The sequence below is a fragment of the Microcaecilia unicolor genome, chromosome 2 (assembly GCF_901765095.1).
Source record: "Microcaecilia unicolor chromosome 2, aMicUni1.1, whole genome shotgun sequence".
Taxonomy (NCBI): Eukaryota; Metazoa; Chordata; class Amphibia; order Gymnophiona; family Siphonopidae; genus Microcaecilia; species Microcaecilia unicolor.
This window is the reverse complement of record NC_044032.1, coordinates 216,334,006-216,406,094: the sequence shown is the minus strand read 5'-3', so window position 1 is coordinate 216,406,094 and position 72,089 is coordinate 216,334,006.

Here is a 72,089-nt window from a genome sequence, read left to right as displayed (position 1 = left end):
CACTCTTTTCCTGATAGTGTACACGTTTGTGAACCATCAGAAATCTGAAAGCATAGATGCAACTTCTTTACATATGAAACAAAGAAACATAGAAAATGAAGGTAAATAAAGACTGTATGGTCTATCCAGTCTGCATAGGCGGTCGGTGGCCCAACTGTTTGGGGATGCTAAAGAGGGTGGGGTTAGGGATGGAGCCAGGGGCAGAGCTTATATCCATAATTGTCTGATAACACACAGAAAAAATAAATAAAAATAAAATAATCACAATTAATACCTTTTATTAAATTTAGATATTAGATATGTATCATATGTCAAAGAATAAAGTGGTTGCTCAAAGCATATTCTAAGCACAATCGCTCAACTGCAAAACACTATGCACAACTTTGTGCAAAAACACACTCAGAACCTTACTGTACCATAAATATTACACTGGTACACCAATATACCACCCATACGGAAAATGCAGACCATCAACAATATGAAACAAGGGATCATATCATCACAATTCTCATGTAGAGCCACAAAACACCCTAATTCATGTTTAATGTGGGATAAAATGCCATAAATAAGTAAATAAATATAAACTTTTAATGTTGAGCACCTGATTCTCAAAGTGGACATATTCCAAACACTATAATGAAAATAAAATGATCTTTTCTACCTTTGTTTGGTGACTTTTTCTGATCATGCTGGCCCAGTATGATTCTGCTGCTATCTGTTCTCAGCGCAGGTCAGGAAGTCATCCTCATTAAATATCTCCCTGGCAACCCAGGACACCTCCAGCCAACCCCCCTCCCCCGCTCTCCCAGCAGTAAGGTAAACAAACCGTAAACCAATTTCTACAACTGGACAAGGCTAGAGGGCTTTCACTGCAGCTCCTGCTGTGAGGATGGAGGTAAATCAACAATTTAAACCCCTCAGAGCACAGCAGGGGAGGCTTAGCCTGTCCAAGCCTCTTATACCGGGCGCCTATGCCAGTCTGTCTATCCATACTATCTACTCTCCTTTCCTCTCCATTAGAGATCTTATGTTCTTGTCCAAAGTTTTCTTGAATTCACATACAGTATTCATCTCCACCACCTTCACCTCATCATCCTTTCCATGAAGAAGTATTTCCTTAGGTTACTCCTGAGTTTATCCCCTTTCACCTTCAAACTATGCCACCTCATTCCAGAGCTTCCTATGCATTTGTACCACAGAGGTAATTAAATAGCCATCATCTCTCTCTTTCTCTCTCTCATTTTACTTTCTTCCCACCCTCCTCTCCTAAGGCCGGTGTTTCTCTCTTTTAACCCCCTCACCCCCCAGCAAATCCAGAGCCTGTCCACTACTCCCTGGTCTTCCCACCTGGCTTTGATCATTGGCAGCAGCTGCAAATAAGGCAGACTACTTCTGCCAATGTTGTAGCTTTCTTGGTGCAGTACTCCACCTCCTATGATGCAACGTCTTGTTTTTTTCATGGGTGAGGCACCCATACAGGGAAAACCCCCAATATCAGCAAAGCCAGTCTTCCTTATTTGCAGTCGCTGCCAGTGCATGAAGAGGAGATGCTGGTCCCATTGTGGGATTAGGGAGAGAGAGAGAGAGAGAGAGAGAGAGAGAGAGAGAGAGAGAGAGAGAGAGAGAGAGAGAGAGACTGAAAACATCAAGGGGTGGATGAGTGGGAGGGAGAGATGTTAGATCTGGGGGGAGAGGAGGGAGATATGGATAGGGTGATGGAGATGTGGTGGTCCTGGGAGGGGAAAGAGGTGAAGACATGCTGGTTTGAGGGGGAGGGAGATGGATATATGCTAGACCTGCCAGGAAGGTGGGAGGCAGAGAGAGAGAGAGAGAGAGAGAGGGAGCAGACTGCAGGAGGGGAAGAGAGGGAGAGAGATGCTGGACCGACGGAGGAGCATAGGAGGGAAGAGACAGAAACCAGAGGGGAAAGTGAAACAGAGGAGGAGAAACACTGGACCCATGGAGGGAGAGAGGGAGATATGCCTGACTATGGGGGGGGGGGGGGGAGACAGGAAAGAGAGAAGGGGAGAAATGCTGGACCCAGAGTGGGGGGTGTGGAAGGAAGAGAAGAGAAAAGGGAGGGACAGGGCACAGAGAAGAGATGCTGAACATGGAGTAAGCATGGGTACAGGGATGCAAAACAGGGCAATGATGGAAAGTGGGATAGGGACAGAGTGGGGCAATACTGAGTATAGTTTGAGGATAGGGACACTAAGAGGTCAGATGCTAAACATAGGAGGAGATAGAAACAGGAAGACAGAGGAAAGATGCTAGACAGGACAGATAGGAATACAGAAAGAAGATGGAACGTGGACATGGAGAGAGAAGAAATACCAAATCTACAGGAGACCCTGGAAAGAGAGGAAGAACAGAGACATGTGGTCCAAATTGAATGGAAAAATAACATGCTCAGACTGCAAAGTATTTTATTTTGAATGGATTAATTGGAATGTGTCAGCTTTAGGAAATGTGCACCTCTGATATTTTGCATTTCAGTTTCTGTTTCTCCAGTATTGCTGTATATGCAAGTCTGACTTCTTGAGGTTTGCAGTTTTTTTGCCTTAATATCTCTATTACTGATCTGTTGTCCCTTGTTTCATATTTGCTGAGGGTATATCTATGTTTTGCATGTGTGACCAAGATGTGGCATTCTGCTAGCATGCAGTTTCTGTGTAGACATTTGTAGCAATCCCATTTGTTCTGTATTCACACTGGGTAGTGTGTTGGTGTTGTAATGCTGGTTGTAATATTTAGGGGGTGGGATTTGATATATCACCTTTCTGTGGTTACAAAGTGGTTTATATTTTATATACCGGTACTTATTTTGTACCTGGGGTAATGGAAAGTCAAGTGACTTATCCAGAATCACAAGAAGCTGTAGTGGGAATCAAACCCCATTTCCCTGGTTGGCAGAACACTGCACTAACCATTAGACTACTCTTCCACCCAGTGCTTCCTTTTCACTGATAAGGTTTTTGCTGTTTGAGTCCTAGGAGTTAGTGCTGTTATGGTAAGATATGTTTTTGTACATGTTTGTTCATAGTATTTTCCAGTGAAAGGAGTGTGTGGTAGCCTTACTGAGGAGACATGAAAACTTTAATATCATTTTAGTTTGTTATAGCATCAATATTTGTGAAAAAAAAATCCTACAACATGTGGCGGATGTTTGGATATAGAGGGATGGGGCAGGGGAAGGGTGTAACAGTAGATATGGCAAGGGACTTGAGGTGAGGCATGGAGGTGGGACAAAGGAGGGGTTTTGGTAGAGTAAGAGAGGGGCATGGAGCAGGGTGGGTGTCGGGTTTTTCTCTGTCAAAAAGTTGGCAAGTCTACCTATCGGCAGCATAAGATGCACTAATAAGACATTATCTCCTTCTGCCACAGGATGAGTCTTGTGATAAGAGCTGCAAAATCTCACATATCTAATTGTGAGACTGATCCTGCAGCAGCAGGATATGGTGTTTTATTAAGGCACCTTCTGCTGCCAGAGGGGGAGGAAGCTTGTTGGTGCTGTGGCCCGCAGAATTTTGGAGGGCCAGGAGGCAAAGTGGGTGGGGTTGGGGGAATGGGCAGGACTGGGAGCATGTCTTGAAATCTCCCTCTGAAACATCATACCCCCATGGCAGCTCTGAAATTTTGGTATCATCCGCAAAGAGGCAAACCTTACCAGATAGTCTTCTATGCAGAACTGCGTCAAAGGCTTTGCTAAAATCTAAGTACACCATATCTTGAGTTGGACCATCACATATGATCACACTTAACTGCTACAGTTGAAAATCAGAATTATCTCTACATACCTATATGGATCCCTCTCTCTTTCTCTCTCTCTCTCTCTCTCTTAATCCAGATAGATGAATTTAACTATTAAACCCAGGTTAGTTTTTAAGGGGCCAGTCTAATCCCCTAATTCCTGAAGTCTAAAAGCTAGCCCTCTTTGAAAATTGACCCTTTCATGAAACGCCTAGCACCCGCCTGGGGTTAACCCTGCGGCCACTTGGAGGGTCTGTCCCAGCATTGCCCAGACACACCTGCACCTGAGCTTGTGCTCTATACTAGAACCCTCCTCCTACTAGCTGGTCTGGGCTAGTCTCCCACTCTCAGGTTATTCCGTGGTGATTTCTAGGACACTGGGGCTACACTCCAGGGGTCCCAGTTTCTAGAAAGCACCCACAGACCCCAAAACACAAACCAGGATTCTTAGTCAGTCCAGGACAGCAAAGCTAATAAATTATAGGTTTATTATCATAAAAATGTTGAACAGTGAACATTTGAAAATACCAGATGGAAAAGTACACCAAGCAATAACAGATAACCAAAACAAGCATTAACATTAAAACTAACACTTATTACTACCTGGGTAGCAGCTGGGGAGTTCAGGAACTTAACTGTTCACAAGCCTTGAACAGGATCTCAAGACCTAGATGTTTCTCCTCTGTACCCCCACACTGAAATTAAAGAAAAATCCAGTACTTCTTGGCTAGATTTGAAGTCCAGGGCCAATCAGAGCCCCAGGACATTGACTTTGAAAGTATCTGGCCAATGGTACTGCAGATTGCCTTTCCATAAGCTTAAACTGGAAAAGAGCAAGTCTTTTTTTTCTGAAAGAGCTTTACAACTCAAAAGAAGCACCATTTGCTGGCCATTAGGAGAAATACACTTCATGAAATAAATAATACCATTTTCAGGCTTAGAAACCCACTGTTTCATCACAGACCCCAATGAGACCATAGAAGAAACCTATCAAGCAGGTGAAGAACTGTTTAAGAACAGGAAAATAGAGTGTAATAATGGAGTCAAATATAGTAAGGGTAAAGTGATCAGTGGGGAGTTTCAGGGCTTGGTTCTAGGACTAGCTTTTTTTCAATAATTAGTGACATTGCAGATGAAGATGAATGATAAGCATATCTGTGGAAATGGTGAGATATGATTTGCTACTGTAAAACTGAAAGAAAGGTCAAGGATTTGGAGTAAAATGTATCTGGTGTTCAAAACTCCATTATCCACTTATAAATTAGAAAGTCAAGAGCTAGCAATTACCAACTAGAAAAGGGACTTAGTAGTTGTCATTTTGCTTGACCTGAAGATTGTCTGTCATTATAATATAGCAGCAAGGAAGGCTAACATTATATTCAAGTACACAAGAGAAGGTATTTCTAAGAAGATAAAAGAAGTACTATTGGCCTTTTATAGGTCACCAGTGAGACTCCACTTTCACTATTTTTTTTCCTTTCAGAAGAAGATGTCATTACAAAGATAGCAATAGGACAGAAGCAGGTCAGCATAAAGCTGACGAAATGACACAGGATCTATAATATAAACCATGCACAGAGGTCTGAGGGGAGAATCATACTCTTCTTTCTGAGTACTGGTGACCTCATTGCCTTCTATCTAGACCTGTATTTTCCAAGTTGGCCCTGGAATACCCCCTTGCCAATCAGGTTTTCAGGATATCCACAAAGAATATGAATGAAAGAAATTTGCCTACAATGGCAAGGGGATACTCCAGGACCAACTTGGGGAAACACTGATCTAGACCCAATTTCAGTAAAGCAATCGTTACTTCTGAAGTTTTAACAGAAAGCAAAACTCAAAATTTATTCTGGATACACACTGCCTAGGAGAAAGACTGCTCACCTTTAGCCTCGGCACTAGGGTTAAAGATAGTGGTAGCGATAGTAAAGACAATGCTCTTGATGCATTTATAAGCCACCATGGTGAACTTACAGCACAAGCCAGACCAGAGAAACTAATGAATAAGTAAAAGGGCTGATATTCAAAGGCACTTATCAATTAGTAGGTGCTGGTAACTGAATAAGAACCAGCATGAGGGATATTCAGCTGTACTAAACAGAGAATGTTGCTGGATATATTCTCTGACCACCTCGGCGCTATCCAGACAGTGCAGAGATAGTGGTGGTTCCAGAAGTTACTCAGTTACCTCCGGATTCTATTTAGCTCATTAAAATTTGGCACCCAGGGCAAATGCGCACAAAAATTAATTAGTTAATGAGGCATCAACAATCAATAGTTGGAGTTAATTGACAACAATTTGGATTTGCATGCGCATCTGCCCTAGTCACTATTCTATAAAAAACACACCTAAATTTCATTGCGTGCAACTCAAAACGTGCGTAGCTATGAGAGGAGTATGGGCAGATCAGGGGGCATTCCTAGAAGTTAGGCTTGATGTCATAGAATATTGTCAATTCTATACCTAAGTTGGACATCAGCTGTACACCAGGTTTCAGCAGAAGTAAATGCAATGCCTAATGTTAGTTTAAAGATCCAGGAAAGATTGGGCACCCTTTGCAGAATACTAGTTTTGGCACCTAACTGGCCCTTAGAGACTCACATGAAATCAGCAACAAGGGATCTTGGAGGGCTAGGGCTGGTTGCTTCATCCAATCAAAAAGATGTTCCACTGCTCTACATAAGAACATAAGTATTTCCACACTGGAACAGACCAAAGGTCCATCAAGCCCAGCATCCTGTTACTAACAGTGTCCAATCCAGGTCACAAATACCTGGCAAGATCCCCAAAAGGTTCAATACATTTTATGCTGCTTATAAGCAGTGGATTTTCCCCAAGTCAATTTAATAATGGTCTATGGACTTTTCCTTTAGGAAGCTGGCCAGACCTTTTTAAAACCCTGCTAAGCTAACTGCCTTGACCACATTCTCTGGTAATGAATTCCAGAGTTTAATTACATATTGAGTGAAGAAACATTTTCTCCAATTCATATTAAATTTACTACTTTGTAGCTTCATCGCATGCCCCCTAGTCCTAGTATTTATGGAAAGAGTATGATTCAGGTCTACCCATTCCACTTCACTCATTATTTTATAAACCTCTATCATATCTCCCCTCAGCTGCCTTTTCTCCAAGCTGAAGAGCCCTAGACACTTCAGCCTTTTCTCATAGGAAAGTCGTCCCATCCCCTTTATCATTTTCGTCGCCCTTCTCTGTACCTTTTCTAATTCCACTATATCTTTTTTGAGATGCGGTGATCAGAATTGAACACAATATTCAAAGTGCAGTCGCACCATGGACCGATACAAGGGCATTATAACGTCCTTATTTTTGTTTTCCATTCCTTTCCTAATAATACCTAACATTCTATTTGCTTTCTTAGTGGCCACAGCACACTGAGCAGAGGGTTCAACATATCATCAGCAATGACACCGAGATCCCTTTCTTGGTTGGTAACTCCTATCTTGGAACCTTGCATTACATAGCTATAATTCAGGTTCCTGCTTCCTGCATCACTTTGCAGTTGCTCACATTAAACGTCATCTGCCCTTTAGATGCCCATTCTCCCAGTCTCGTAAGGTCCGCTTGTAATTTTTCACAATCCTCTCGCGATTTATCAACTTAGAATGACTTTGTGTCGTCAGCAAATTTAATTACCTCACTAGTTACTTCCATCTCTTGATCATTTATAAATATGTTAAAAAGCAGCGGTCCCAGCACAGACCCCTGGGGAACCCCACTATCTACCCTTTTCCATTGAGAATACTGACCGTTTAACCCTACTCTCTGCTTTCTATCCTTTAACCAGTTTTTAATCCACAATAGGACACTACCTCCTATCCCATGACTCTCCAATTTCTTCTGGAGTCTTTCAAGAGGTACTTTGTCAAACGCCTTCTGAAAATCAAGATACACAATATCAACTGGCTCACCTTTAACCACATGTTTGTTCACCCCTTCAAAGAAATGTAATTGATTGGTGAGGCAAGATTTCCCTTCACTAAATCCATGTTGGCTTTGTCTCATTAATCCATGCTTTTGAATATGCTCTATAATTTTGTTCATTATAATAGTCTCTACCATATTGCCTGGCACTGATGTCAGGCTCACTGGTCTATAATTTCCTGGATCCCCTCTGGAACCTTTTTTAAATATCGGCGTTACATTTTCCGGTACCACGCTCGATTTTAAAGATAAATTACATATTACTAACAGTAGTTATGTCAGTTCATTTTTAATTCTATCAATACTCTGGGATGAATACCATCCGGTCCAGGAGATTTGCTATTCTTCAATTGTCAAATTGCCCCATTACATCCTCTAGGTTTATAGAGATTTCATTCACTTTCTCCGACTCGTCAGCTTTGAATACCAATACTGGCACCGGTATCGCTCCCAAATCTTCCTCGGTGAAGACCAAGGCAAGGAATTCATTTAATCTCTCCGCTATGGCTTTGTCTTCCCTGATTGCCTCTTTTATCCCTTGGTCATCTAGCAGTCCAACCAATTCTTTTGCTGGCTTCTTGCTTTTAATATACCTTAAAAAAATTACTATCAGGCTTATTTTCAAAAGAGAAGGGCGCCCATCTTTCGACACAAATCAAGAGATAGGCGTCCTTCTCCCAGGGTCACCCAAATCAGCATAATTGAAAGACGATTTTGGGCATCCTCAACTGCTTTCCATCGCAGGGATGACCAAAGATCATGGGGGTGTGTCAGAAGGGTAGCGAAGACGGGACTGGGGCGTGCCTAACACATGGGCATCCTTAACCGATAATGGAAAAAAGAAGGGCATCTCTGACGAGCACTTGGGCGACTTTACTTGGTCCATTTTTTTTTACAACCAAGCCTCAAAAAGGTGCCCGAACTGACCAGATGACCACCAGAGGGAATTGGGGATGACCTCCCCTTACTCCCCCCATGGTCACTGACCCCCTCCCACCCTAAAAAAACTTTTAAAATATTTTTTGCCAGCCTCTAAGCCAGCCTCAAATGTCATACCCAGCTCCCTGACAGCAGTATGCAGGTCTCTGGAGCAGTTTTAGTGGGTGCAGTGCACTTCAGGCAGGCAGACCCATGCCCATCTCCCCCTACCTGTTACACCTGTGGTGGAAAATGTGAGCCCTTCAAAACCCACCAGAAACCCACTGTATCTACATGTAGGTGCCCCCCTTCACCCCTTAGGGCTATGGTAGTGGTGTACAGTTGTGGGGAGTGGGTTTTGGGGGGCTCACCACACAAGGTAAGGGAGGTATGCACCTGGGAGCTTTTTCTGAAGTCCACTGCAGTGCCCCCTAGGGTGTCCAGTTGGTGTCCTGGCATGTGAGGGGGACCAGTGCATTATGAAAGCTGGCTCCTCCTATGACCAAATGTCTTGGATTTGGTCGTTTCTGAGATGGGTGTCCTCAGTTTCCATTATCGCTGAAAAACGGGGACGACCATCTCTTAGGTCGACCTAAATGTTGAGATTTGGGCGTCCCTGACCGTATTATCGAAACGAAAGATGGACACCCACCTTGTTTTGATAATATGGGTTTCCCTGCTCCTTCTCAGGGACGTCCTGCGAGGACATCCTCAGGAAAACTTGGGCTCCTAGTTCGATTATGCCCCTCTATGTATTTTTGCCTCCAGTGCAATCTTTTTTTCAAAGTCCCTCTTATTAGGCTGCCAGGCATACTGAGCACATCAATGAACCCAAATACTCAAAACACACTACAATATAAAATTAAATAGCCTCACCTAGAATGTGCCTTTTCTCTTTATTTACACCCACTTTTCCATACACTTTTGACAAATTCTGCATCTATTTTATCAAGGCATTTTAGGCATTTGCATAATCACCAGTTAGCATAAACATGAATTCAAATAGCAATACCTGATTCTGTATGCAGACAACTACTTAAAATGGATAGTCCTTATCAGCATGTTTATTCTTGGGCTATCTAGTTCAAAGTTTGAAGGTGGTTTCTGCTGGCATCCCAACACCTGATTCTTTCTGCTTGCTTCTGTGCTGGTATTATCAGGCTGTAAGGACATGGAATTCATTACCAGTAATCATTCATGCTAGTATTTCTTAAATTTCTTTTCAGAAGTTGTTCAAATCCTATTTTTTTAGAACATTTTTGTTGTTCAATAATCGTTTATGAAATTGATGTATTTTTGGTTTTAGTTTGTTCTATTGTTTTATCCTGATTTACTATGGAATCAGTCTTTTGAAGTGTTATCTCTGAGCCCTATGGGGGGAAAAGCATGTTAAAAAAACTAAAGAAAAGCTGGTGAGACTGTCAGTGGAAGTGAATCCTTCTGCGTTTTAAACTCCTGAAGGCATGTGTTGGTGAGGAGGAAGCTGCTGAGACCAAGTGCCACTCTTTACTGCAGTGCAGGTCTTTGTCATTTTCTAATCTATCGCAAAGTGAAGCTCTGAGTGCAGTATTATTGAAACCTGTTGAAGTGATTATGGATTAATGTATCATTCTGAAGGTGCAGAAGACTCCTGCTTCAAGTGCCAAGGGCCTGTTTCAGGGGTCAAGTGCCTGGACTGCACACAAATTAAGGGCGGTTACTTTTCTATTCTTTCCTATAAATCTACCTCTTCTACAGGGTCACTTAAGTAATGACCTTTTAAGGTATCTCACAGAAGTAACTAGCTGGGGTGAAGAAAAAAATATTGTGACATGCCTCCAGATGGGTTTGAGGGTCAAATGGTTTTAATGTATCTGTTTAAAGAACTGTACAAAATGAAGAATTAAAACCAAATTTATTTATCTCCTTCCACAAGATTGATAGTTGGTACTCAGAACACTATCTTCCTGATATTCAGCAGACTACGGTCAGCGTTTTTTAAAATGCTGAGTGTTACTGGCTAGACTAGCAGGCACCGACACTGAATATCCAGGGTCGTATTTGGGTAGCCCTGGCCGCCGGAGCTTATGCAGGTCCCAGCCAATATTCAGCCGGGGCCCGAATAAGAAAGCTATGCAGGTCCCAGCTCAATAATGGCCTGAACCAACACAACTATTTTTACTCTTTAAAACCTTCCCAATTCCCATTCTGGCCTACCCCTATCCCCCTCAGACTGTGATACACCAAGCCTAGTGCCCACTTAAATTGATTTGAAAATTACTGCTAAGGAACTGAAGTGGCCATTTTGACTATGTGAGTCAAAATGGCCACTTCAGTTCCTTAGCAGTAATCTTGTGATACTATCAAATAAGGGAATGCTATTTTACCACAGCTTAGTAAATAGGGCTTATATGGCTAATTTTCAAATCAATTTAAGCCCCCCCATGTCTAAGTAGGACCCCCATGGTCATCCCTGTCTCCCAGATGGTCCAGTGAGGGGTTGTTGGGGGCAGGAGTGCAGCTCCATCGTGCCTTCCCCTTGCGGCTCCACTTTAAAATGGCTGCCATGACCTCTCGCGGTACTACATGAAGTACCCCAAGCTGCTGCAAGAGGTCATGGCAGCCATTTTGAAGTGGAACTGCAAGGATCAGGAGTGAGTGGGCTGTACTCCTTCCCTCAATGACCTCTCAATGGGGGGGGGGGGGGTCTCACTGTAGGGTGGTGCTTCTTCCCTCTCTCTACCACCACCACCCTACAGTGAGACCCCCCTAGTAGATATCAGGGAAGATTGGATGGGGATGGGTTCTGTGATGGGGAGTGGGAGTATGGGGAGTTTTGACAAGAGATTAGGGGTTACAGGAAAAATTATAGGGTGGGGAGTTTTGGCAGGAGATCGGGTTTTCAGGGTGGGAAAAGTTTTGATAAGGGCTTATAAAGTGGAGTACAGGATTGTTGAGGGGTGGGGGTGGGGGGGTCTTTTTTTTTAAATATATACAAGGGATTGGAGTGGAGGGATATTTTTTACTTAGTACCGGCCACTTTAATTTGATCCTGAGGAGCACTGGACTGTACTAGTTAATATCTCTGAAGATGTAAACTTTTCATGAATAATGCAGTTTGTGAAATGTAATGCAAACTGTGTTATTCATTTTGAATAATAATAAGCTGCTTGCATGCATTTGCATGCTTCACAGCTCATTATTATTTTACCTGCACAGTTGTAGAAAATCCTATGTAAAGCTATAATTGGCAAATAAAGTATGCTATTGCCATAACACAACTTATAGTTTGATATTCAAAGCAGTTTAAGTGGGTAGGAAAGACTCCTGCCTTCTTAAATTGCTCTCAGCAGGCTGGCTGTCAATATTAGGTGATATTTAATCAGGCAGTGCCACTGAATACTGGCACTAAACCATATCAAATCCATGTAAAAGAGGAGCATTATAGAGCAGGGTGGAGAAAAGGAGGAGCTGGGAGCTATGTGGGTGACAGCAATATTTAGTGCTGGTGTGTGTAGCTAAGCGACTAAGTAGGACAGCAACATTGCCTAGCAATGTGGGTGCCAGCATTGAATATCGGCTGGCACCCACCTAGCTTCCAGGTAGTGGCCGGTAGCATGTATAGGTATCCCTTCTCTCCTGACCACCTCCAATGTGGCCCAACATCCTGCCTGGAACCCCCCACAACAACAGAATCCCCCAGTGATGTGATCCCTGGTTCCACTCCTTCTCCTCCCTAAGATCAAAGGCCCATCTTTTGATTCCTCTCCCTCCTCCTCCTCTCCCTAACGTCAAAGGACCCCTGATCTGATCCCCTTCCCTGCTCACTCCCCAAAGTCAAATATCTAACCCCAATCCAAACTCCTCATCCCTTCCCCTCCCCTTCCCAAGGTCAAAATTCCACCTGCCCTTTCTACCCTCCCTCAGAACCATTTAGCTCCCAAAAGTCCCCTCACACCATGTAGGACCCCCCTCCCCCCCCCGGGCCTACATTTCAAATCCATTGTGGTCTAGAGGTTGCTGAGGCAGGAGCAATCTCTACTCCTGCCTATTATGGCTCCATATGGAAAATGGTTGCCATGATCTCATACAGCAGTCTTGTGGTACTAGAGGTCATGACAGCCATTTTGCATGTGGAGCTACGACGGGCAGGAATGAGTGGGGAGTGAAAGATAGGCCTGGGGGGGGGGCCTGTTCGGGACTAAGGAGCACTGGGATAGAGGAAGGGGAAAGGAGGGGGTCTTGGATTGGGAGGTTGACCAAGGGGAGATTGGATTCAGTTGGAGGGTGGTAGGGAAACGTGACTAGAAACATTTATGCAGGTCCTGGATGATATTCAGCTGGGACCTGCATAAGTACTGATGGCTAGCTTTAGTCTGGCAAGTCCCAGACATAGCCACCCCATATAAGAGGCTTGAGGAGGCTAAGTAACAATTTTTAAAAAAGGTTTGAGGGGTGATCCGGTCCGTAATTTCCAGGATCACCCCTGGAACCATTACATTGGCTGGAAGTTAAGCTGTGGCTTAATTTCAGTTTGGGATTTAATTTTTTTCCCAACAAGCAGAAAGCACAGCAAAGGAGACACCAAAGATGATACTAAACAAAACGTCCAACAGACTCAGAGAGTTCATATCAGAAGCTTTATTCAAAGTATAATGGACTCGACACGAATCATGTTTCAGCCACAGAGGTCTGCATACAGAAAACATATACATATAAAACTATTATAAAAACAGACAGCAAAAATATAAATAATAATTGATATAAAGAACAGCGCAAATGCAGAGGAATAATGTCACAGTACACAGAAATTGTGTCTAAACCAAATAGTGTGTAGAAGAAACAAATCCACCAATAGCACATAATAATGTGTGTATCAATAATAATAAGGGGCCCTTTCACTAAGGTGCGCCACAAAATGGGCGGCGCTAGTTTAGGCGCATGTTTTGGGCGCACACAGATTCATTTTTCAGCACGCCTGTAAAAAAGGCCTTTTTTATATTTTTTCCGAAAATGGACCTGCGTCAAAATAAAAATTGGCATGTTACCACAAAGGCCATGTGGTAGCCAGGCAGTAGCTCAAAATTGACACACATTGGGTGCACATGCGCACCTTCACGGCTTAGTAAAAGGACTCCTTAATAAGCTGCTGATATTAGACATAAATATAAGGTATGGGTAAAAAATTACAATACTATAAGAAATGTAAAAATATAATACAAAGAAAAGTTACCTTAAAAAAATATATATAAAAAAATAAAAGTTCTTTATATCAATTATTATTTACATTTTTACTGTCTTTTGCCTGCTTGTATTGACCTGTGTGAGGGTCTTTTGTTCTTCTGTGCTTGTCGATTCGATTCGTGTAATTTTTTCACTCCATTGTCTCCACTACCTGGAGTTTCCTTTTTGAAGTTTTTATCTGCTTCTCTCTTTTGTATGTAGCATGCATATTTTTCTTTTCTCCTTATTTTAGCTATGTTAGCTTAATTGGTATAAATTGTTTATACCAATTAAGCTAACAGCTAAAATAAGGAGAAAAGAAAAAAATATGTTTACTAATGTTGTCCATTCTGTTTTCATGTTCAAAGGTATGTACTTGGAAATGTAACTTTTAGATATATATACACGGAAAAAATTATAAACTAACCATCAGAGTTTCAATTAAGTTTATTCATCTTTTCAGTGTCCTTCTTTGAATGAATACTACTAAGTGATATTTTGAAATGAAAGTACAGAACCCTGACTGACCTCCCACCAACAGATAACCTCCCTCAGCACTAACAGATTCTGTTGAGTAAGGTGACCCTAATTATCCCAGGCAATGTACTTCAAAAGCCATTATTTTATAATGCTAATTATATAAAAGCAATTCTAGGCACTAAAAGGGACACTAGCCATGCCTCATGTGGTCACTGAGACAATGGATGTGATTAACCAAAAATTCTAATTGCAACACAATGAAGTTATAAGATCATGAATCTTTCATGTTGCAAGATGACAGATCGAGTAGTTCTAAATGTGCAGGCATGAATCAATTCAGCATGATGAATCAGAAATCTCAAGTATCATGACTACTGTCCTGCTTAATTATTAAAAAAGCATTTGCAACACCATCTTTGGACTTTATTGTCTTTCATCTCTTAAAAAAACCTTTTGTTTTGAAAAGCCACCACTGAATGAAATTTCTAGCAATCACTAAAGGCTGGAACACAAAGAGGGGCATAATCGAACGCGAACGGGTACATGAAGAGGCGGGACAGACCGTATTTTCGAAAAAATGGACGTTTTTCAGCTGGGCATTTGGGTTTTTTAGCGATAATGGAAACTAAAAATGCCCAGCTCAAAAACGTCCTAATCTGAGCCATTTGGTCATGGGAGGGGCCACGATTCGTAATACCCTCCCCCCCACTCTGACATGCCAGGACACCAACTGGGCACCCTAGAGGTCAGTGCGGTGGACTTCAGACAACGCTCCCACATGCATAGCTCCCTTACCACGGGTGCTGAGCACCCAACCCCCCTCCCCCAAAACCCACTACCCACAAATGTACAACACTACCATAGCTCTTAGGGGTGAAGGGGGCACCTACATGTGCAGATCAGAGGTTGTGCCTCACTGGCAATGAGTCTCCCTGGTACTGAGATTAGCAGTAGGTCAGAGCTGGCAGAATGGTGTACAATGCCCTCTTCCAGCCACATTCAAGGTAAGAACTAAGTTCTGTAACGTGGCTAACACGTGAAAGGGATCTAAAACTGGCTTACAAAAATGGCCACTACCTCATGGAGTACCGGAAACAAAACAGGGCACACTCTGACCCAGTAAGCAGGGGGAAAAACACCATGGGAGTAGAGCCTACCAACTACCAACATCGTGAGCATTTGCCACAAGCTAGTGGAATCATGGAGCCCAATACCCTACACCCACCACAATGCATTGCTGATGTGACTCTGCAGTGCGCATAACAGAAAAGTTGTCAGACTCACCCGAGAGCCACATCAGAACCAGGGAAAGGCTGTCACAGGATAGAACACATTCTGCTGTCATAGAGATGGGTACGGCATTTGAGGCTGGCATAGAGACTGGAAAAAAGTTATTAAAGTGGGTTTTTTTGGTGAGAGGGGGTTAGTGACCACTGGGGGAGTCCGGGGAAGTCATCCCCGATTCCCTCCGGTGGTCATCTGGGCAGTTGGGGCACTTTTTTGGGACTTGTTCGTGAAAAAAAGGGTAAAAAAAAAAGTGACCCAAAATCACGGTAAAAACGCCCTTTTTTTCGATTATCAGCTAAAGACGCCCATCTCTCCTCGGCCGATAACCACGCCTCAGTTCCGCCTTCACCACGCCTCCGGCACGCCCCCGTCAACTTTACCCGTTTCCGCAACGGATTGCAGTTGGAAACGCCCAAAATCTGCTTTCAATTATACTGATTTGGGCGCCCACGGGAGAAAGACGCCCATCTCCCGATTTGGGTCGCAATATAGGCGTTTTTCTCTTTCGATTATAAGCAGGTAAGGAACTTATTTTTGAAGTGGCCGGAACAGCACCCACCTCTGCCATGCAGTACAGTCCTATTTTTTTGGTGTAAGTAAACTCCGTTAAATTCAGTGATCACTGCTTGTCATTCATCCAGTTGGCACTGTATAGTGAGAACTGCAGCAAATATCCAAAGTTAGGAGAGAATTACTCTTGATTACTTAGGTTGAGAAGAAGATTGCTGTGGAGCTGTTCAGAGCAAAACCCTCAGGCTGCCATTTTGTTAGATGATATCACTTCCTTGTCCAAACCTTTTTTAAACCCAGATACACTAACTGCCATTACCACATCCTCTTGCAAAGAGTTCTACAGCTTAACTATTTGTTGAGTGAAAAAATATTTCTTCCTATTTATTTTAAAAGTATTTCTATATAACTTCCTTGAGTGTCTCCTAGTCTTTGTACTTTTGGAATGAGTAAAAAAATCAATTTACTTCTACTTGTTCTATACCACTCAGGATTTCACAGACCTCAATCATACTTTCCCTCATCCTTCTCTTTTCCAAGCTGAAGAGCCCCAACCTCTTTAGCCTTTCCTCACAGGAGAAGAGTTCCATCCCCTTTATCATATTGGTTGCTCTGTTTGGATGTTATGAGGTAGATGTCTCTATTCTGACTCTGATGTCCTTTCAAAAATGCCCCTTCTTGGAAATAGTTCAGCATTTTAAGTTTTGTTTACAAAAACTTAACTTGTGAGTCCATTAGGAACAGCAAAAGTACCACTAGGAAGAGAGAAAGTACCTGCATATAATAAATGTAAACTGCTTTCGTTGTACCACAGAAAGGAGGTATCAAATCTGTGACCCTTTAAACTTTACCTTATTCATACCGTTAACAAAATTACAGCCAAAATCTCTAAATCCATCCTATTTCTATAATCTTATTATAGGAAAACAAGTGAATTATACCTTAAAATATTCTGCTAGAACATGTGTAGGGGCATTTTTGATATGATGTCTAAATCCGATTTTGAACGTTTGTGAAAAATGTTCAAATTTTCAGTAGCGAACATGGCCATTTTCAAAGTAGAAAAATGTCCAAATTTTGTTTTGAAAATGACCATTTGCTAGACATGTTTGTGTTCAGTGAGTCTATCTTTTAGGACCATAAAAAAAACTCTAAGGGAAAAAGGCACAAAAATAAGCCATTGGGATGTAGTGGGGGGGTAGGGGGGGGGCGGGAAGCAGCATTCTTAGTAGACTGGCCACACAGGCAGTGCTTTTTTTTGTGCCGGTATATGCCGGTACATTGTACCAGCACCTTTTTCCTGAGGTCTGGCTCACCTGCCTGCTCCCTTCCATTCGTGCTCCCATGCTCCCTGAGTCTAAACCTTTTGTTTACCCAAAGTCACGGCGAACCGGCAGTGAAAGCAGCAGGGAGGCAGGCTCGTCTCCTCGTTGCTTCCCTTCCCTCTCAGCACGTCCCGCCTTCCTCTGATGTAATTTCCTTTCCACGAGGGTGGAGCGTGCTGAGAGGGAAGGGGAGTGATGAGGAGACGAGCCTACCTGCCTGCTGTTTTCACTGCCGGTTTGCTGCGACTTCAGGTAAACAAAAGATTTAGACTCCGGGAGCATGGGTGCACGAATGGAAGGGAGCTGGAAGGCAGGGAAGACAGAATTGCTGGACATGGATAGGAGGGGAGGGCAGGGCAGGGGAGAGAGGAGAATCTCTGGACATGGATGGTGGGGAAGGCAGGGAACAGAACAGAATCACTGAACATGGATGGGAGGGGAAGGCAGGGAAGAGAGGAGAATCGCTTGGCATGGATAGGAGGGGAGGGCAGGGGAGAGAGGAGAATCGCTGGATATGGATGGCAGGGGAGGGAAAGGGGAGAGAGGAAACATGCTGGACATGGATGGGATGGGAGGGGAGGGCAGAGGGGAGAGAGGAGAAATGCTGGAAATGGATGGAGAGCAGAGCAGGAGATAGAGGAGATTTGCTGGACATGGATGGATGGATGGAGGGGTTGGTGGGGAGAGAGGAGAAATGCTGAACTTGGATGGAAGAGAGGGGAGAGAGAATTATTGCTTTATATGGATACAGGGGAGGGGAGGGAAGAGAGAGGAGAAGTGCTGGACATGGATGGAGGGGAGGAAAGAAAAAAAAAAGAAGATGCACATGGATGGAGATGAGGGAAAGGGAAGAGAGGAGAAAAACTACAAATGTATGGAGAAAATAGGCAAAAGCTGGATCCACGTTATACCTCCTCCAGTCAATTTCACGGAGGAGGACCCAGCTTTTACTTATGGATGTAGGGCAAGAAATGAAGAAGGAAGTAGTAAAGTAAAGAAATAAATGGAAAGGAAGCCCAGGAAATGGAGTTAAGAGAACAGATAGAGAGCAGCAGAATCAGAGACTGGGACCAATATGGATAGAAAACAAAGTCACCAGACAACAAAGGTAGAAAAAAATCATTTTATTTTCATTTTAGTGTTTGGAATATGTCCAATTTGTTAATTTACATCTGCTGTCTTATTTTGCATTAGGTATACTGGAGCTGTAACAGCTTACAGAAATTATTTATAATGAAAAAAAATCACGTTATTTTTTTTCTCCTATACTAGTATAATATTTTCAATGATGTCTGCTTATATGCGCCATGGCTGGTATAAGGGATGTGGCTAATGTGGGTGTGGCTACCATAGGGGTGGAGCCATATGTGGTGACCCCGCCCATAATGAGTACCAGTACCTTTTTTTCTACAAAAAAAGCACTGCACACAGGCATCCCAGCAGACCAGTGGGGCACCCTAGAGCACACTACAATGGATTTCACATAAAAGGCCCAGATACACATTTCACTGTTACCCCCTTTCTATGATATGGTGAGCCCACCAAAACCTACTGTACCCAACTGTACACCACTACAATAGCACTTATGCTTGCAAATTTCACCTATATGTGAGTACAGTAGGTTTTTGGTGGGTTTTGGAGGGCTCACACTTTCCACCACAAGTATACCAGTTAGAGTGGGATATGGGCCTGGGCCTCCTTCTTTACAGTGCACTGCACTGACCATTAGTCTAGGACCTGCTTGCTGCTCTTATAGGACTGGCCATAACATCTGAAACTGTCATAAAGGCTGGCATTTATTGTTTCTTTCACATCTTTGGGGATGGGGGAATAAGGGGGTTATCCCTCAATCCCTTTAGTGGTCATTTAGTCATTTAGGGCACCTTTTGGTCACATGGTCATAACTGAAACAGGTCTATCCAAAAACATCTTAACTTTGGCCCTAGACATTTTCATTTTGTTCCATTATTACATAAAAACAGATATATTTTAGTGACATCCATATTTCACCCAAAATATGCCCCCAACTTGTCCCCTTGAAATTTGGACAAACTGTGGAGCAAACCATTTAAAACTGGGATGTCAAATTGCAGCTTGAATGTTTTTGAGAGAGAAACGTCCTTCTGTAACCTTTTTGTTTTGAAAATAAGCCCTTTGATCTTTCCACAAGTTTGGTGGTTTAGAATGGTTACTGTTTGATTTCAAGAATTCATCAGTCGTCTTCCATTTTCTACCATTGACCTCTTTTAATCATAGTTCTTCTACAATAATTAAGAGTGCAAATAATCTTGGCCAAGTTCCGTTGTATAGTAATCACATGCATGTGCTACCATAATTTTCTTCTTGTTTTCTCAGTTTGCTAGTTTAAGGTGTTTTTTTTTTGTTAATATACCCAGTTGAGCTGAGGGGGATTAAGCCATGTTCTTTTTTTCTACTGCTCTGCATCAGACTAAGGAAAACATGATTCAAGCTGTGGAGTGTTTATTGTAGGTGACAGATGGTGATGACAAACAATGGAAAAAAGCACAAACCTTTTTTTTTCAGCTCAAGTCTTTATATAATACTTTAGCAAACTGAGGAGGAATACTGAACATCTTATAGAAAACCAATCAGTTCAGACTGGAGAAGTAGCCTAGAGGTAAAAGTAGTTGGCTGAAAACCAGGAAACACGTAGTTCAAATTCTACTTCTTCCACCAACACTTCTTGTAAGCATAGAATTGGACAGGGGTTGGAGGAAAAGCTGTGTATTATCCCAGGCTACACTTCTGCCCACCAAAATGTTGACCTCAGCCTGTGATAAAAGCCTTCAAAATCATACAGGGTGAGTCTCTTTTTCAATATACACTCCATTACCTCAGGTACCTTTTTGTAGCCCAGATGGTATATTGAGTATTAATGAACTGTAAATTGTACAACATTACCCCCTGTTTACAAAGCTGTGTCAGCATTAGCACTCCAAGCAGCCGCTAAGGTGACAATTGTAAACAGGGGGGTTAGATTGTAAACTCCCAGGGCACAGAAATACCTGCTGGATGTATATGCATCTTGCTTTGAACTTGGACACATCTTTAAACCCTTAGAGGCATAGTTATCAACATGGATTACTGTTAAGATATGTTGTTTTACCACTAACCCATGCTATTTTAACACAGGTTCCATTTTATGCAATGACATCTAGTTGCAAATATATCATAACAGTAGTCCACATTGATAACTTCCTCTCTTAATTTTGCATGGTTACACATCCTAAACCTGTTCCAATCCAAATACTAATGCCATTTGAAAGCACACTGAGTTGGAAGCATTTACCCACAGAGAAGTAATTGCACTTTCACTGATAGTAGAAAAAAGGTTTCTCCAAATGTGAATTATGATACTGTGTGGGGAAAAAATTAGTTTACACACTAAATAAATATAAGTATACATATGTGATAGAGTGAGTTGATGTAAGCCAAGGAGCCTCCTCAACATAGCCAGACCATAGGTTACAGGTGAGCAAAAACTCTTTGTGTGATTCATAAAAGGGAAAAAAAACCACAGAAACCTGTTCCTCTCACAGGTTATTAGCACAGGGGAATACATACAGAAGCTTAGAGGTCAGTAGAAACAGAGGCTCTGGCTCCTGCCAGACCAAAGAAGAATCACAAGCTCTAGCAAGATATAAAGTACTCTTCCTATCTCAGAATTATACCCCTAGTCTCTCATATGTCCATCTCATGGGTTGATCCTGGAAGACTGCTCCTTCTTGCTGTGGGTCTCCCTGTCTTTCCCTAGCCTTGGACTTTTATTTCCTCTGGCTGAAGTATGCTTTTCGGGCTGATCTGCCTAGGCCAACTAAAGTGGCCCTGTGAGGGAGTGTGCTTAAGAGTTGGGGGGGGGGGGGCAATATTTTCCTATGTACTCCCTCACAAATCAAATCAGAGAGGCTGTAAGCTCAGGAACTACTGCATGATTTGGCATTATTTTTTGTGTGTCCAGTCACTCGCTTGAGAGGCTAATGAACTGTAATCAGAGTTAGTGTTTCCTTTTTACTCATCATGTAATTCTTCTTGTAAAAAAGCAAATTCAGACTGATGAAGGCAATTGGGTGTTCACCCCATCTACTTAGGCCAGAACTGCACCTGGACCCATCTCCAAGGCATCAGTCTGGACAATGAATGGCAAGTTAAAGCAGTGGCGTTCCTGGCCTGGATGGCACCCGGGGCAGAGCACCGATGCGCCCCCCCCCCCCCGGGTGCAGCACGCCCCCCCCCCCCCCCCGCTAGATGACACCTCCCCCCCTCCGGCGAAATGACACCCCCCCGGGTGCATGCCACTGGGGGGGGAGGTGCCATGCTCTGAGTTCGCTAAACTTCGTTCGTTCGCTGCAGCTCCCTCTGCCCCGGAACAGGAAGTAACCTGTTCCAGGGCAGAGGGAGCTGCAGCGAACGAACGAAGTTTAGCAAACTTGGAGGAGCAGGCGCGCGCCACGGCATCCCCCAGCAGCGTGCACCCGGAGTGGACTGCCCCCACTGCCCCCCCCTTGGTACGCCACTGAATTAAAGTAAAAGCTAATCAAAACTGGCTCAGTGAATAGGTCCTTTTGTTCCCCAAAGATTAGAAAGTGGTATCTAGCTCAGCTGACCAGGTAATCTTTTTTAGAACCTTCTTCTGTAAGAGGTGGGTCAACAGCTTTGCCTTTTCTGCAAAATCTGGTACAAACTGTCAGTAATATCTGACTAAACCCATAAGTACATAAATATTGCCATACTAGGACAGAACAAAGGTTCATCAAGCCCAGCATCCTGTTTCCAACAGTGGCCAATCCAGGTCACAAATACCTGGCAAAATCCCAAAAAAGTACAAAACATTTTATACTGCTTATCCCAGAAATAGTGGATTTTCCCCAAGTCCAATTTAATAATGGTCTATGGACTTTTCCTTTAGGAAGCCGTCCAAACCTTTTTTAATCTCTGTGAAGCTAACCGCCTTTACCACACGTGTTTCTTTCTTAGATGGTAATGAAATGTATTTAAAACTTTGTAAGAGCACTCCTTACTTATTATCCTAATTACAATAACTGATTAATTTAATTTTTGTTACATTTGTACCCTGCGCTTTCCCACTCATGGCAGGCTCAATGCAGCTTACATATTGTATACAGGTACTTATTTGTACCTGGGGCAATGGAGGGTTAAGTGACTTGCCCAGAGTCACAAGGAGCTGCCTGTGCCTAAGTAGGAATTGAACTCAGTTCCTCAGGACCAAAGTCCTCCACCCTAACCACTAGGCCACTCCTCCACTTATAAAGGAAGAGTTGTGCTAGGGGTGGGCGGGTGTTGGAGAGGGTGGGTGGGAATACTAAACTAGATCCTGCAGTGCCCACTAGAGGGTATCTGTTAATGCTGTGATACAAAGTTCAAGTTTTAAAACTAATGGGAAAAGACTATGGAGATTAGTTGATAAAATTTGCTTTTTTCTATTTTTATTCTGCCTATCACTAACCTACAATTCCTCCTTTAAATCCCAATCTTTAGGTTCCCAAAGCACAAAGCAAAATAGTGTTCACTTACCATAGAAATGTCCTCTTCTCTCAGAACTTCTCAGAAAGAAAGTTCAGTGGGACCTTTCCTCTTTATATAGTTTTGAATCTAAGGGGCCTTTTTTAAACAGGCTCTTTGAAGCTAACCTAGCAACCTATGCAGTAGTATGCTGGTAAATTTTTAACAACAGGCTCTCTCCCCGGTCCAACTCTGTGCCCCCCCCCCCTGTCCACCTCTACGCCCCCCCCCCCCAAATTGCAGAGCTCGCTATACCCAGGGAGAGAGCCGGGGGGGGGGGGGGGGTCATGCATTACTCTCTCCGGGAAATTTTTTTTTTAATGCTTCCAGGTTCCAATCTAATTCAAGTTTAACGTGGGATAAAATGCCATAAATAAGTAAATAAATAGATAGAAACTCTGAGCATTGAGAACCTGATTCCCATAACATGATGCCTGTTTTAGAAGCCCATTACCAGGAGAAAAAAAATCTCTGCACCAATAACAGGGTTAAATGTCGTAACTAACTAACTAACTAACTAACTAACTAACTAAATAGATAGATAGATAGATAGATAGATAGAAATTCTGAATGTTGAGCACCTGATCCTTATAATATGACGTCTGTTTTAATGGCCTTTATCAGGAGAAAAAAAGATCTCTGCACGAATATAATACATGCTAGGGTGTCCCTATAACCAGCCCCTCTAAATGACACACATTATAAGTTATAACAAATTAATACTCTATGAAAAGTTATTCCATTACTATACTTCTCTGACCACTGTGTACATCTGTATGCTGCCAAAGCTGGCATGTTTGAAAATATAAGCGCGATTGAATTAAAATGCTACCAACAATAAAGAACGACAACATGGATGCAGCACCTGATTCATATAACATGATATCTGTTTTAGTGGCCCTTTACTAAGAGAAAAAAATCTGTGCACAAATATAATACATGCAAGAAGGTGTCCCTATAACCAGCCCCTCCAAATGACAGAGTGATTACCATTTATAACAAGTTACTACTCTACCTATGAAAAGTTATCCTCTGTGTACATCCGTGTGCTGCACAAGCTGGCATGTTTGAAAATATGAGTGAGATGAAATTAAAATGCTACCAACAATAAAGAACGAGAACTTAGATGCAGCAGCTCATATGTTTGCTTGATTTTGTTTTGGGTTTAACAGCAGCGCGGGAAGGGGAATCAGACTAACCTAAACATCTTCAATTTATTTGTTTCATGCAGTGCCTGGTCTACCTGGAGCCATGTCTCTGCCGAGTGTACAGCCCCGCTGATGCAACTTCCTGTGGGTGGGATCCGGCAGAGAAAAAGGCTCCGAGTTGGTCAGAAAGTGGTGAGGGGGGGATGATGAGGTATGCTGGGGCCGGGGGAGGAGGGAGAGAGGAGGAGAAAAAAACAGATGCTTGTGTGCTGGCTGCCTGACTCCAACAACCGGCTCGCAAAAATCAGTAAAATTTAACAACAGGCTCCTGCGAGCCGGTGCGAGCCGGCTCCAGCACACCACTGAACCTATGTAAATATTTTACTTTCCCACACCTTAATTAACACCTAATTGAGGTCAGTGGATGTGCTACCTGTACAGCAACCAAAGAACAGAAAATAACTGCCTTTTAGAACAAGAGGTTTTGGCTAAGTTTCTACCTCATAAGTACATAAGTAGTGCCATACTGGGAAAGACCAAAGGTCCATCTAGCCCAGCATCCTGTTACCGACAGTGGCCAATCCAGGTCAAGGGCACCTGGCACGCTCCCCAAACGTAAAAACATTCCAGACAAGTTATACCTAAAAATGCGGAATTTTTCCAAGTCCATTTAATAGCGGTCTATGGACTTGTCCTTTAGGAATCTATCTAACCCCTTTTTAAACTCCGTCAAGCTAACCGCCCGTACCACGTTCTCCGGCAACGAATTCCAGAGTCTAATTACACGTTGGGTGAAGAAAAATTTTCTCCGATTCGTTTTAAATTTACCACACTGTAGCTTCAACTCATGCCCTCTAGTCCTAGTATTTTTGGATAGCGTGAACAGTCGCTTCACATCCACCCGATCCATTCCACTCATTATTTTATACACTTCTATCATATCTCCCCTCAGCCGTCTCTTCTCCAAGCTGAAAAGCCCTAGCCTTCTCAGCCTCTCTTCATAGGAAAGTCGTCCCATCCCCACTATCATTTTCGTCGCCCTTCGCTGTACCTTTTCCAATTCTACTATATCTTTTTTGAGATACGGAGACCAGTACTGAACACAATACTCCAGGTGCGGTCGCACCATGGAGCGATACAACGGCATTATAACATCCGCACACCTGGACTCCATACCCTTCCTAATAACACCCAACATTCTATTCGCTTTCCTAGCCGCAGCAGCACACTGAGCAGAAGGTTTCAGCGTATCATCGACGACGACACCCAGATCCCTTTCTTGATCCGTAACTCCTAACGCGGAACCTTGCAAGACATAGCTATAATTCGGGTTCCTCTTACCCACATGCATCACTTTGCACTTGTCAACATTGAACTTCATCTGCCACTTGCACGCCCATTCTCCCAGTCTCGCAAGGTCCTCCTGTAATCGTTCACATTCCTCCTGCGACTTGACGACCCTGAATAATTTTGTGTCATCGGCGAATTTAATTACCTCACTAGTTATTCCCATCTCTAGGTCATTTATAAATACATTAAAAAGCAACGGATCCAGCACAGACCCCTGCGGGACCCCACTAACTACCCTCCTCCACTGAGAATACTGGCCACGCAATCCTACTCTCTGCTTCCTATCTTTCAACCAGTTCTTAATCCATAATAATACCCTACCTCCGATTCCATGACTCTGCAATTTCTTCAGGAGTCTTTCGTGCGGCACTTTGTCAAACGCCTTCTGAAAATCCAGATATACAATATCAACCGGCTCCCCATTGTCCACATGTTTGCTTACCCCCTCAAAAAAATGCATTAGATTGGTGAGGCAAGACTTCCCTTCACTAAATCCGTGCTGACTTTGTCTCATCAGTCCATGTTTTTGTATATGCTCTGCAATTTTATTCTTAATAATAGCCTCCACCATCTTGCCCGGCACCGACGTCAGACTCACCGGTCTATAATTTCCCGGATCTCCTCTGGAACCCTTCTTAAAAATCGGAGTAACATTGGCTACCCTCCAGTCTTCCGGTACTACACTCGATTTTAGGGACAGATTGCATATTTCTAACAGTAGCTCCGCAAGTTCATTTTTTAGTTCTATTAATACTCTGGGATGAATACCATCAGGTCCCGGTGATTTACTACTCTTCAGCTTGCTGAACTGACCCATTACATCCTCCAAGGTTACAGAGAATTTGTTTAGTTTCTCCGACTCCCCCGCTTCAAATATTCTTTCCGGCACCGGTGTCCCCCCCAAATCCTCCTCGGTGAAGACCGAAGCAAAGAATTCATTTAATTTCTCCGCTACGGCTTTGTCCTCCTTGATCGCCCCTTTAACACCATTTTCGTCCAGCGGCCCAACCGACTCTTTGGCCGGTTTCCTGCTTTTAATGTATCTAAAAAAATTTTTACTATGTATTTTTGCTTCCAACGCTAATTTCTTCTCAAAGTCCTTTTTTGCCCTCCTTATCTCCGCTTTGCATTTGGCTTGGCATTCCTTATGATCTATCCTGTTACTTTCAGTTGGTTCTCTTCTCCACTTTCTGAAGGATTGTTTTTTGGCTCTAATGATTTCCTTTATCTTACTGTTTAGCCACGCCGGCTGACGTTTAGTCTTTTTTCCCTTTTTTCCCTCTAGAAAAGGTTTCAATTTAAAACTGTGGGAAAATGCCTATCGCTAAAGAAAATTTCAGTTTAAAACTATGGGAAAAGGGTTGTACACATTGAGGCATATTTTCAAAGCACTTAGCCTCCCAAAGTTCCATAGAAACCTATGGAACTTAGCCTCCCAAAGTGCTTTGAAAATATGCCTCTATGGCAACTAGTTAATAATGCTTTCTTCTCTCTCTCTCTCTCTCTCTCTCTCTCTCTTCCCCCCTTAATACTAAACTAGGTCCTGCTTGCTTCCCCCCCCCCTCTCTCTTTCTATTCTCCCATAATACTAAACTAGGCCCTGCAGTGCCTGCTAGAGGCTATCTGTTAATGCTGTGGTACAAAGTTCAAGTTTTAAAACTAAGGGGAAAAGACTATGGAGATTAGTTGATAAAATTTGTTTTTTTTCTATTTTTATTCTGCCTATCACTTACCTACAATTCCTCCTTTAAACCCCAATCTTAAGTTCCCAAAGCACAAAGCAAAATAGTGTTCACTTACTAGAGAAATGTCCTCTTCTCTCAAAACTTCTCAGAAAAATCCAGGAAAGCAGGTGTTTGCTTCTTTGACACGGGGATGATCCAAAGCAAACACCAGCACTAGAGGCTGTTAGTGCCATATTAGCACCGGCGTTTGCTACTGCCCAATGATCAGAGTCCTTGAGTGTGTGAAACAATGCGCTCGAGGGCTCTGAATGCAACTAGTATGCAAATGCATGCAAAACAGGACTAAACATATTCATCTCCAATGATCAGCAACCAGCTCGCCAAAGATTGGGTCGCTGGCTGCAGCAAACCCTTTTCCAGCTCCGAGCTGACGTTAGGGTTTGCAGATGATTGGGGAGCAATGGTGAGCCCTGTTCAGCATGCATTTGCATGCTAGCAGGCCCCCAATCCCCCCATCAAAGCAAACCTGAAGACACCCCCCAGCGACAGGGGGCTGGAAGTCTGGCAGACCTCTGGTCCCCCCCAGGTTCAGGGAGGGCTGGAGATCCGGTGGGTCTCCAGCCCCCCGTAACTCCCCTCAACATTTTCAAAACAGTCCCTAGTGGCCCAGTGGGTGACCAACCCCACCGAGCAACAGGGGAACTGAAGGTCTGCTGGACCTCCAGTCCCCCCCGACAATCCCCCCCCCCCCAGGTTCAGGGAGGGTTGGAGATCGGTTGGTCTCCAGCCCCCCCTAACCCCCCCCCCCCAGCAAAGGGTCCCTGGTGGCCCAGTGATCAAACCACCCCCTCCCTACCTACCCCCTACCCCCTTACCTTGTGGGTTGGAGGAGGGAGGTAGCCTGCCTCCCTCCTCTTCCTTCAACGCCGCAAAATGGCAGCACCCAGCCCTGCCCAGTGTATCCTGGGATGCGCTGGGCAGGGCTACACACCATATAAGGCTACCTCCCTTCTCCAACCCACAAGGTTGGGGGGTGGGTAAGGGGTAGGTAGGGAGGGGGGCAGATTGATCATTGGACCACCAGGGACCCTTTGCTGGGGGTTAGGGGGGCTGGAGACCCACCGCATCTCCAGCCCTCCCTGAACCTGGTGGGATCGTTGGGGTGGGGACCAGAGGTCCAGCAGACCTCTAGCCCCCCCCCCCGTCGCTCAGTGGGGGGGTTGGTCGCCCACTGGGCCACCAGGGACTATTTTGGAAATGTTGTGGGGAGTTAGTGGGACTGCAGATGCACCGGATCTCCAGCCCTTCCTGAACCTGGGGGGAGGGATCGTCGGGGGGACCGGAGGTCCGCAGGATCTCCAGCCCCCGTTGCTTGGGGCAGGGGTAGTTGGGGCCTGGTAGTCCCATGGACCTCCAGCCCCTTTGTTTGACAGGTTTGGGCTTTTGACAGCCCAGACCTGTCAAAGGCACAATTCTCCCGCACTTCTACCCCATGATCAGAGATTATTGCGTGCTTAAATTTGTATGCAATTATCTCTGATTATAGGTCTAATAACACCTCACACTGTTCCAGCGCTATTTTTGGAGTGCTGTTTGGAACAACGCAGGGTTTTGATTACCTGCTTGTGAGTGAGGAACAGCTACTTGGGTGATTGCATCACTTTCCATATCTGTGGATGTAATTTCCCCTTTCTTATATATGTTTATCACACTCCTCTCACCTTCCCACACCATCCTGTTAGAATATCAATGAAATGCTTTGATGTCCCCATGCATACCCCCACCCTCCCACTCTGTCAGACTGTTAAAGTAATGCTTTGATGTTTCTCTTATATATACTATCTGCTACCACATTTGCTTATTTCCGATCTGACGAAGAAGGGCAACCTTCGAAAGCTAATCAAGAAATGTATTAAGTTATGTCCAATAAAAAAGGTATCATCTTATTTTCTTTTCCATGTTTTATTTTGTTTGATTTCTATTGATAACCCTTTCTTATAGAATATCCTAAGTACTGGACCTCTTGTCTTCCCAGAAAGCACTTTTTCACATTCACCATCAAGTTGGCTTTCTGCAAGCATGGCAGGACTGCTTGTACTTTGGTCAAGTGTGTTTTCTAGTCTCTACTGTACATCAGAATGTTTTCCAGGTGCACTGCTGCATAACATCCATAGAGTCCCATAAGACAGAAGTATAGAGGGAGTCCCATGCAGTCCAAAGGGCAGTACAGTAAAATGGAATAAACCTTGAGGAGTAGAGAAGACTGTTTTCTTCTTGGCAGCTGGAATAAAGGATACTTGTCAATACCTTTTTGTCAAGTCCAATATAAAAATAAACTAACCTCCTCCCAGTCTGTCAATCCGCCCATCAAGTTTGAGTTAGGAGACTTCATTAAACTTCCAGAAGTCAGAGACTTCCTAAGGACTGTTTTGATGTATTATCTTGTACTATGTCTGCTGGTTTTATTGCACTGGGATAAGAGGCCTGATGTGACTGTAATAGGTCTGTCCTGTTAATTTTTTGTATTTTCTTTTATGTGGGTTTTTTATCCTGTGAACCACTTTGATCTCAAAAAGGGAAGTGGTATGTTAAGTTATTAAATAAACATAAACACATTCAGTGTTGGGCCATGTTTGGGCACAGGCATTAAATATTTGGGTTTGTGCAGTTGACTATCCCTTATCCAGCTAAGTGCAACATTCAGCACTTAAACACATCACTTAAATTGGACACAGATAAGACTGTGTTTTATGTAGTCCAGTTTACTCAGGTGGCTAAGTGCTGAATATTGGCATTTAATGGCATAAGCACCAACTCTGCTCCTGGACCACCCCCCAAATGACTAGCTTTGTATTTTAGCAGTTAGTGCCACTGAATATCAGCACTATCTGGTTACGTGCTGCTGAATTTCAGCGGATCACCTCTCACATGCCTGGTTAAAGTGCTTTGAATATTAGCCCCTACGTCTTTAAGAGAGGGGCTACTTCCTGGAGAGTGGGAATTCCTGTGGTTTAAAGCACTGCAAGCCTCAAAGCTAAGCTCTTCTAGATTGATATATTTCCTGATTTTATGTTTGGTTTGATTTATAGATCCTAAACTGCTCTCTTACCTGTGTTTTCCTTTCATTCTGCTTCCCTAGAGAATTTGCTGACATCATTTGAGCTGCTGGTTCCTACAATTGCTATATTTTTTGGCCTCGTACTTCCCACTCTCCCCTTAACTTGCATCTTCTGTATAGACCATCAAATAGATATAATTGCCATTTGTCATTCAAGTGCCAATCAGATATTCTTCCTAAATGGTACTTATTATCATAACACAGCTGTTGTAAACTACAACCAACCATTCATTGCAATAACTGTGGTGTGTTAATGCAATCATCCAGATCCTGACTCCCTGCATGGACAGAAGCAGGAGAGGAAAGACTGTGGGAGCAGGCATGCATGAAGCGGATTGACGGTGCTGGGCCCAGGCCCCCCCCCCTTGGAGGCAAACACAGAAGGATAAGGGGGCGAGCGGGAGCGGCGATGTGAGAGTGTGTGTGTGTGGGGGGCAGCTTGCGGTGGTCTGGTTCTGCCCTAGGCCCGGCTATGTCTCTTGGCGGCCCTGTCTGGTCCTATTCAAATCCAGGCTAAAAGCCCACCTCTTTGAAGCTGCTTTTCTATGTTAACCTCATACTCTTCTGTTTATACCCATGTTGTTTTTAATCATTTCCTATTATAGATGAAACACCCTAATCTGTTATTTACCATGTGTCTGCCTTGAATAGGTTGTAAGCTCTGTATATACAGTGGTGGAAATAAGTATTTGATCCCTTGCTGATTTTGTAAGTTTGCCCACTGACAAAGACATGAGCAGCCCATAATTGAAGGGTAGGTTATTGGTAACAGTGAGAGATAGCACATCACAAATTAAATCCGGAAAATCACATTGTGGAAAGTATATGAATTTATTTGCATTCTGCAGAGGGAAATAAGTATTTGATCCCCCACCAACCAGTAAGAGATCTGGCCCCTACAGACCAGGTAGATGCTCCAAATCAACTCGTTACCTGCATGACAGACAGCTGTCGGCAATGGTCACCTGTATGAAAGACACCTGTCCACAGACTCAGTGAATCAGTCAGACTCTAACCTCTACAAAATGGCCAAGAGCAAGGAGCTGTCTAAGGATGTCAGGGACAAGATCATACACCTGCACAAGGCTGGAATGGGCTACAAAACCATCAGTAAGACGCTGGGCGAGAAGGAGACAACTGTTGGTGCCATAGTAAGAAAATGGAAGAAGTACAAAATGACTGTCAATCGACAAAGATCTGGGGCTCCACGCAAAATCTCACCTCGTGGGGTATCCTTGATCATGAGGAAGGTTAGAAATCAGCCTACAACTACAAGGGGGGAACTTGTCAATGATCTCAAGGCAGCTGGGACCACTGTCACCACGAAAACCATTGGTAACACATTACAACATAACGGATTGCAATCCTGCAGTGCCCGCAAGGTCCCCCTGCTCCGGAAGGCACATGTGATGGCCCGTCTGAAGTTTGCCAGTGAACACCTGGATGATGCCGAGAGTGATTGGGAGAAGGTGCTGTGGTCAGATGAGACAAAAATTGAGCTCTTTGGCATGAACTCAACTCGCCATGTTTGGAGGAAGAGAAATGCTGCCTATGACCCAAAGAACACCGTCCCCACTGTCAAGCATGGAGGTGGAAATGTTATTGTGACCCCTCCCCCACTCCTGGGTTCAAATAAATTATAGTCTGAGCCGAGTGCTTCACCCAGAGCAGAAGAAGGGCACAAAAAAAACTTATAAACAATTAATTAGTAAAAGTTCAATTTATTATAATATGCACGTAAATAAACACCATAAATTCTCCCCAGTAATCTTAACATTACATTTCTTTATTTTCTATAGGTTCCTGTATCCTCTATAATGCTCAACTTCAGAAGGATTGCATATCAGATAAGTATCAGTTCAATTTTCTAAATTAAAAGTTAAACAGGCATGCAAATTATCATATACTAACAAGAGTCCCTTATCTAGAATTGATTCTTTGTTTCTTTTCTTCTTTTTCAGGTGTTGGTTTTCCTCCAGAGACTTCAAGGTAAGTATATTATTCTTCTTTTTATTCAATTAATAAAGTTCAAAAGGATACTTTTGTTTACTACCCCTCAGCTGGCTTTGTATCTTCTCTTTTCTGTCAATCGTTGGGTACCATAAGATTTCTGCAGAGTTGAACCCTGGCCAGGGTACAGGAATCAGGAACTGAAGACACCTACTACTCTAAACTATAAATAAATCAATAACCCTAAAATCTAACTGATCCCCACAATACAGGTGCCTACTGCACACGTTTCCTATCTAGCTTTAAACAAACATATAATTATTTATCCCTACTCTATTCACCTCCCCCCATCAGAATTTAATAACATCTGTGTGTGATAAGTAATTCTTTACAAATACAGGGTTGAAAGTTAAAAGAAAAACCCTTTTTTTTCTAATCAATTGGAAACTTAAACTTTCAGGTTAGCTTTTCACTTTTTAACTCCTTTTTCACCATTTATGCTCTATGGAGTTCTAAAGTGCTATTCAGCTACCACCAGCTCAGGACCCCTTTTTTTCAGAGAGCCTAAAACACAATAATCTAGGAACAAGTGTTAGTAATTTAATTCACTTGTAATCCCAATTCACAGTCAGCCATCCATGTTTTTCTTATAGCCCTTTAAAACGCGGCGGGCATTCAAATTAACTGAACTACTTTTACCCTCTCACAACACACTCAGATAACACATTTGTACACACTTGTACTTAATTTTAACCCAAAGTTTCCCCTCAGCTGAGCACAGCTCCTCAACACAGCTCTGCCCTGCTCAGCACTCACCTCTCAACTGACAAACCGTCAAACTTGGAACCCTTACCCTGGCTCACGCTGCTAGCACGAGCTCTGCATTCCAAACCCCTCAGTACATAAACACAGCATTTTAAAATCAAAATAACCATTTTTACAACATGTATACATAAACAGTATGTTTAAACAATGTAAATTTTGTACCTTTTTCTTCCCTGAAGCCTGAAAACGTCCCTTTTCTGTCCGTGCACGAGCCCCTCGCCGCTCCATTCACGCGACAACAGCTGGCTCGTGTCATCAGCTGTTTTTTCACTTCCCACGCGCTCCCCAGCGCGTGCCGCACTCTCTCCGCCGCAAACCGCCACATAAATAAAATAAAACATTGGGAGAGTGCACCGGAGCACTCTCCCCATCCTCTCCGGTCTCCCCTTTAAAATAAATGATTTCCTGGGCCCTGCGTCGGCTGTGTACGTCTGACGTCATTGCGCGACGTCAGACGCCGACGCAGGCCCAATCAGCGCTCAGACTCTCCAACTTCGCCTTCGCTCCGCCCCTCAGCGTCTTTTTCGCGCCTTCCCAGCGCTGCAGCTCACCCCGTCGACCGGACACCCTCCTGCTCTGCCTCCCTGCACAAAATCGCCGCTCCATCCGCTGCCAGCGACCGCCCAGCAGAAGCCCCGAACCCGGAAATAACTCGGGTTCCGGTGCGATCGCTCTCCTCCTTCCACTCCAAAGCGCCGCCGCCCCAAAACCGGCAATCAGCTGAACAGCTGATCGCCGCTCTCTCCTTGCACTCCTTTCCCCCGCAACGGCCCCGATATCGCCGCCCTTCAACAAAACACGTGGCTGCCAGATCTCCCTCCACAAGCAGCCCCAGGTACGTTTATTTTAACCCCTTATGGGTTACATTATGTTTTGGGGGTGTTTCTCTGCTAAGGGCACAGGACTACTTCACCGCATCAATGGGAGAATGGATGGGGCCATGTACCGTACAATTCTGAGTGACAACCTCCTTCCCTCCGCCAGGGCCTTAAAAATGGGTCGTGGCTGGGTCTTCCAGCACGACAATGACCCAAAACATACAGCCAAGGCAACAAAGGAGTGGCTCAGGAAGAAGCACATTAGGGTCATGGAGTGGCCTAGCCAGTCACCAGACCTTAATCCCATTGAAAACTTATGGAGGGAGCTGAAGCTGCGAGTTGCCAAGCGACAGCCCAGAACTCTTAATGATTTAGAGATGATCTGCAAAGAGGAGTGGACCAAAATTCCTCCTGACATGTGTGCAAACCTCATCATCAACTACAGAAGACGTCTGACCGCTGTGCTTGCCAACAAGGGTTTTGCCACCAAGTATTAGGTCTTGTTTGCCAGAGGGATTAAATACTTATTTCCCTCTGCAGAATGCAAATAAATTCATATACTTTCCACAATGTGATTTTCCGGATTTAATTTGTGATGTGCTATCTCTCACTGTTACCAATAACCTACCCTTCAATTATGGGCTGCTCATGTCTTTGTCAGTGGGCAAACTTACAAAATCAGCAAGGGATCAAATACTTATTTCCACCACTGTAGTGCTATGTACATCTCATAGTGTAATAGAATTGTATTAGTCAGTGCAAAATTCCTTTTGTATCTGCTGGCCTACAAGCTAATTTTCAAAGGGAAACCTCTCAAAGTTTTTTCTTGAAAATGTAGACCAGCAGGGGAACAAAGTATCCATGGGCCTGCAAACTCCCCACAGATTCGTTATTTCCCTCTCAATTTCATCTATATAAATAAAAATGTAAATGTTTGTTTGTTCAAAATCTTAAATCTCCGAAAGTTCTTCACCGATTGCTTTCAAATTTGGACACAACGTTGCATTCGAATACGCGCATGTTTTTATATATCTACTATTATGTAGATGTCACAGCTGTCGTACTCGCGGAGCGGAAGTAGTGCGACGAGTAATTGCAAATCAAACTGAGGAAGAACGGCCATCACCGAACGACCAAAACAGACAAAGAATGGCTCAAATACATGCCGAGGAAGCAGCAAAGCGACGTGCAGCCACACTTGATGATGTATGGTTGCGAGCACGGCGATCGCGTTCTGCAGCTTCAGATCTGCTTCGTTCTCAACAGAATTAACACGACAGGCTGAGAGTGGCTTAAATCTCTGAAAGTTCTTCACCGATTGCTTTGAAATTATGTGCATGTTTTTATATACCTATTATTATATACATGTCACAGCTGTCGTACTCGCGGAGTGGAAGCAGTGCGGCGAGTAATTGCAAATCAAACTGAGGAAGAACGGCCATCAGCGAACGAGCAAAACACACAAAGAATGGCTCAAATACGTGCCGAGGAAGCAGCAGAGCGACGTGCAGCCAGACTTGACGATGCACAGTTCTGAGCACGGCGATTGCGTTCTGCAGCTTCAGATCTGCTTTGTTCTCAACAGAATCAACGCGACAGGCTGAGAGTGGCTTAAATCTCCGAAAGTTCTTCACCGATTGCTTTGAAATTTCGACACAACGTTGCATTCGAATATGCATGTGTTTTTATATAACTACAATTGCAAATCAAACTGAGAAAGAACGGGCATCAGTGAACGAGCAAAACAGACAAAGAATGGCTCAAATACGTGCCGAGGAAACAGCACAGCGAAAAACATCACTCGAGCTTCTTGATCAATCATTGCAAGATTTGCGTGGAGAGGTGTGGTAGCCGTGTTAGTCCACTCTTAAAGGTTATCAATAGAAATCAAACAAAATAAAACACGGAAAAGAAAATAAGATGATATCTTTTTTATTGGACATAATACGTTTCTTGATTAGCTTTCGAAGGTTGCCCTTCTGCGTCAGATCGGAAATAAGCAAATGTGGTAGCAGATAGTATATATAAGAGAAACATCAAAGCATTACTTTGACAGTCTGACAGAGTGGGAGGGTGGAGGTATGCATGGGGACATCAAAGCATTTAATTGATATTCTAACAGAATGGGTGTTGGTAGGTGAGAGGAGGGTAATAAACCCTCCTCTCACCTACCAACACCCGTGGCAACACGTAAAGACGTTAAACTTAACTACAAATATGCGTGCCCAGCTGCAAAATGATCAATCACCTCAGATATTCTCACATCAATTGCACAAAATTGAGAACGGAAAGGTGCCGGTTGATCTGACCTGAGGACGAATTTCATTGCCTCATAACTACTGCAATTTAGTGACCTCAAAAGAACAATTGGGTGAAAAAGTATTTCCCAATATTCAAACCAATTATAAGAATCACGATTCGCTGAGTGAACGAGCTATTCTTGCGGCCAAGAACAAAGAGGTCTACGAACTGAACAATATTATTCAGTCTAACATTCAAAGCGAGCCACTCACATACAAGTCCGTCGACACTGTTCTAGAAGCAGATGAAGTGCTTAATTATCCAACAGACTTTTTCAATTCACTTGATCTGCCAGGGATGCCACCGCACGTACTGCAATTGAAAATCGGCGTGCCAATTATCATGTTGCGAAATATCAACCACCCAAAGCTTTGCAACCGCACGCGGCTTCCAGTAAAAAATTTAATGAGCAATGTTGTACGAGCAACAATCTTGACAGGACCTTTCAAAGGTGAACATGTCCTCATTCCTCGCATTCCTATGATTCCAACAGATATGCCATTTCAATTTAACAGATTGCAATTCCCAATTCAATTGGCGTTTGCAATCACCATCAACAAAGCTCAGGGCCAATCTTTAGAATTTACCAGTTTACATCTACACACGGATTGCTTCTCACATGGACAATTATATGTTGCATGTTCTACAGTCGGCAAACCAGACAATCTCTATCTCTGCACACACAATGGAACAACAAAAAATATTGTATACCATTGTGAAATTAAACATATTAGAAACATGCACTTCCTCTTTTCTTTCTTTTCTATTTAACCAGACTGAGCCACAGCAACGCGTGGCCGGGTAGAGCTAGTACTAAATAAGGGGAAAAACATAGAAATCATGCAAGTGACTTTGCTTATGCAGTTTTGAAATAGTTCATGGTTTGTAAGAGGATTTAATTTCCTACAGCTTCTGAAAGAGGAAAAATATGCCACAGAAAAAAATACTCCAGAATATAAAAACCCACTTGAACTGCCAAAGTGAAATGCTGGAAGAGAAGTGAAAATTTAAAATGTTTTGCTGGAAATAGAGACTGAAGGGTCAATTCCCTTGAGGCGATGAATAGACCAAATATGTCAGGGTCATTGCTCCTTGCTAAAAAGTTTTCCATGAAGTTGACATACAAGATAAGTGAAAAATATTCATAAGTTTTGTTTGAAAATATGCATTGTGAACTTAATGAATCTTATTATCTTTTTTTTTTTTTTTTAAATAAAATTGGATATATAAAAAGTAGATTGTTAAGGAATATTGAGCCTGTTGCTGGAAAGATATATATTTTTAAGGGCTTCACTTCAGATAGTCCGCTAAGAATACGCTAAATGTATGATTGGCATATATATTTTTGACAGTAGTTTTTTTTAAATTCTAGAGTATTTTAGATTTACTACATTCTAAGTATAATGTTTGCCAAGTGTTGCTTTTACAGAAAATAATGTGCATTTGAAAAAAAAACCCACTGTGGACCTGCTACATTTTAGGGCACTGGTCTAAGGCTCTTTCTTTTGTATATATTTTTTGTATATATTCTTCTAAGTTTTCCTATTCTGTATTTTATTTAATGTTTGTAAGCCACATTGTGCCTGCATGAGTGGGGAAATGTGGGATATAAGTGAACAATAAATAAATAAAATAAAATAAATATATTTTTTTTCTGTGAATTCTTTCTTTTCAGAGGGTTTTAGAAATTAAATCCTTATGCAGACATTGCTCTATTTCCAAAAAAATCATCATTGCTGAGATACTTAACATATATTTCAAAGGATGACAATACAAGAATTAACCCTCCCGCGGGAGGTGGTGGAAATGAAAATGGTAATGGAATTCAAAAATGTGTGGGATAAACATAAAGGAATCCTGTTCAGAAGGAATGGATCCACAGAAGCCTAGCAGAGATTGCGTGGCAACACTAGTAATTGGGAAGCAAAGCTAGTGCTGAGCAGACTTCTACGGTCTGTCCCCTGACAATGACAAGGACAAATCAAGGTCAGGTATACATATAAAGTATCACATATGAGCTTATCTTGTTGGACAGACAGGATGGACCATACAGGTCTTTATCTGCCGTCATCTACTATGTTACTATCGGGCTCATTTTTGACATAAATCAGAAGATGGACGTCCTTCTCCCACATACGTCCAAATTGGTATAATTGAAACCCGATTTTGGACGTCTCCAACTCCAGTCTGTCGCAAGGATGTCCAAATTTCAAGGGGGTGTAGCGAAGGCAGGACTTGGGCGTGCCTAACACTTGGACGTCTTTGACCCATAATTGAAAAAAGCAAGGACGTCCCTGACGAACACTTGGATGTTTTCACCCGGACGTGTTTTTTTACAAGAATAAGGCACAAAAAGGTGCCCAAAATGACCAGATGACCACCGGAGAGAATCAGGGATGACCTCCCGTTACTCCCCCAGTGGTCACTAACCCCCTCCCACCATAAAAAAACATCTTTAAAAATATTTCATGCCAGCCATACTCAGGTCCATGACAGCTCATGCAGGTCCCTGGAGCAGTGTTAGTGGGTACTGCAGTGCAGTTCAGACAGCCGGACCCAGGCCCATACCCCCTCTGCCTGTTACATTTGTGGAGGAAACAGCGAGCTCTCCAATACCCACTGTACCCATATATAGGTGTCCCCTTCACCTGTAAGGGCTATGGTAGTGGTGCACAGTTGTGGGTAGTGGGTTTTGGGGGGCTCAGCACACAAGGTAAAGGAGCTATGTTCCTGGGATCATTTTATGAAGTCCACTGCAGTGCCCCCTAGGGTGCCCAGTTGGTGTCCTGGCATGTCAGGGGGACCAGTGCACTAGAAATGCTGGCTCCTCCCACATCCAAATGGCTTGCATTTAGACATTTTTGACATGGACGTTTTTGGTTTTGAAAATCGCCGAAAGTCAGAAACGTCCAAATCCAAGGACGTCTAAATCTAGGGACGTCCAAATTTAAGGATTTGGACATCTCTGACGGTATTTTTGAAACGAAAGATGGACGTCCATCTTTTTTTGAAAATACGGTTTTCCCCGCCCCCGGATTTGGACGTTTTGCAAAGACATCCAAATCGCAGCTTGGATGTTTCTTTCCAAAATGCCCCTCCACTTTGGGCATGTTCAGTCCATGCCCAATCTTCGTCCGTACCCTATCTAATCCCTGCCCCATCCCATGCTTAACAGTTAGTGTGGAATTTTTAGCACATTAGTTGTTTTTTGCTTATGGTAGCTGCTAGTCAATGCATACTAAGTGACCCTTTTGCTAAACAGCGGTAAAAAGTTGCAATAGCACATCCTTTCTTGGGTCATTCCCGCACGCTAAGGCCATTAATATCACTGGGGTAAAATGACTGATTTTCCTATTTTTAGAATTAATGGCCATGCACTAATTTTCCTATTAGTGTATGAGCCCTACTGTCATCTATTTTGCAGGTAGAATGAACCTACAGGCTAACCTGCTCTAATTGGTTAGCGTGCGGCAATTCCCACCCGTTAACTGATTAGCGTAGAACATGCCTACTCTCTGCCTCCAAACCCACCTCCAGCACTAAAAAATAAATGTTATTTTTTAGCACATGGAAAGCATGCACACATTCCCAGATTACCAAGGGATGCCTCAATATGCCCCACGGTAAGCATGGTAGTGCTTACCACAGCTTTGTAAAGGGATCCCTACATTTCAGGCTAAAACACCCCTTTATGGGTTTTTTTTTGGGGGGGAGGGGTGACCGCTGATATTTAGTGACACTTAACAAGGCAGTACTGCTGAATATCGACACTAACCAGCCATCCTGTAACTGGGCAGAAGAGGGGCGTTCCAGGAGGGGGGGGGGGGGAGTCGGGTAGGAGCCAACTGCTATGTGGATGCTGGCAATATTCAGTGCCATTGCCCACATAGTTAAGCGGGTAGCTAGTACTGTACAAAAAGCACGTCTAACTATGCCTGCTTAGCTATGTGAGTCCAGACACTGAGTATCGACTGAACCCCACATAGCTTCTGGGTTGCTAAGTCAATGTCTCCCAATTGCTCTGCACTGCCCTTCAACCAACCGCTGCATCTGATCGTCCCCCTCTTTCTGATACCTCTAGAGGCACTACTATTTTAAGAACCAGAGCTGACTGGGCAGGAGGGGATGTGGGACTGCTCCAGCCCTATCTCACTGAACACCAAGGGCTCTACCCCGGGAAAGTCCTGTAGGTAAAGAGGGGATCTAAGGAAGTTGGGGGGGGGGGGGGGGAGAGAGGTGGATTTTGTGATTGTGGAGGAGATTCCAGTTTGGAGGGGCTTCGGATCCAGGAGCAGATTTTGGATGGGAGTAATGCTAAGGGGATCGGGGGGGGGGGGGGGGGGAAAGCAGACTGGTACATCATCTTAGGCGGGTCCTGGATAAATATCAGCTGGGACTCTCATAAGTAAGAGTGGCACATTCTTGGTCAGTCATTCCTAGGGTTACCATATTTGCAGAGACAAAAAAGAGGACACAAAAAATAAAAATGGTTGCTACCTTTGTTAAAGAAATATTTAATTATAACAAATGTGTAAATGGCTTTTAGTGAATAAACACACATCAAACAATAATTGACCTACTTTTGGATTTGTTTTTGACTGATTCTGAGCCCAGGCAGAAGAATGGATATCCCTCAACAACTTTAGCTGGCTTCTGAGATTTGTGTGAAAGTCTTTGCATGACATACGCTTAAAGTTGTGTTGCACAAACAAAATTAATTTGACAGATTCAACCAGTAGGGTAACAGAAAGGAGATCAGCAATGCTTTTCTTTCTCTTTAGCACTCCCATGTGTCCAGCCTGACTAATAAGCCAGAGATGGTTTCTCTCATTATGTGTGGGTAGATGTGTTGGTCTTAGGCATCTAAAAGAAAAAGAGGATATTTTCCTAAAAATTAAAAACTTGGAAGATCATTCTGAAGACTTCTAAAAAGAGGACATATCCTCCTAAAAGGGGGATGTATGTTAACCGTAGCCATTCCTTAATATTCCATGCTGATGACCATTCTTGACCTGGCATTGAACATTGGAGTCTAGTTCTACCTGTGGCATTCAGCATTGAAAAAAAAATGCTGACCACTGCTGGCTGAACATTATAGTAGTAAATGATGGTGGTGGTGGTGGTGGTGGTGGGGGGGGGGGAGGGAGTTGTGTTTTATATGCTAGCCATCATTTTTTTACATTTATTTCTCCTTTGCAAAGTTCAGAGCTGCCACCGTTACATCACTTGGCGATATAGCTAGAAATTTTGAAGAACACCCCCTCATCTTATAACTATTTTCTTTGAAATAAAGAAAAAAAATGAGTAGCAGCACATCACAGTGATGGCATGGAGGAAAAATCCATCCGTTTTGCTATAAAATATTCCTATTGACACTTTGGAATATCAGAACCTATGAACATTTTCTCTCTACACTCCTCTAACTGTGATGAATGTCCTCTGGGATCTTTGGTTTTCCAGTTACAGAACAATACTGCAGGGACCTCTTGTGGCCAGGAGGAGAAGATGCAGCTCTCTCTGAACTGCCTCTATGTTCTTGGCCACTGGGAATTTCCCCAAGAGAAGTATGAAACTCTTTAACTCATTCTCTTCTTCAAATAATTATAGCAGAGGCATCCTACTTGCCGCTTCCAAATACATTATGCACAGGCATAAGAGATGTTTGATTTGTGAACACATCTAGCATGATTTCTGGTACACAGTAGGGATGTTTTCAGGTCACAATTCCAACAGTGCATTAAAGTGAGGTGGTATGTAGTTTGAATGGATTGTGCTGAAAAGAACAGTGTGACGCCTCAACGAATCCATTGCAAATTTCACATGCACAGTGCTGTTCTAAGAGTTCTGAACAGTTTCCATTTTTTTCCTCATATCTTTTTTTTTTTTTATAATAATATGGTTAAGAAAAGACAAAGTGTTTATTCTGCAGACTTTAAAGCAGTAAGCTCATTTAAATAATTATGTAGTCATTAAGTTAATGAGTTCTTTTTCAAACTTACCTAACCACTGCAATTGTAATTTAGAAAAAAAAAACACCCTTTCTCTAATAGCTTTTCCCTTCCTTCCACTACCCATCACAAAATAAATGCAATATAATTATTTTACTGTGGGTAAATTAGCTCATTTGCAAATGCCACCATGGAACATAAAAAGAATGGCATTTATTGAAGTACTAATAAAGGCACCATGTTAGAATAATTTTATGCTGACGGGTCCACAATCACTCAAATTTCCAAGAGCTGTCATCACACCAGCATGAGCTGCATACAAAAGCATACCTCTGTGCTGTGACATCATGGCACTAACTGCATAATTGGAATACAATTACAGAGCTTTGCTCTGGCATTAGCCTATAAAGCAGTGCACTAAGGTGTCTGCTCCGAACAGATCGTGCTGTACGCATCACTGTGCCACAATTCTGTTAACATACAAGGCATCCTGACATAGATCGGTGAAGCTCTCAATGTGTCCTTCAGGTATTTGCAGACTGAGGTTTCAGCAGTTACTCAATGACCTGTGCTGTTAATGTACAGTTTGCTGTGCAGTAGCAGAAAGCTGGGAAGAATTACAGATCAGCAAAAAACCTCTGTTAACTCTTTAGATATGGATAATTAAGCAGTCAGTCAGTGCAAGATGACTGAGGAAGGACCTAATAACATAAGATTTTTAGTTAACACATTGCAGTTATGTCTATGGGCCTATGGTTAAATGCTGAAGCAGACTTGTGGAATTCTTTACCAGAGAATGTGGTAAAAACAGTTAACTTAGCAGGGTTTAAAAAAGGTTTGGATAATTTCCTAATTAAAAGTACATAAGCCCGTATGTCCTGCTTATCCTAGGATAAGCAGCATAAAATCTGTTTTACTTTTCTGGCTTGCTATGTACTTGTGGCCTGGATTGGTCACTGATGAAAACAGGACACTGAGCTTGATGGACCTTCGGACTGTCCCAGTATGGCAACACTTATGTTCTTAAATTGCAGGTGAGATACTGAAAAGGGCAGGTGATTAAGAGAGAAAGTTATCAACGTGCTATAAAAGTCAGGCTTTACTACAACTTGATTTACCATGGGAGTCACCAATCAACAATACCTTAGTACCACTGATTACTGATGCCCATGGTATCTGAATAATGCTGCTAACAAACAATGCTATTCTACTATCTTTTGGCATTGAGCAATAAAGATGGGGCTCGATGCTTCCAGGCTGCATCTTAAAGAGCCTGTCTATTCTGTGAGATCCTTGAATGTGCCCCTCCACGATCAGGCTCCCCCCCAACCAAATAAAGACACCTCGTTTGATCAGGACACCCCAGATCAAGACAACCGCCCCTCAACAAAAACTAGTATAAGGTAACCTGATCCTTAGTGGTAATGCCGTGAGACTAGTGTTAGGGTCATTTGCTCCATTTGGAACCTAGAGATTGCTCTTGCTGTAAGACATACTGGACTATCATGGAAGTCTACCAGTAGGCCCAGGGAAGACTAGGAAGGAGTTTTCTGTCATAGGATGGGGTATTGATTGGGGAATAAGATTTCTTGAATAAGGTGGGCCTTGATTGGTGGGGGGGGGGGGGGGTCTTGATCAAGGAGTGGCCTGATCGTGGCAGGGGAAGGACTCATCAGGGGTCTAACATTACAGATCTCCCCTTTAAGATATGGCCTGGGAGCGTCTGGTCATAATTTTGCAGTCCAATGCTCCCAGGCTGGTAAAATAACCCCAGCTTACGGTGTTCACCGCAAATCAAGTTATGAATTTCATTTAGTAATGAAATATTTTCCATGAATTTGCATGCTTAGCACCTCATTGATATGTATTCTACAGTGACTTAGAAAAAAAGGTAATAAAAAACTATGTTATGGCATAAAAACTTGTATTATAGTCCTTTATTATGCATTAAGGGAAAATAATGTGCATTATGGCTGTAATGCATCTTGATAACTATCCCCCTTAATCTCAAATTTAAACACAAAATTCTACTCAAAGTTATGCAATTTCTCACTGGTCTGCAAACCTTTCATTTAAATTAGTTAAGTTTTGTAAAAAGAGGAGAAGAAAACAGTCTATAAAGGAGGGGTTCTCAACCCAGTTCTCGGAATACACCCAGCCAGTCAGGCTTTCAGGATATCCATAACAAATATGCATTAGAATGCATTTCCATACACTACCTCCATTATATGTAAATCTGTCTCATGCATATTTATTGTGAGTATCCTGAAAAACGTACTGGCTAGGTGTGTCCCAAAAACTGGGTTGAGAAGAACGGCTATAAAGATATGCCACAGTGGACAGGTAGGGTAAGTTTGGGGCACTCCTAAGAGGGTAGAAACAAATGAAAAATGTGACATAGCTCAGGCTGGTTTATGCCTGTTTTTATTCAGCATTTGTCAGAAATAGCATTATTGAAGTCCTGAATGTGAGTACTCGAGACAGGAGAATGTGGAGCAGAGCCACAGGAACACAGGGAAGGTGGGGCCTTCAGTAGATACTGAACATATCAAAGGAGGTCCTAAAACATGCTCCCAAGGGCTGGGGATTGTAACAGGAGCAGGAACAAAGAACAAGATATAATAAAACCAAAAGAAGCTGATAGATCTTTGCTGTCATAATTGCACACTGAGGTTGGTTTCTGCCTTTGTTCTTCTATGTCTGGTGTCTGACCTTCTTGTCTCCTTTGTCTGGTTCTTTCTTGCCTCTGGATGTCATTGCCTGGTTTCTGATCCCATGATATCTGTTGGGGGCTATTGAATCAAACTCTTCAAATTCAAGTATGGAATCAGAAGCACTATCTAAAACCCCACATGGTGACACACGTTACTTAGTATTGTTCCTTCACTGACAGTAAGGATTATTCACTAATAAAACATGGGAACTGTAACAGTCTCCATATGTAGTAGGATCGATTTATCAAGGACTTGTGTTTATACCTATTTGAAAGGTCCTTACTTGGTTGGCTCAATAATAATAATAATAATAATAATTTTAGGGTTACACATTTAGTTCATTGGTGTGACTTACTACTACTACTACTACTTAACATTTCTAGAGCGCTACTAGGGTTACGCAGCGCTGTACAATTTAACAAAGAGAGACAGTCCCTGCTCAAAGAGCTTACAATCTAATAGACAAGTGAACGGTCGGTCCGATCGGGGCAGTCAAATTGGGGCAGTCTGGATTCACTGAACGGTAAGGGTTAGGTGCCGAACGCAGCATTGAAGAGGTGGGCTTTAAGCAAAGACTTGAAGATGGGCAGGGAGGGGGCTTGGCGTAAGGGTTCAGGAAGGTTGTTCCAAGCATAGGGTGAGGCGAGGCAGAATGAGCGGAGCCTGGAGTTGGCGGTGGTGGAGAAGGGTACTGAGAGGAGGGATTTATCCTGTGAACGGAGGTTACGGGCGGGAACGTAAGGGGAGATGAGGGTAGAGAGGTAGTGAGGGGCAGCAGACTGAGTGCATTTGTAGGTAAGAAGGAGAAGCTTGAATTGAATGCGGTATCTGATCGGAAGCCAGTGAAGTGACCTGAGGAGAGGGGTGATATGAGTATATCGGTTCTGGCGGAATATGAGACGTGCAGCAGAGTTCTGAACAGACTGAAGGGGGGATAGATGGCTAAGTGGGAGGCCGGTGAGGAGTAAGTTGCAGTAGTCCAGGCGAGAGGTAATGAGAGCGTGGACGAGAGTTCGGGTGGTGTGTTCAGAGAGGAAAGGGCGAATTTTGCTGATGTTAAAGAGGAAGAAGCGATAGGTCTTGGCTATCTGCTGGATATGCGCAGAGAAGGAAAGACTTACAACATTTACCCCCGGATTATACATATGTCACCCAAATTAATGAGCAATAATTGGAGGCTAACAAGCAATTAATAATGTTAATTGGCACCAATTAGGATTTGCACGAGCATTTGGCCGAGCGCTATTCTATAACATTGGGCACATAGGGCTTGCACTGATTTATTTTGGCATTGAATTTTGAGTGCCATTTGTAGAATTTCCCCCCCTTACTGTATGCTAAAACAAATGTAATGCATGCTAACCTATGAATTAACAAGCTATAAGTCCATTAAGGCAAGTTAAAAAGTTCTAATGTATGTTCGACATTTTTTTATTAAAACAAATGTGTGAAATGAACCAAGAAAGTTTAAAAAGAGGGGAAATAGGCTAAATAACTGGAATAAAAATAAAACAAAATACCTGAGCTGTGCACATTTGTATTTATAGCCCATTTTTTTAAGCAATACTCAAAGCACTTTACAACATTACTGTAGGGAATGTTTCCTGAGGTACAGTATGTTTTTCTACTTACTACATCTTAAATGCAAAATTTAAGGTGAGGTAAGTGCAAAGGTCATACAGTAAATGCAGGGGCCTGGATAGCATCTGCCCTGCGTTTACCACACGTGGGTCAGCTCTACACGCCCCAGCTGATAGCATGGTTGCACCTACACTGTTATGTTGGGGCATTTAACTTGGGCCTGGCACAAACCCCAAAACCAAAGGTGTTGTGGCAGCATCCCTTCTTGACAGTACCTTGATCTGATCTCCCTCAGCCAGTCCCTCCCATTGATCAGCACCCCATATCAAGACCCCCAAAACAGTGTCCCCTAGAAAGAAAGCACCATATTCAACCCCCTGATCAAACCCTCCACAATGAAACTCGCCTAAAGATCATCTATCTTTCTACAGGAGGCCCCTAAAGCACTGGCCACCACCACAGGAACTTCTCCCCAGTTGAAGCCTCTCCCCCAACCATACCCGGACCCTACCCTAACTCTGTGACCTCATCCACTCCAGGATTCACCCAGGGGCTTCCTTGGTAGTCTACTTGGTCAGGGCAAGAGCAGTCCTCTTCTACTTCCACCCTGGAGCTATGCTATGGTCACTATGACCCTCAAGCTGTATTTTTGCAGGACTACCACTAGGGGGCATTCTGTCATATAAGGGGAATTGTTCCTTATATGATAGATAATCCCTAATCATAGTACCAGGAGTCTATTGCTATAGGCACCATTTTGAACCTGACACAGCTCTGGGGTGGAAGCATAAGAGGCTGCCCCTGCTCTGCATTACTGGACTACCAAGGAAGCCCCTGGATGAGTCTTGGGGGAGGAAGGTCATGGGTATTAGAAGGTAAGGATATGATGGGGGGTACTTCAGTTGGGGGTTTCCTGTGGAGACCCAGTGCTTTACAGAGGTTCCTATAGGGGAAGGGCTGATTTTGGAGGACTTCATTGTGTGTGTGTGTGTGGTTATTATCAGGGCTTTTTTTGAGGGGGTACTTTGGGTTACTGAATATCAGCACCTTTTCCATTGTCTGCTACAATTGACTTATGGACCCCAAGTTTTAATGAAAGAGCTCAGACTCTACGCACCAATTCTGCCTTGTCATGGATTCTGTGACTGGATGCAGGGGGTCTGGCTATTGTGTGGTGGGTCCCTCAGTGATTACCCCACCCCTGAAGGGTGGCCTAGCATTTGAGAACCGGCACCTTTTTTGCTAGAAAAACCGCACTGGTTATTTTATGGTTAATTGTATTAGGGGAGGTGTCTTTCCACGGGGGGGGGGGGGGGGGGCTTAAGTTGGAGAGGATTGGAGCGGTTTAGACCCTGTGACACGGCCATGCTATTGAACTTCTCTTACTGCCACTGAAAACAATACCTCGATGTGGTGTTAACTCCAGCCACACTATCAGCTGGTCACACCCTGGCCAGATCTTGCCACTATCCATGTTAAGCACCTAGGGTGGGATTTTTAATGCATTGGCTGGTTTTAACATGCAGGAGCTGTTAATGTGCCTCCATACTAACAGCTACAGCACACCAATACTCCCACTAGCTGCTTAGCATGGTTCAGTAAACATCCCCCTATATTATCAATTCAACTATATAAATCACTGCACCATTGAGCTTTCAATCAGACTGAGTGCCTCACAAGAAATGTCAATGGCGAACTTTAGATCTGAGGCCTGGTTTCCCTCATTCTCAGCCATTGGTCTAATTTCTAAGCAATCCTTCCTCTTTGAAGTCTTTTTTTTTTAATTATTAGCAGTAAAATATGACTTTGCTCCAGAATATTTATCATGGTGGCAGATAGTTCTATTAGGTTATGTTTGGACATCTCTGCTTATAGATTACTAGTGTTTCTACTGCTTTGCATGTAAAGTCATTTTGGTAGGGACTAGTACTAGAATATGCATACCGGACTTTCATTCTGTTTAATTTTTTTTTTTTCAATTTCATTTATTTTGTTGAATTATTTAGCAGCAATGTGCATTCATTTGAAATGACATGGAAAATATCAATGACATTTCCCATGTCACTTCATGTCATTTTGTACCTGATATGACAGGAATAAAACTGAAATTTCTGGCTTTTCTTGTGCTGCCAATAGTGTGTGGATTGTAGTAGCCCTCTGGGATTTCTATCCATATGGATTCCATGTTGCTGTCCATGTTTCATGCAGAAGTTTTATTATGTTTGACTCAATTCCCTCATTAACATACAGCACCGTAGTCTATGCCTGTGGCAAGAGGTTTGGAATATGGGTTAGAAGCTTAAGGAGGCTGGAAGGGAGGGTGATGAAAAGAAGTGAGGAGAGAGTTAAAGGGGAAGAAGGGATAAAAAAAATGCAGTATATTGGGAGAGGAGAATAGATTTGAAAAGAGAAAGGAGGTGAGGGGGATTTGAAGGGTGAGAGATAGGCGGGGGCTGAGCATGGAAAGGAGTTGGAGAGACCTAGGAGGAAGTGAAAAAAGAAAGGATGGAGGGAGAGAGTCTGCAGAAGGGGGTACCAGTACAACAGAGAGTAGGGGTGCTAGTACAAGAGAAAAGAGAAGGGGAAGGGATGTAGGGAGAGTGCAAGGGCTGGATTTTGAGGTGAATGCATGGGGAGCCCAGAATGTCTATATACCAATAGGCATGAACACTCCCCCCCCCCCCCCCACACACACATGCCACCTAGCTCTCCACGTCTCCAACTCCTGCTACTACACATATACCTCTAACCCTATTCACTGTCATCTTCCTACATGCACACCTCCATATACCTTCACCCTGGACACACATTCCCCATCTCCCCATACAAAAACCCTCACCCTTACATATTACTTCCATCCACATCATCTCCCCATGCATATACATCCCACCTACATACCCCAATCTTTCCACCATACACCCTCCCACATCCTCTCCACACACCACCATATCCACCCCACATGCCCCCTCAACCCATCTCATACATACTCACTCTCATCCCCATCCCCACAAACGTCCACTGCTATTACACACACTTTTACCATTGCCCACATATATTTCACACTTCCACACACACCTGTACCACATACTTATTTATTTATTTGTGACATTTATATCGCACATTATCCCAAACAAGTTTGAGTTCAATGTGGCTTACAAGAAACAGTATAGGATACATAACAAAGAATAATGCATAAGAAAGTAATTTGTTGTAGGAATTCAGTTTTACAATACAATATCATAAACATACTAGGATAGCTACAGATGTTTAACATTTAGAAAATCCATTATGAATGAGAATTTGTACATGAAGCAAAGAGAAAGTTAATGGTAAATAGAGTAATAACCAATTGAAGTTATAATTAGTTGTTTGAGATATGGTCGTACTTTGAGAGGGTTTGTTTGAATAGGAACGATTTGAGGATTTTGCTGAAGCTAGTATATTCTTGTATATTTCTTATTTTGGGTGGTGAGGAGTTCCACCATTTGGTTCCTAGCTAAGTGAAATCTGCAGAGTGGACAGTTTTGTAGATCACTTTTTTTGCAATTTGGGAGGTGTAGTCTGAGATAATTTCTTGCCTCATATTTAGTGTTTCTTTGCCACCAGCCAAGCAGTATCCAGCGACTAGCATTAAATATCCGGTCTCAGTTTTGTCAGTGGCAACTTAACTGGGTAAGCCAATATTCAGTGCTAACCAGTTATGTGCTTAGCATTTAAAAATAGGCCTGTTATTTATGCAGCTTATCTTAACTGCTAAACTTAGCCGGTTAGTGCTGTATAGTCATGCTTAACCGGTTAAGTTGCGTGACATAGTTGGTTAGCAGCTAGCCACTAAGACATGCACTAGATACATAATGCTAATTATGTTGAGTTCATTGGTCTGTTAATAAGCCATGCCAAATCTGTTAATGAGCAAAGTTAGCTACAGCTGATAAGGCATAGATAGCTTTCTCAAGCCAAGCATTGCATGTTAATGTACATGCCAGTGCTAAATTTTGGTCCCTTCAACCCCACAGTTGATAACTAATGGGACTTCAAGCCTTGAATTAATCCTCCTGGCTCCAAACCTCCCTACCCAAAACTCTCCATTTCTTATTTATTATGAGGCCCTCCAAATTTATAAGTTGACAAGCCCTGTTCCCTCACTTAAAATTAAAAGAAGCGTCGCTGTTAGTGGCCCCTTCCACTTCCTTGGAATTCCTTCCTTACAGTTAGGAACTCTTGACTTGTAAAGGGGCTGAAACAATGTCCACTTTTTCCTGGTCTGCTGACAACAATATTTAGGAAAATGTGGCTAGCTAATCCAACACTCAGGGGTTCATAGGGAGGGATCCAAGATCAAGCATTTCCACAAGCAATAATGTGTGGATGCTCCAACTACTGGTAACTTCCACGTGTTTCCAATTTTGTGAATAGCCCCCTATCACTGTCTTCACTGAACCATAATATTCATGTACCACAGTGTAGTGAACACTGCAGGTCCTCATCTATCATTTAGTAAGTAGATCATATTGCTATGCAGAGGCACATAATTGAATGGTGGTTCATCATGCATTTCAATAAAAAAATATGACTTGAAATCATTTTGCCTGGCACTGCTGTGCAAATAAAAACTAACATGTGCAGCCATGACTGTTTGATTCCCCCTCCCCCGTCATCTTCCCGCCTCAAATAAATAGCATTTGAGATTTATATAGAATTAAAAAGGTGACAGCTTTTATTGTAACAATATATATTGACATGAGCAAGTTCTCTATGCTAAGCACTTTCTTTATAAGCTGACTACCAGCCGTATGTAAACTAGACAGCCTGTGACTGCCTGTCAGAGTTAAACTAAGCAGTCTATGAATTTCACAAAGCCTGCCATGGAACAAGATATGCTGATCCATGGGCATCCACTGTGATTCTCCAAGCTAGGGGTCCTCACCCAGTGTGGCTGTATCCATCATATCCCCCAGAGGTTTCCAAACCTGATCCTGGAGGCAACCCAGCCAGTCAGGTTTTTGGGATATCCACAATGCATATTCAGATTTGCATGCAGTGGAGGCAGTACATGTGAATCTCTCTCATGAATATTCATTGTGGATATCCCAAAAACCTGACTAGCTGGGGTACCTCCAGGACCAGGTTTGGGAACCACTGCCCTGTGACATTGTGAGGTCCCTGATGTCATGTCATTTTGCTTGTCTCGAGCTATCAGCTTGGAGAGAAGATGGCCAAGAAGGGACATGATAGGAAGTTTATAAAATCATAAGTGGTTTGGGGTGTAGGTGGAATGGTTAAATAAGGAGTGGCTATTTGACTTATCAAAGACTACAAAAATAGAGGACACTCCATGAAATGAATGACCAACAAATTTAAAAAAAAATTCTAGAAACAGCTGTGGAATCTGTTGCCAGAGGATAGATTACATATAGGGGTCTAAAGAGGTTTGGACAAATTCTTGGTGGAAAAATCCATAAAATTAACAGTCAGGTAGATTTGAGAGGTCCACTGCTTATTTTTTTTTTTTTAGAAATGAGCTACGTATGTGAAATAGATCAATATTTTTGGATTTACTGAGTACTTATAACAGGGCTGGCCACTGTTAGGGACAGCTGGGTTCAAAGGACCTTGACCTGACTCAGCATGGTTTTTCCTATGTTCTTATGTTCTAAATACATGCTTCAAAGGGCACATCTCCTGATAAACAGGGTGTTCCTCTACTCTGCTAAAACTGGAATTAGATTCTTCCCTGCAACTTGCCAAGAAGTGATACTCCTGTCAATTCCCTGACTTAGATCCCCGGACACAGTTGATGAATAGATTTGTCCTAGTGTCCTGACCCCCTCTGTATCATACTCAAGATGTGGCCTGTATCAGGAAATGTTGATTTTTGTGGTAAAAGCTGAGGAAGTCAACTGAAACCAATTTGTGGAGAATCTGATCATCTCTGGCTCTCAGATCATAGAGATGGCTTCCAGTCCAGTTTTTGTAGCCAGTGACTGCAGACCATTGACCGTGTCAGGCAATTCTCTGAAGAACTGGTAGCCTCAGCAGCCTTGTGGTAGTTTTGCACTGCTAATTTTAGAGGGTTAGGCTATCAAATAATAGTGCATTCTCTTATTTGACAATCTAAACTTTAAAAGTTAGTGCCAGAAACTGCTGCAATGCTGCTGATGTGAACGTTTTGTGAGGCCAGAAGCCATCAAGGCAGGATCGTCCAGTGATCGCTTTTGTCCCCACTATCCACCAAGAAGACCCATGATAGTTGCCAGCGGTAATGCTGAAAGTGTGGTGGGTATATTGGAAATTGAATTGGGGAGTTGGGGGCTTTGCAAAGATGATCCAGGGCAAGGATTTTTAAAGAGGGGATTGGAGACTGAGGTTTTGCAAAGGAGATCGGGGGGACTTGAAAGAGGATCAAGGTGGGTGTACATGCTATCTTTGCATCTTACAGTCATAAACACGGTGATATTCCCAGTTGCAAAAGTAAATTTACTGTGGGATACAAATGCAATAAATAAATAAATATCCTGCAGTACTGAGATACTGCAGGTTAATGAATTTCATACTATATTTAAATGTCCTAAAATAGCACATTTTACTAACTCTGGGTCTAAATTTGCAGATTTCCACTGGCAGCAAGAGAAGCGCTTAAGCACACAATCTCCTGCTGCTGAGTCAACACCTTCTGAGGCGAAACCCTTCCTTGGTATACCACTACATCCTTTCAAATTTTCCTGAGGTAGATACCTTAGGAAAGGCCATTGCCTGAGGTAGAACTGCCCTTCTTTGTTGTCTGACGTAAGAGCTCTCCAGGACTAAGGGGCCAATGCACAAAGTTTACCTTGGTTGCAACATTTGCTTTAGACTGGTTATATAGCTGGTCTAAAGCAAACATTATGTAGCGTCTAATGCACAAAGGATTTTGCGTGGCTTTAACCATGTGCTATAGCAGCTAACAAGAATCCTATGCAAATGTATTACAATGATCTAATTAGTATTATAGTGAACATTCCGTGAGAAGCACAGAAAGGAGAACTCACCTTTAATGTGCTAGATTTTATGACAGGTCAGGAACTGTCAAGAGGAGTCCTCCTCATCTATGCTAGTAATTCTGGTGCTGACCCCCTGTACAGTTTCCGTCTCCCTTTAGCCTCTCATCACCCCATGGTCTGATTCAGGAAGTCCTCCCTTCCTTCTGGTGCCCTGCTGACCTTAATTTCTCCAGGCACAGGTGTAGTGGGGGGGGGGGGGGGGGGGAGAGGGGAGGAGAAAAGAGCAAACCCTGGAGCCCCGCTTCTTTTTCTAAGCAGGAGCTCTGAGTTTTTGTCCCAGAGATGTCGGTGAGCTCGTCTTGAGTGCAGGAGCTCTCTCTCCTCCCCTTCCCCCCAACGGATCCTGGAAACAATTGATCCTGTCCTGCACATGTGCTAGGTGCTTCCAGGAGCTGATGCACAAAGGTTGCCATTACATTTCTGGGCATCTCATTTGCATGTCATCCCTATTGTGCATCCATCGCTGTTTGCGACTCAGTGAGTTCACCTGTGGCTGCTGTATTTAATGGCGACCTTTGTGCATTGGCCCCTAACAAGGCTGCAGAAAGGATGAAAAGTCTACCTTCATCCTGCCGCATCATGTCTACTTCACAATGGTGGTTCTGCCACCTCACACTGTGAACTGTATGTACAGTTCTTGTCAGTGTGCTTGCCATTTACTAGAACCCTAGAAAAGGACTTAATTTCATATACGGAAAAGGTTAATTGCATTTATGTCCTGCTAATTTGAACAGCATATAGCATGGTAGTGATAAATGAAATCACTACTCTGCCAAGCAAGTGTGCTTACTATTAACATGTCCACATATATGCTCTATGTGTGCACCATATTGCATACTTAGTACATCATTGTTAGTACATAGGCTCCATGTTAGTACAACATACTACTTAGATTGTGAACTCACTAGGGACAGACCCAGTACCTGTAAAATAAAACTGTAAACTGCTTAGGTCTAAACGGTATATAAATATTTGAATGAATGACGTAGTAATATAAATGTATGAATATCAGGAAACTCCAAACAAGGCCAATGTGGCAAGCATTACTTGTTACTCTTTACAGAGTGATAACGTTATAAATAGGCATCATAAATAACAACTCAAATGTGAATTATATGATCTATTGATTGTAGAGGAAAATTTGAATAAGCTTTGGTATAGACAGAAATGTGCTAGGTGAGGAAATGTACTGGCCAGAATTAGAACCTTCCGGAGAAATAAGCCATGAAGGAAATAGTATTGAGGGATGGGATGGGGGAGGCACAGGGATGTTACAGACATTATTAAATAAGAGGGGTTCCCCCCCCCCTCATAAGACAGAATAAAGAGAAATTCCTTTTGAATAAGGGCCAGACAAATGGCAAAGCTTTAGGAGAATGCAAATTTACAGAGAGGGCAGAGACATTGGAGAGGAACATTCAAGAGCATAATGGGAGATGTGGATAGGAAAGAAGTGGGCTCTGCAATTTTACAATGCATTACTTGTAAAGTGACAATCTATTTTAAATGGGTTCTGAGATTATTTTGGTGCCCATTGCTCGAGAATCTCTGGCTTTTGCGCATTTAACATTCTGCCCGTATAGCACTACTGTAGTACAGAGAGAGTGACTACAAAAACACTGTCTAAAGGAATGTTATCAAATAATGTGGTTTAATGCGGAAGGAAACATTTGCCCTGAGCCTCTTTCTTACTGTTTACCACTGCTTTGCAGTCGTCTCCCTGCTCCCTGCACAGTTCAACCTCTCTCCTTCTTTTCCTGCCCCTCTCCTGCTGCTGCACTGCCTGCCCCATCCTGACTCCTCTCCACAGGGGGCACAGAAGGATGAATGTCATTCCAGGAAAAACATGACTAGCCTGGGAGAGCTGTCAACTGCCTATCACTGTGCAGTCTGTCAATTTTAGTTCCATTTTTAATAGCAAAACCATGACAGCAAGTGTCAAAATGCCCTGGAATGGTGTAAGTTCAAGACCACTGAATGCACTCTGTCTTCTTCATGACTTGATGTCATTTCAGCATGCATGCCAGGGTATCATTTCACTTAGGAGCTTTACAGTTTCAGATAACTCAGTCCATGAATTATCACATGAAATCTATAGTAGCTGATCTAATTTTAATAATGTTTCCAGAGGACGACATGAAAAATAAAGGTGAAACCTTCAAGGCTAATTTAGGAACGAAAGATTCATCCTTAGTGTGTACTAAGGCTCGTGTTCATTTCCTGATAAGTACATAAGTATTGGTATTGAAAATTCGGTTTATTTTTGGCTGGTTTAAACTTACCCGGTCAAGCCAATATTCAGCACTGGCCGGTTAAGTTTATAGTGGCCAGAGATAGGCCTGCTATTTCGGCGACCCGATTTGGCCATCAAACTTAGCCGGCGATGTGCTGAATGTTCTCAGATAGCTGGTTATATCGCATGATATAACCGGTTAGCCACTAAGCACTGACCACGAATATTCAGTGGGAGATAACTGGCTATTTCCCGTTGAATATCTGTGGATAGCCAATTAAGTGCTATTTAACCTGCCAGGAGCCGTTTCTGGCAGGTTAAATAGTGCTGAATATCAGGGGATGGGTGTTTTAAATATTATTCTACTTTTCCCAGGTTCTTTTTCAGAATCCTGAAGGTGAACAATGTATCCTTTCTGTAGTATCTATACAATATAAGTGATCCCATAAATCTTTTCCTATCTTATCAGGCAGCTATAACTTGAAATTCTTTATCTACTAATGTTAAATTGGACACAAATTATATGAGAATTAGAAAGAAATTGAAAACTCATTTGCTTAATAAATATCTTACAGAATAACTTTTAAGGCAGATTTTTCGTTTTGTATTTTCCCAGGACTCAATATTCTGCCGGCGGTGATCAGCATTTTGTAGACCACCGCCAGCATTATCCCAGAAAATTCAATGCTAGGCCATGTCTGGGCTCCAGCATTGAATTTCCGGGTATATGGAGCCAGTGAAAACATAGCTGATTAAGTGCAATATTCAGCATTTAACTGTCCATGGTGAGCCATATAAAGATGCAGTTACTATGGCCTGTTAAGTGCTAAGTCTGCACCCAGAGCATCCCCAAAATAGTTGGTTTTGATACAACTAATGCCATCCAGTTGAGAGAGAGGCTGGGGGGTGTACATGAGAAACAGAAAGACTGGGTGAAGGCTGGGGGGGGGGGTGCATGAGATCAGGGGCAGCACAAGGCAAGATGCTACCTGAGGTAGAGCTGAGATGCTTCTCCCCCCGGGCTGAGATACCACCCCTTGGGCCAAGTTCCAGCATCTTCCCCTTCCTTCCTCCACCCTGTTCCCTGAGTTTACCTTCTTTCTTCCTGTTCCAAAAGCCGGTGGTGGCAGTGATTCCCATATGCTGCCCTGCTACCGACATCAGCCTCTTCTCTACTGCAGCTGCCCCTGAGGAAACAGGAAGTTACATCAGAGAGGTGGCCACACTAAAGAGAAGAGGCAGGCGCTGGCAGCAGGGCAGTGTTTTGGCTTTTGGAACATGAAGAAAGAAGGTAAACTCGGGGAAACGGTGTGGAGGAAGGAAGGGAGAGATGCCACTCCTGAAAGAGTGCCACCTGAGGCCTCTATCTCAGGTGGCCTAATGGTCAGGCCGCCCCTGCATGAGAGACAGAGAGAGAGAAAGACTGGGTGATGGCTGGAGGGAAGTACATGAGAGAGAAAGAGAGAAGTTGGGTTCACTGGTTCCCTATCCGCTTCCGCATACGTTTCAAACTTCTCCTTTTGACCTACAAGTGCATCCACTTTGCAGCTCCTCAGTACCTTTCCGCTTTCATCTCTCCCTACACTCCTCCTCGTGAACTCCGTTCGCTGGGTAAATGTCTCCTGTCGTCCCCCTTCTCCCCCACTGCTAACTCCCGGCTCTGTTCCTTCTATCTCGCTGCTCCCTATGCCTGGAATAGACTCCCTGAGCCAGTACGTCAGGCTCAGTCTCTGGCTGTCTTCAAGTCTAGGCTTAAAGCCCATATCTTTGCTACTGCTTTCGACTCCTAACCATGACTCTCTTACTCAACATCCTCACTTATCACCCCTACCACTGCAATTTCCCCACCCCTAGCTGTCTGTTCATCTGTCCAATTTATATTGTAAGCTCTGTTGAGCAGGGACTGTCTTTTCATGTTAATTTGTACAGCGCTGCGTAAGTCTAGTAGCGCTATAGAAATGTTTAATAGTAGTAGTAGTAGTAGTAGTTCTCCGAGAATGCATAAGTGCGTGTTTCTCAGAAAGAGATCATGATAATGTGAACACATGTATTTTGAACCCTCTGAATGTTACAAAACATAAAATGCAGCCCCCGTTAGAAAAGGTTGGACAAGCCTGTCTTACACCCTCAAGCATGTTACAACACAGCGTTGACATGTACTAGTGGAGGCTGAATACCAAAGTTGATAAACTGTATGTTTCCCAGCTGCTTAACTTGGCCACTAACAAGGCACTTGTGATTTGAAGCAGTGGCTGGTGTACATGAATGGGACCTTTGTGCGCCATTCTGGTTCCTCTTTCTTGGAAGCAAACATCAGCAGGATTCAGGTCTGAGAATTTGCTGTTCACTTGTAATAGGATAGGCAGTAAAATTAGAAGTATGCAAGCTGAAGGGTGCTCATGTTAGCAATGGGTACCATAAGCCAGTAGGAAAATGTGCCAGACTCCCATGTATTTCTGGGCCTGCAGGCTTTACAGGCTGAAATGTAAGACTAACTACATAACAAGACATTTATAATATAATCATTTTGCTTCTGCTCTACCACCAGGACTGCAAGTAAGATGTATATAGCAAATAAAAAAATAATCCTATTGTTTTTCCTTTCTCTCTAGCATTTTACTTTTACTATACCAAACATAATGTCCTGCTCTTTCCCGGCTTTGAACTTAAGGGAGAACTATCATGCCTAAATTTTTAAGTTGTTAACATAGAGTTTAACCTCACTCAGTTAACACTGTAACACTGTACTAACGAACCCAGGGGCCCTTTTAAGGAGTTAATTAAGCACATAAGGAGAGATTCTATATATGGCACCTAAAAAATAATTTTCACCTAAGTGTATTTTATAAGCAGTGCCTAAATTTATTATTATTTGTTACATTTGTAGCCCACATTTTCCCACCTATTTGCAGGCTCAATGTGGCTTACATAGTACCGTTACAGCGTAAGCCAGTTCCGGTATGAACAAATACAAGGTGATATTGTGGTAGGATGAGGTTTATGCATGGTAAATACATTAGGGGAACTTAGTGAGGAAGAGCAAGAGTTAGGATGTGTCCATTACGGTCTTTGGTTACGTTGTGTCGCAGGTAACCAGGTTTTTTATGTTGGGTCAGTGGGGTATGCCTTTCTGAACAGGTTTGTTTTCAGTGCTTTCTGGAAATTTAGGTGGTCGAGCGTAGTTTTTACTACTTTTGGCAGTGTGTTCCATAGTTGTGCGCTTAAGTAGGAAAAGCTGGATGCATAAGCAGATTTGTATTTGAGTCCTTTGCTGCTTGGGCAGTGGAGGTTTAGGCATGATCGCGCTGATTTTGTAGTGTTTCTGGTTGGCAGGTCGATGAGGTCTGTCATGTATCCTGGGGCTTCACCGTAAATAATTTTATGAACTATCATGCAAATTTTGAAAGCAATACGTTCTTTGATTGGAAGCCAGTGCAGTTTTTCTCAGAGGGGTTTGGCGCTGTCAAAACGGGTTTTTTTTTCCAAATTTGAGCCTAGCTGCTGTGTTTTGGGCGGTCTGCAGTTTCTTTATGATTTGTTCTTTGCATCCTGCATAGATTCCATTGCAATAGTCTGCGTGGCTTAATACGATTGATTGTACCAGGTTGCAAAATATTTCCCTCGGGAAGAATGGTTTCACGCGTTTGAGTTTCCACATTGAGAAAAACATTTTCTTTATTGTGGATTTAAGCACGATATGTAATATACGCTTAGTTGATATCGCAGCGCCTAAAACTATGTGTGTCCATTTACACCAACAAAAATATGGCATAAATCCTGGCATGTAGATTTAGGCATAGAGGACCAATTTCTATAACTATGTGCATAAATTTCAGAATGCCCATGAAATGCACATTTACCCGCCCATAACCACATCCCTTTTTCTCTGCACACATTAGGCGCAGTGCATTACAGAATACGTTTAGCGAGATATGCACGTAAATTCTAATTATTGCCAATTAGTGCTCATTATTGCTTAAGTGTTGTTATGAATGCTAATTAGCTGTTAAGCCAATTACGTTATGCACATTGTTATAAAATCTGCCTGGATTTCAGCACAGATCTCTAGGCGCACTATATAGAATCAAGGGGATAGGAGCCCTTTTAATAAGATATGGCAAAAAGTGGCCTTAACATGCCCTTAAGAGAATCTTTCCCATGCGCCAAGGCCATTTTTACTGGAGGGGTAAGATGGCCAATTTTCAGATTTTTTCATTAATGGCCATGCGCTAATTTCCCCATTATTGCGTGGCCATTAGTGCATGAGCCCCTACCACCACCTGTTGTAGGTGGTAGGGACTCACGTGCTAAACCTGCGCTAATCAGTGAGCTCATGACAATGCTGATGCACTAACTGATTTGCATAGATGTACCCACTCTCGCCCACACATGCCCCTGCATCAAAAAATAAATGTTATTTTTAGTGCATGGGTAGCGAACGCACATGAAAAAATTACCACGGGATGGGCAGTTAACACATGGAAACAGGTGTGATCATATTAAGGGGTTTTGTGGTAGTTTGACTATCTCAATGGTTTAAACCACATGTAACAGAATTTTTCAGTATTTTTCAGTCAGGGGCGTGGCATGGATGGAGCATGAGCATGGAAGTGTTATCCAGCTAGAACTTTACACTCGCTTTCTAAAACAGAGTTAACGCAAAGCCATTTACTGTCTACTACAGGAAGCACTAAGAGCCTTATTCTATAAAGGTCATGCTCCTAAAATTTGTGATCCTAATTTATGAACATAATTTACGCTCCTAAATTTATGCTCCTAAAGTATGAGCATAATCTATTTTGGAGCATAGAGTATGCTCGTAAATTTAGGAACATAACCAGTGGTGTGCTGGAGCTGGCTCGCACCGGCTCGCAAGAGCCGGTTGTTAAATTTTTAAAGTTCTTGCGAGCCAGTTGTTCCGGCAGGTGAGCCGGCTCCCAGTACTTTTGAGTTTTCTGCAGCTGCACTCTGCTTTTGCTCTTATATCAAATCATATCATGTGATGATCACTATTGCCTATGTGGGCACCCATCTGGAAACTGGAAACACTGCCTCCATTTATGAGCACTTTGTCCAATGTCAGCCCTTCCCTCATGGGTTCCATCACCATTTGATAGACATTCACAATCTCTCTACTTCTTTCCAAGTCTGCTGACGGGACATTCCAACTCACATCAGGCAAGTTGAAATCTCCCAGCAATAGTGCCTCCCCTTTCATACCAAGCTTATGAATATCTTCAATCAGATCCTTGTCCTACTTTTCCATTTGTACTGGAGGTCTGTAGACAACACCCATGTGGATACAGGTTCCATCTTCTCTTTCCAGAATAATCCAAATAGCTTTTTTCCTTTCCTTAGGTCCCCTGCATTTCAGCCACTCTGATATTATTTTTCACATACATGTCAGAATTTATCAAGAGTCATGATCTTTATTGTGGGATAAACACAAAGGAATCCTGTTTAGAAGGAATGGATTCATGGAATCTTAGCAGAGAATGGGTGGCGACGCCGGTAATTGGCAAGCAAAACCAGTGCTGGGCAGACTTCTATGGTCTACGCCCTGATCATGACTGAATAGATATGGATGGGCTTGAGTGTAAATTTTAAGGGGCTTCGACATTAGCTTCAGAACTTTTAGTACAAGAAGAGTGCTGGGCAGACTTCTACGGTTTGTGCCCTGAGAATGGCAAGGACAAATCAAACTCGGCTATACATATCACTTACCATGTAAAATGAGTTTATCTTGTTGGGCAGACTGGATAGACCGTATAGGTCTTTATCTGCTGTCATTTACTATGTTACTATACAGCGCCACTCCAGTTTGTACTTACACTAATTGTCAAACAAACAACATTGTGTATATTATCATCTGTCCGTGCCAATTGTACGTGAGGTGTTTCAACCGTCTGATCAGAGTACAACTAACAAAACATAAATCAAGAATTAAAAATAATATTCTGTCAGCTCATCTAGTGCAGCATTGGCACGATTTCCATTATCAAATTAATGACATCAGATGGCATGTTGTGAAGAGTACAAGGACATGGAGTGGGAAATGGCCAGGGAAGGGGAGAGAAGGGCTCCTTCGGGGTGGCCTGAGTCCACCCATAGGGGTGGTCGCCATAGATTCCGGTCCCCAAGGATCCAGCATGTTAGGGACAGCAGTTGGTTACCTTCCTCAGAGGAAATAGTGAGAGCCAAAGACTACAATTCCCAGCAGCCCCTGAGGGAGATACAGGGTAGAACAAGTAAGAATTATTCACACTACCAGTCCCAGAGGGCTAAGTGGAAGGAGGAGACTCTGAGTAAGGTCAATCAGGGGAATGAAGAGCAGCTGGGAGGGGGCAGGGTAGAAGAACCCATGGATTGGCAATCAGGGGACAGTAGGGAGAAAGAGAGAGAGAGGAGAACCTAGAAGAGGAACCCATGGATATCTTAGCTCTTGCCAAAGCAAAAGGTAGAGAGTTAAGAGGGCAGATGGCAGCCTGGTTCTCTGGCTTGATGCAGGGAGGCAAAAGGTGGCTGCATTAGAGGTGGGATTAAGGCAGTGGTGTACCAAGGGCGGGGCGGTGGGAGTGGTCCGCCCCAGGTGTCAACGGGTGGGGGGGGGTGTGCTCTGCTGGCAAGCCCCTACCAACTCCATCCACCCGGCAGCTGTGTGGTGCGGCGCCTCGTGTCTGCGCTGCTGTAAGAGAAGAAAATCACCTCGTCAGCCCTTCCCTCACTCTCTGTCCTGCCCTCGAGGAAATAGGACGTTACATCAGAGGGCGGGACACAGTGAGGGAAGGGCCGACAAGGCGATTTTCTTCTTTTACAGCACTGCAGAGTCGCGCGAGGCGCCCGGTGGACGGAGCTGGTAGACAGGTGGGGACTGGGTCGGGGAGGGGGCCGTTGTGTCACACTGGGGGGGGGCAGTGTTGCCCTGCAGCCGGGGGGGGGGGGGGGGGGTGTGTGCGTGCAGCAGCGATCCTCCCCGGGTGGCAGTGAACCACAGAACACCACTGGATTAAGGAACGAATGTTTCAACTTGGGTCAAGTGGGAGGATGTCTGGAGTTGGTGCTGACAGTGAAAGAGTGGGACCCGTATATTCCCCTAGCCTACTAATAGGTGAACATGGGGGAAAAAAGTTTGAAGTGGAAAAATGAACTGTTTAAATTGTGGTTTGTGCTGTAATGAAGGTGAACTGTTTATATTGGGGTTTGTGATGTGATGAAGGTGAACTGTTTATATTAGGGTTTGTGCTGCAACACTGACTCTCTCCCTAATCAGGAAAGTTAAAGGAACCTTAGAGAAAAGGGGGGGAGAAGGGAACGCACAGAGACTCTCCTTCCCTTCCGTAGGAAAGGGGAAGGGAGAGAGAGAGGGATTGTTTCAGAAGGAGTTTGGAGCTGAGTGGGGGAAGTGGTGGTGGAATCCAGGATGCACTGAGGGGGGGGGGGGGGGGCACACTCACCTAGGAGTCTTAGTCCCAACCAGGGGACAGCTAAGAGGAACCCTCCAGACTGTAAAAGCAAAGAGGTTGAGCGAGACAGCCCTGACTGTGGATTACAATGTAGCTCTCCCCGTGGTCCGGTGGATTGCAAAGGACCCTGTGGAATTCCAAACCTCAGAACGCGGAGGGTAAAAAGAAAACTTCCAGACTGTAGAAGTGCAGAGACCGAGCAGGGCAGGACACAGGCTGTGAGGGGGCCCTATCATGCTCCTCTGTGGCTGGGAGCTTTACGATGTCTTAGATTGTGTTTAGTTGGGGTGGGAGGGTGGTAATACTGAACAGTTTCTGAATTACAAAGAATAACGCTGGATTTTTTTTTCCTTAAGACACTTCAACCAATGGGGCTGAACTCAGAACTATATACTCTGCTGTTGCACTGTACTGAGTTAAACAGTTGCCTGGGATTATCATAGCAATATATGGGCATCTCTAGTGTTTAACACACCCTTATTTTTAGCGTGCACTAAAAAAACTTGCATGCCTTTGTGAAATGCTCACTAAGAATTTAAATGTTGAAAGAATTGTTTAGTGATTATATTGAAGTTTAGGATCTTTATTAGAAAGCATTTACATAGATCATCTGTGTTCAACATTTATGAAGAGAAGGTATTTATTGTCTAAACATTAAAATCTCCCCCAAGAAAGATCCCTTATTTTCCATATTATATAATACATTAGTGAATAGGGTACTAAAAATTTATGGTAATCTACAGTAGGGGCATAGTCAGAATTTGTCCACTCAGCTTAATTTTAACAATAGCTTATCTACCTTGAGTGTCAACGTCTGAGCCAAAACAAGTGGAGCTAATGATTTATGAGCTAAGATAGCTACCCCCTTTTTCTGGCTAACTCCTGAAAAAAAAATAAAAAAAACCAAGAGAGGACTTCATAATGTTTAACAGAGCAAAGGAATATTTCTGAATTTGATATGTCTCTTGTAAGAATAGGATATCAGGCCTATCCTTGCTCAAATAAAGCATGACCTTTTTCGTTTTAATGGGGTGCCTAGCTCTTTTATCCTTACAGTCATATTCTATTGCAACACTATTAATTAACACTAAAAATTAGCTAATAAGATACTAAAAGCAGTGCTGAAGGACTCTTGATAAGTATTAAAAAGAGTTTTGCAGGGCAGATTTAACCTCTTAAACACACAGTTTAAGTCACACCACATTCATACAAGCAAAACCATCACTCTACATACAAATGTCAACATTTTCATGCATTCAAACACACTGAAATAGACAGCTAACAATGAATTTGAATCGTAATTGCGGGCTAGAGGACCGAGGGGTAAGAGAACTGCTTTAAGAGGAACACAAGAAGAGTAAAATAGAAACTGCAAATTAAACCCCTGCAAAATAAGCATTACAGTTAAACATAAAAATTCCATTAAGGCATATGGCCACTACATTTGATTGTCAAAGATCAGTTGCGCTGCAATTTACACTGGACAACACACCCAAATGTTTGTATATTGATGCAAGTTAAGCAAAATGAGCAACAATCCGCCCTGGTAATGGAGAGGGGCCTATAATCTAGCTGTCTACATAATCTGATGGACTTGCTATTATTGGAGTACCGGGTGATTAAGGGGACCTTTTGCAAAGCCATGGTAAAAAGTGGCCTGTGGTAGTATAGAAAAAAAAGAAAACAATAAAAGCAACAGTCTACTTGCTACATAAAAATCTATTATAAAAAGTAGACCGAGACACATACATAAAAAACAAAGAAATAATTTATTCAAACCAAGATAAAAATAGTACCCGACGTGGCCCCTTCAAAAAAAAAACAAACTGTGCTTGTCAACAGACACTGCACTTTGATCCAGAGCAGTGTCTGTTGACAAGCACGGTTTATTTTTTGTGAAGGGGTATGTTGATCACCCCTGATTTTTAGTTTTACCCCTGACGCAGCCTGAGGGCAAAACGTGGCCACGTTGGGTACTGTTTTTATCTTGGTTTGAATAAATTGTTTCTTTGTTTTTTATATATGTGTATCGGTCTACTTTTTATACTAGATGATTACTGTGGTAGTATAGGCATGTCATTTAGGCACATGCTAGACCATTTTTTACCACTACTGGGGGAAAGGCGATTTTATAATGAGCTGAGAAAAGGGGCTGCGCAAATATTAAAACTAGTGTTTGCCTATTTAAGGCCTGAGTCCTTACTGCCACCCATTGACTTAGCGTGAAGGGCTCATACGCGCCAACATGGGGGCATTGCCAGTTACTGCCAGGAAAGCCCCTCGCGGTAGAAAATAGAAAATTATTTTCTACTGCTGGATTCGGCACACACCAAGTGTTAGCCCTTCTGTGTCTTTGTAAAAGAGCCTCTAAGGTATTTGGACCCAGTGACTCAGAGCATGATGAGTCCATTCCACCTGAAAGAACTATTCAAAGATAAGTTCCAAAATTGAGGAAGGAATTTCATAATAAATATAACCAGATCTAATCCCTCTTCACCCTCTGGGATTTTGTAAATGTGGACAGTATTCCACCAGGAACAGCTATTGAGATCTTCTTTCAAGGCCTCAGTCCTCTGAATGCCATGCTATAGCTTCAGTATGGCATTAGAATTTGATGTTTCCTGCTAAAAAGATTCAGTTTTGGAGGTGTGCACATCTAGCTGTTCTTTGATTTGGGAAATATTTTTCTGCACATTTATTTATTTATTTATTTGCTGCACTTGTACCCCACATTTTCCCACCTATTTGCAGGCTCAATGTGGCTTACAAAATGTTATAGCAACATGTACACATTATAGGATACGAATTTCAAAATATAGATACAGATGGGTACATAGAATATCAAAGCAATCATATTAACGGAATAATAATTTTACAATTATTACAAATAAGAGTGCATAAGTAAATCATATTGGATTGAGAGGGAAGCATTAGTGGATTTAATCAAAAATTTCTACTGTTAGAAGTTCCTCCAGAAGTCATAATAAGCTTACCTCCTTCTCTTTTGGAGCTTTCACTTTGGATGGAGAAGGAAATCTAGCTTTCTGGTTTTGTTTCTGGCCACTTTATACTACTGGTCTCAACCTAAGCAACATTTGTAGTAACATGTGGTAACATAGTAGATGACGGCAGAAAAAGACCTGCACGGTCCATCCAGTCTGCCCAACAAGATAATTTCACGTGTGCTACTTTTTGTGTATACCTTACCTTGATTTATATCTGCCCTTGTCAGGGCACAGACCGTATAAGTTTGCCCCGCCTCCCCCCACCGGCTCTGCCTCCCAATCTCGGCTAAGCAGAGCATGGATTGAGTGTACATTTACACATATACCATAAAGAATACTACAAATTACATGTGTACTTCTGGAACATAGGTGTACACATTTACACCAGCTCTAGGGCTGGCTTAAGCACATTTGCACCTACAGTATATACCGACTGACAATAGTATTCTATAAAGGAAAGCAGATGCATCAATATGCATAGATGCATCAATATCCCAAATAGTAGATTCATGCTACTGATCCCAGGGACAAGCAGTGGCTTTCCCCATGTCTATCTCAGGAGGGGCACTAAGGGAGTGGGAGAATTCTCAGTCAAGCTTTCTGTTGATAGGGATGGGAGGGTGAGGAGATTGGGATCACAGGGGAGGGAGGGAGGAATTGGAGGTGGTAAAGGCACTGCATCCCTTATACTGTTCCCGGCAGATATTCAGTCCTCAGTCCATGCATCCCACCCACATCTACTCACATCATCTGCATTGTCGTGGCTTGAATGTGCTCTCTGGATATATATATATATATATATATATATATATATATATATATATATATATATATATATATTTATTACATTTATACCCCACATTTTCCTACCTATTTGCAGGCTCAGTGTGGCTTACAAATAACCATAAAGGCATTTGCCGTTACGGTTGAAAACAAATATGTGTTGTGGTCAGATGAGGTAGATGTGATTCAGGCGTCATTGGGTTGAGGGGAATGATGATAGTAAGTTGTCCAGTACGATCCTTGATTATGTTGTGTTGCTGGGTGTGGGGAGTTATGTTGGATCGGAGGGATAGGCTTTTTTGAAGAGGTGAGTTTTTAATGATTTCCTGAAGTTTAGATGGTCATGTATTGTTCTCACAGCATGCGGGAGTCCATTCCATAGTTGTGCGCTCATGTAGGAGAAGCTAGATGCAAATGTTGTTTCGTATTTTAACCCTTTGAAGTTGGGGTAATGTAGGTTTAGGTATGATTTTATGGACCAAAGTGCAGAGTTTGAAGAAGATCCGTTCTTTGATTGGGAGCCAATGCAACTTTTCTTGGAGGGGTTTAGCGCTTTCGAATCGTGTTTTACCATATATCAATCTGTCTGCTGTGTTTTGGAGTTTTTTGTGAGTTGTTCTTTGCTTCCCACGTAGATTCCGTTGCAATAATCTGCGTGGCTTAAGACCATTGATTGTATTAATTTGCAAAAGGTTTCCCTTGGGAAGAAAGATTTTATTCGTTTCCACATTGAGTAAAACATTTTCTTTATTACGGTTTGATTTGGCTCTCAAGGATGAGATTGTGGCCAATTGTGACTCTGAGTATTTTTAGGCTGTCTGAGATCAGGAGTATGTGTGTCCTGGGGAGTTTAAGGTTGTGGGTTATGTTGAGATGAGAGGATAAGGCAGTGTGTTTTTTCAATGTTCAGTTTTAATTGGAATGAGTTTGGCCAAGAGTCCATGATGTTCAGGCCATATTTTATTTTTGTTACATTTGTACCCCACACTTTCCTACTCATGGCAGGCTCAATGCAGCTTACATGGGGCAATGGAGGGTTAAGTGACTTGCTCAGAGTCACAAGGAGCTGCCTGTATCCAAGGTGGGACTTGAACTCAGTTCCTCAGGACCAAAGTCCACCACCCTAACCACTAGGCCACCCACTCCTCCACTCCTCATGGCTTCTGGAATAGCAATAACAAAAGGAACAATAAAGAATCTATCATCCCTCCCTGTATGTCATTCTAATTGGTAGTTGAAGAACAAAATTAACATTTATCAATCATTTCATTAACAGGACAATAGTATATAATCCATATTACCTATTGTAAAATCACTTAGGTATCTCCATTAAGTATTCACCATGCAAAAGCTGTCCCTGTCCTGTCACTCCAGGCTGTTGTAGGTATATGAATACACCAATACATCAAGACAGCAATGCATGTGCTACTTTTTCTATTGACTTCTATGTAGCTGTCACTGAAGGGATATATTTGCATCCCAAGCCTGAAAACACTCAGAACTCTGAAAAAAAGCTGCAATTGATAGAGTAGTTCTGTAATATGCTTTGAAAACAAGCATTGTGCTTTCTTCTTGAGGATTTTCATTTTCATGGCTTTTATTTTTGCTGTTTTTTTTTTTTTTTGTGATGAGCCAACAGTGTCTTGCTGGGGTAATTACAAAGTACTCATCGTTTGCTTGAAAAATGTGGTTCAATCAAAAATTTTTCCTACATCTGACAACCTATAATCAAACAAAAGGAGCACTGAAGCAGGTAGGGATTAACAGAAGGGAATTAAACTGTCATTTTGCAGCAGTTTAGTTCAATATGAAAGCTTGCTTGTGAGTCTCTCAATAAATATCCCTTTTGTTTTGTCTAATTGCTGGTTTGAATGTAGCAGCCTCATCAATGGGATTAGGGTTAATAGATGTTTGGTCATGCATAACATGCAGAGGAGGAATCTGATACATACACACACATACACACAAACACGTGCGCATGCGCACAAACACACACACACACACAGAATTGCACTTAATGAGCTTAGCAAATGTTTGCCATATTTTTAATGAACCCTGGGGCCGTCATTTAGAAATGCTTAGCAACTGCTTTTCCATCCCTGAAAATAGAGCAACTGAAGGACATTAACACTATGTACACCATAAATAAAGGTGGCTATTTAAAGAGACTGGCCAGGAGGTGGGAGTGATGGTATTTTCTGTGCAAGAGTCATTGACACTTAGCACTTCAAAGCTTTAGTGGATGTCTGACAACATAGCTTAGCATATAATGTTTCCTAAACAGTGCATAGATTTTTATTTATTTTTTTTTTTTGAGAAGGCTCAAGTGACAGTACTAAAAGGGAAACCTGTTTATGATGCAGTATTAAAAATATTTAATTTTTTTCCTTTCATCCATCTCTCTTATTTTCCATTGCCAAACTCCCAGAGAGCATTTTTTTTTAAACCCAATTATTTGTTTGGATCGGCTCCCACTAAGATCTTTGGTTTTGCTATTAAGCAGGCTGCTTGTTTAAATTGGTATGCAGTAAAGGATTGGCAAACTCCGGGGACCGACTGCACAGTAGACTTAATGATCCATTCTGTAGTAGCCTGTGGGACCTGAGTCTGAAACCACTTCTGAGTGCACTAATAGGGAATTATTGGAGCAGTTTGTGTGTCCTGAGGTTTGGATGGTCTGACTGGACCTAACAGAATCATGTTTTTCCTCAGGGGAAATCTTGATTTGATATTCAGTACTAATGCAAAAAAGTGCCATTGAGATAGATTATGGTTGGGAAAAATTGAATGATTTGTTAGACCTTCAGTTGTTATAGATGTGGTGGGTCTGAGATTGTTTTTTTTTTTTTTTTTAGCAATCCTAGAGATGTCATATGAAAGGACAAATTTAGCAGTAAATTTGAGAGATCGAGATCATACTCCACACCCTGGTTTAGGATTAAGGTTCCTTAATGTCAAGGTATTTGTAAACCTAATCCATTTGGATTACCCCCTGAAGAGAAATTATGTTTTCGCAAAGCAAAGGCCATTTTAAATGCACACCTTTTGTACTCTGATCAATGTGCATTATTGTCTTACTGAGCACTGGCATAGCCAGCATGCAATTTTGGGTGGTCCTGAGCCTAAAGTGGGCGAGCACAACATGCTTCCTCCACCTCTGCCCCTCTGCTCCCCCTCCAGTGACCCCCAACTCAAATTATAACATTCTTGAGCTGCTGAAGAGATCGTCCTCAAATGATCAGAACATTCCCCTATGCCTTGCACTTGGTGGCACCATCTACAGGCCACTGTCACTTTGCTCCCCACCCTATCCTTGCTTACTTTTTTCACATATGCAAAAACCAAGGATGTGAGGGGGTAGGGCCGGGGGCAGCATGGCAGCAGCCTATGGACAGTGCCACTGACTGGTGAGTGTTTTGACTGTTGGTGAAGGACTTCTTCAACTGGCAGGGCAAAATTTATGGGGGCCCAGGCTCCTGTGGCCCCACCTAGCTACGCCCCTGGTTAGAGGGCAGTTTTCTACTAATCTACCTTTCTACCCCTGATATCTCACCTTGCATCCAAACCAAAGTTTCAGCGTGCTTGTCTGATATTGCTGTCTGGATGTCTCAACGCCACCTGAAATTAAATATGACCAAAACCGAGCTTCTCATTTTCCCCCCCAAACCCACCTCTCCGCTCCCCCTGTTTTCTATTTCTGTTGATGGCTCTCTCATTCTCCCTGTCTCCTCAGCTCGAAACCTTGGGGTCATCTTTGGCTCTTCTCTCTCCTTCTCTGCTCATATCCAGCAGATTGCCAAGACCTGTCGTTTCTTTCTTTACAACATCCGTAAAATCCGCCCCTTTCTTTCCGAGCACTCTACCAAAACCCTCATCCACACCCTTGTCACCTCTCGTTTAGACTACTGCAATCTGCTTTTTGTTGGCCTCCCACTTAGTCTCCTCTCCCCTCTCCAGTCGGTTCAAAACTCTGCTGCCCGTCTCATCTTCCGCCAGGGTCGCTTTACTCATACTACCCCTCTCCTCAAGACCCTTCACTGGCTCCCTATCCGTTTTCGCATCCTGTTCAAACTTCTTCTACTAACCTATAAATGTACTCACTCTGCTGCTCCCCAGTATCTCTCCACACTCGTCCTTCCCTACACCCCTTCCCGTGCACTCCACTCCATGGATAAATCCTTCTTATCTGTTCCCTTCTCCACTACTGCCAACTCCAGACTTCGCGCCTTCTGTCTCGCTGCACCCTACGCCTGGAATAAACTTCCTGAGCCCCTACGTCTTGCCCCATCCTTGGCCACCTTTAAATCTAGACTGAAAGCCCACCTCTTTAACATTGCTTTTGACTCGTAACCACTTGTAACCACTCGCCTCCACCTACCCTCCTCTCTTCCTTCCCGTTCACATTAATTGATTTGATTTGCTACTTTATTTATTTTTTGTCTATTAGATTGTAAGCTCTTTGAGCAGGGACTGTCTTTCTTCTATGTTTGTGCAGCGCTGCGTATGCCTTGTAGCGCTATAGAAATGCTAAATAGTAGTAGTAGTAGTAGTTTTCTAACAATGTGTCCAGAACTGGGTGCTCAGTTCTATAAAGGAAGGTAAGTGCCTAATTTCCTTTACAGAATAATAGCCTAACTGGATATATATGCACTTAAAAGTTAGGTATAAGCATTTATGACAGCCATAGAGTTTGGTTGGTTTAAGTATTAGCATTAGGGGTAATTTTATAAAGGATTTTTTCCTGTGTAAACCTAATTTTATATACTTAAAAGACCTCTTATAAAATGACCTTTCTGGTAAATATATGCGCGGTGACACAAATGCCTATACTTTTATATGACTCGAGCGCAGAATGTGGGCAAACTCAGGATTTATGTGTGGTTTGTTAAACATGTGCGTATGCATGTACCATGCGAACAAATATTTATGCCTGCCTCCATGCAGGCATCAAGGTCTATGGCTTTAGCTGCAATTTCAGCAGGTTTGGTCTAGTAGTGGGGCTCGTAGCACAATAATAAAACAAACAGATGTGGCTTGGAAAAAGGTATTTTATTTTAGAAATGTACAGCACTCGGAACAGAAAGTTATTACAGAACTGCTTCTGTGTGTGTGTGTCTCAGTGTCCACCTGTCCCTTTGAATCTGTTTATGAGGGAATGTGTGTTTGTC